Source organism: Amphiprion ocellaris, chromosome 5, assembly GCF_022539595.1.
Source record: "Amphiprion ocellaris isolate individual 3 ecotype Okinawa chromosome 5, ASM2253959v1, whole genome shotgun sequence".
NCBI lineage: Eukaryota > Metazoa > Chordata > Actinopteri > Pomacentridae > Amphiprion > Amphiprion ocellaris.
In genome coordinates, this window is record NC_072770.1 from 11,127,606 (window position 1) to 11,199,694 (window position 72,089).

The 72,089-nt window shown below is 38.2% G+C and overlaps 2 protein-coding genes and 3 non-coding genes across 5 annotated transcripts; all 5 read left to right on the forward strand.

The window, feature by feature from the left end:
* The first annotated feature begins 355 nt into the window (after positions 1-355).
* Positions 356-8,956, forward strand: LOC111588408 (charged multivesicular body protein 4b-like). Its single transcript, XM_023298808.3, has 5 exons — positions 356-705; positions 4,921-5,098; positions 5,564-5,678; positions 5,913-6,033; positions 6,149-8,956. The coding sequence occupies exons 1-5, from the start codon at positions 522-524 to the stop codon at positions 6,211-6,213; spliced, it is 663 nt and encodes a 220-aa protein (XP_023154576.1). The 5' UTR covers positions 356-521; the 3' UTR covers positions 6,214-8,956.
* A 5,301-nt stretch (positions 8,957-14,257) lies between these two features.
* Positions 14,258-27,407, forward strand: ahcy (adenosylhomocysteinase). Its single transcript, XM_023298807.3, has 11 exons — positions 14,258-14,414; positions 16,705-16,895; positions 19,506-19,581; positions 19,791-19,943; positions 21,680-21,792; positions 22,153-22,360; positions 22,750-22,837; positions 22,990-23,107; positions 24,375-24,497; positions 24,969-25,040; positions 26,053-27,407. Exons 1-11 carry the CDS (start codon positions 14,387-14,389, stop codon positions 26,182-26,184), a joined length of 1,302 nt encoding a protein of 433 aa, XP_023154575.2. The 5' UTR covers positions 14,258-14,386; the 3' UTR covers positions 26,185-27,407.
* LOC111588411 (small nucleolar RNA SNORA17) lies at positions 19,014-19,144 on the forward strand. Its single transcript, XR_002748176.1, has one exon. It is a non-coding gene; the product is annotated as a small nucleolar RNA SNORA17 (small nucleolar RNA).
* Positions 20,987-21,122, forward strand: LOC111588412 (small nucleolar RNA SNORA17). The gene has a single exon (XR_002748177.2). It is a non-coding gene; the product is annotated as a small nucleolar RNA SNORA17 (small nucleolar RNA).
* LOC111588410 (small nucleolar RNA SNORA17) lies at positions 23,351-23,486 on the forward strand. The gene has a single exon (XR_002748175.2). It is a non-coding gene; the product is annotated as a small nucleolar RNA SNORA17 (small nucleolar RNA).
* Positions 27,408-72,089: the final 44,682 nt, after the last annotated feature.

A 72,089-nucleotide genomic window follows, 5' to 3' on the forward strand; every position in this document is an offset into this window, starting at 1 on the left:
TTTCAAAAGCCCCAAACTATAATTTTCATTAAGACTTAAGTTATTGCAGGGCTGTTTTATTAGACTAAAATAGTTCATTGGGGTAAAATAGTTTTTGGCTCGGTGGTGGCTGCCTAAAAATCTGTGCAAAAAACAATCTGTTTGTAGAAATAATTGCAAAAACTTTAATAATATTGAAGTATGATTCAAAAAACAAGAAACTTAAGATATATTCAGATTTCGCAGCTAAAAATAGAAACACTAACACTAAACGTAGGAAATATTTGCTCATCGGTGAAATCCCCTAACAGTACGTCACACGCATGAGTCACGTACGAGCGCTGACGTAATGACATCACGAGTTCTGGCTGGAAAGGCGGAAGAAGAGACAAAAACAACAACAGCGGCGGCAGCAGCTCTCCAGCTCGGCGACGGTAGTTGACGGGAACCGGGCGATTTAACAATTATCTGTTCGGTAACACGAAGTCCCGGCGGGTTGAGTACGGTTATCACACCAGTTACTGTTTACATTTAATAGCAAAATGTCAGGCTTCCTTAAACTTTTCGGTGGCGGGGGTAAGGGTGGGAAATCGCCGACACCCCAGGAGGCTATCCAGAAACTCAGAGAGACGGAGGAGATGTTGGCCAAAAAACAGGACTTTCTAGAGAAGAAAATCGACCACGAGCTCATGACGGCGAAGAAGAATGGCACGAAAAACAAACGAGGTGAGGAAAAGTCGCTTAAAGTGCGCAGTTTGACGGAGAAAGTCAAACCGCTGTGTAAATTGTCGGTTAGCCTGCAGGCTAACTTAGGACAAGGAACAGCGAAGTTGACGGGCTTCCTACCTGTGCTCAAGTCTGTCCTCACGGCCACACGACTCCATTTTTAAATATCTATTTAAGGGCAGCGCAGTGTTAACACTAAAACAACCGCAGTGAAACATATTAAGCTATGAAAAAGATGAAAAGAGATTTTTTGACGTGTTGACTTAGCTACAACGTTTTAAACGTTTGCCAAAATTAAACACAAATTTCAAGAAACCGACTTGGGACGTGCGCTTAGCGACATTATTAAACTTTCTACGTAAATGTGGCTTAGTAATGCTTTTAATATCAACACGGTGTTATGGTTTTGTGCTGTATTTACTTCATGTTGTCTCACCGTTTCTCCATATTGTGTTTTTACAACTCCTAGTTGTGTTTACTCTGAATTAAACAAGCCTCGGTTTGTGCTTCTCATATGTTATCTTTATAATCAGCAAACAGAGCTCAGGTATTTGTTTTTCTGTGTTATGAAATCCTGGTTTATCTTTTAAAAAATAGTGTAGATGAGGAGTTGTATAATATGGCTGTGTTCAAGGTATTTCCTGAATCTTAAGGATTCTTGTAGCAATCAGTATTTAGCTAGCAGCTAGTCACAATTTAAAGATTTTCCACACTATTTTCTCGCTTGATGTCTGTGAGATAGGTATTTTGGATCTGTTATTTTTATACCATAATGTATTACTTAATAATTTCTTACACAGCTAAATATTAGTGTTATTTTCACAATAGATAGGTGGTTTTCAGAAACCAACTTAGGAAAGGTTTAGCTTAAAAAAATGTGTAAAGAAAGGGTAAAATAGAACATCCATTTCTTCTTAATCCATTAATTACCCACTGTTACGTTAATCACCAACTATTTTAATGGTTGATTAGTCAATTTGCGTAATTTTTGTAAGTAGAAAGTCAAAATTTTCTAATCTGAATACATCTGTAAGTCATTTTGGGCTTCAAGAAAATTGACATTTTTCAACATTTTATGACCAAAAAACAGGAATTACCAACTATTTGATCAGTAGGTATAATAATTGACAATGGAAATAATCAGTAGTTGTAGTTTTCTGAAATATAACTTGCCCTTCAGTTCTGTGCATGTCATCATATGGAGTAATTTGTCAACAGTAAATGCATTTACAGATGGCAGTATTCACTTGTGTTGCCACTGATCATTCTTTGTTTATATTTACACATTATAAATCAATTAATTGCCCAATAAAATATCAAAATGACATTATTTAAGACAGGTAGCTTTTATGTTCCCTCTAGCATACCTTTTATATTGAGAGACCAGACTAGCCACAAGTTCTGATCACTGTCACTTGCCTGGTTGGTAAATATATATTTGATACAGCCATCTTTCCAGCTGTGGTTGCTGGGATGTCTGTCATGTGGCTCCAGATCCTTTTTAGGAAAAACAACATAGCAGAAACATTCTGAACGCTAGCACTGTGAGCTCATCTCCTGCCCATTTTTAACAGGAAGGTATACCTGTTTTTAACCTGAAACCTGATTTTCCACATACTTCATCCAATAAATTGCTGCACTCTAGCTCTTGGGTGAACGATAATGCACGTTACGAGAATTCCTCATAATAAACGCACCAAGCCTTACATGATAAGAGAATCTACACGGTGGTGCTGATAGGTTTATTTTTACTGCTTTTCATTTCTACAGTTTTACTGCTATGCTCACAGAAGCAGCAGCCAATAAAACAGCCTGTAGTTATAAGTGGACGTTGGAAAGGAGCACAGGAAAAACAAAGGGTCACAGAATCAGTTGACTCTGTGAGATTGAAGGGGGCGGTCTGATTGAAGCTCTGCAACCTACATAATCTCATAATGATTTGTGTGATGCGGGGTAATAATGTTATCAGTCTAGGAATAGGCCCAGGTGCTGATATAATCTGATCAAACTGGAACTGTCATCCGCCATCTGGCTCCTGGTGGACCAGAACAACCACAAAGTAGATTTCTAAAGTTGTTTTTGCATGTGTGTAGCATTGATATTTGGCAGCCTTGGACACAGTGGACGCTAAGTGTTATTGAGCTGGACGGCTGGTAAAAATGTTAATCAATCTGTAGCAGCCTGGATATGTGAATGATAAATAATAATTAGAACATGTGCCTATTCATTACATGACAGGTATCAAGTTGTAAACAAATACCTGTTGAGTTTTATGTTCATCTTCACCCATTTTTTCAAATTTTTAAACTCAAGCCCATCTTATTGGTTAATCAAACCCAGAATTCCATTTATTAGTGGTCTGTCTCTGTCTTCATTGCAGTAATTTTTTTTATGCACATTTCACTTTGTTATAGATGTGAAATTGTAGAGCAATGTGGATGAAAAAGGTGTTTTGTGATTATGCAACCTGTATTTTTGGAGGCTTCTGTGATGTTTTTTTTGGACAAAATTGGTGCGAAAATGTGGGAAGTGCCTGCTTTAAATCACTTCACACAACTCAAAATAAATCACTTTGGGGTACGTGTTTACAGAGGCCTTTTTCAGTTTAAGTGACTAAGAATAATCTAATGGCTAATACAGGTTGACCTTTGCTTCAGAAACTGAGCTAATTTGTGCTTAGTTGTGACACATAGCTATTATAAGTGTTGCAGTGAAATGCAGCAAATAATATATTATTTCTATCCAAAAAGCATTATTTTCAAAGCACGCCGGCTGCCACTGAACTTTCCAGAGCGACGCCATCTTTGCTGTGGTTCACAAATCATTCCAGTTACCTGTTGCTGCTCCAGAGGGAGACAGCAAGCAGCAAATATTTTTAATGCACAACCCAGATTGTTAACTTCCCATCACTTTCACTTCAGTCTAACTTCTGTTACACAATCTAATACAGACTGTAAAATAAAACTGTAATGCAGGAACACATACCATACAGGGTTGTCTCTTGTTGGCTTATCACTCCTTCCCCTCCTGCATGACTCAGCAGGTTTAGGTCAGTTATAAGTTTCACTGGTTGCCTTAAGGAGGTGATTTTCCATGTCAGCAACAAAGGGGAATACCCAGTGTTGTGCTTTAAACTACGACCTGTTTTAGTGTGTTTCCACAGACTATTTATAGAGCTTAACACTTTTGACCTCTCTGCCTATATAACAGCTACTTCTGGATTCCCAAACATTTTGCTTTCCCAAGTAGTTCAGATGGGACTTTTGTGAGCTTGATGAGATGGAAGTCAGGGACAAATCTAAAACAGTCTGATTAAAGCACACTGCGCCTGCATGCGGAGATTTGGCTCAGACAGGATTTTATCAGATTAAGTGAATCGTGCTTCATTAGGAGAATGCTGTATTTCAACATGCAAACAGTTCACTGTGGCTCATCACAAAGCAAGCTGCTGCTGTGTTGGAATGAAATGCTAAAAGACCACTGCACACTACTTTGTTTTCTGGTTGCGCTGTGGCTTGTGATGCTAATTGATCCGTGGATTTTAGGCCGGCCCGTAGTCTTACACATTCCATAATTATTGTTCAATTAAAGTTTTTATTTATTAAATAAAACAGAGTAGCAATACATTGGTATTTTAAGAAAGCTCATTTTTTTAATCTGTTGATGTAGAGGTTTACTTATTTTCACTACAGAATAGTAATTTACCCAGCAGTTCCCAAATTTTGTATTTTATGTTTGTAACTTGTATTTGGGTGCTGCTTAATTATCTGTTTTTGTCTGTCAATAACTGAAATATTCATATTTTAAATACTACCTTGGCCAGAATATTTTTATTAGGAACCACAGGTTTATTTTTATAGGGGTAAAATTAATAGGAGTTCAAAATAAATATCAAATAATAATGTCTGTCCATGACAAAAAAACATACTTAAATGCACATTATACAATTAAACAATCAATTACCTTTCTTACTAGTAACACATTCTTACATTAAATGTTATTTCTTGTCACGCATTTATACACTTTTTTTTAAGTGAAAGCTACACTTTAGAGGTCCAGGCTCGTCTGGCAAAAATAGATGTATAAAAATAGCATAGTGAAGAAATGAGCCACAAGTGTGCTGCTCCACCTGACACTTTAAATAGGATATTAGTGAGCAATTTTGCAGTAAAACGTCTGAACTAACTTCTTGTCACCCTTTCTCTTTCTGTCCAGCGGCTCTGCAGGCTTTGAAAAGGAAAAAGCGTTACGAGAAGCAGCTGGCTCAGATTGACGGGACGCTGTCTACCATCGAGTTCCAGCGGGAGGCTTTAGAGAACGCAAACACCAACACAGAAGTGCTCAAGAACATGGGCTACGCTGCCAAAGCAATGAAGGCTGCACACGAAAACATGTAAGAAAAACATTTAGAAACAAGTTAGAGGTTTGATAACTTTAAGAGGGTAAATGTGTTACTGTATCATTAATGCAAAACACCTTAATTCTTCGGTTGTAGTTTATTTATGCCAGTTTTCTGTTATTTTGCTATCTTTTTTTTAGTTTATCTCTGCATGTTACTTCTAATTTTCTTATACGCTTGTTTTTACTGTCCCTTCTTTCCACAGCTTTTTTTTCTCTTTATTTCCCCATTTTTGCTCTTCTTCCTTTCAGTATTCCCCTTTCTTTTGTAGTAGTTTATCCGTTAATGTTGAGTTGTACTATGGTTCTGGAAGATACCTACTTTTTAGTTACTGACAGTCTTCTCAGTTTGCAATAGAGATAGATATTATTAATGTTTTTCTTTTAGTGGGTGGCACACAGTCATGTTTCTGTTTATTCAGTTACTTATATCATCTCGCTCTGTTTTTCCATTTCACAGGGACATCGACAAAGTAGACGATCTGATGGCGGATATCACAGAACAACAGGAAGTGGCCCAGGAAATCTCAGATGTCATTTCCAGACCAATTGGCTTTGGGGAAGACTATGACGAGGTGAGAAGAAAGAAAAATTTAGAAAAACATGGTATCTACAAAACCTTTGGGAAGTCTGAATTTGAAGTTTGACCTCCCTTTTTGGTGCTTGTACATCCATCTGATTCGAAGAGTGAGGCACAACTGATAATATCTGGTTGAAATAATACATTTTTAACAATTGACTTCAAGACATATCAAATAGTAAATAAGATGTTGAGATCCTGACTAGACGTCGCCTGTGTTTGTGTTTAGGATGAGCTTATGGCCGAGCTGGAGGAGCTGGAACAGGAAGAGCTGGACAAAAATCTTCTGGAAATCGAAGGGACAGAAGATCTGCCAAGCGTACCATCTACATCACTTCCATCTAGACCAGGTACGACGTTATGTGTAAACAGAACCGAGCTGAGTTCAGTTTTACTCACGTCACTAATATCTACTTTACATGTGAATTAATTGCCATATTTTCTTTCTGTATGCTCCGTGTTTAGCCAAGAAGAAGGTGGAGGAAGACGAGGACGACATGGCGGACCTCGAGGCCTGGGCGGCTAACTGAGCTAGCTTGCCCTGTTTGCTAGCTAGCTTCCCCCTCCTGTCTGTCTCTCTGTTAACAGACACCTGGAAGAGAGACAGGGACTCTGGGCTGCTGAGCTGGCTGCTGGCATGCTGCTCTGTCTTAAAGCCTTCATCCCGATATCTAACCATACCCCAACCCCAAAGTATGCACTTGTGCACACGTTTGCTGACTCCAAATGAAACGAACCCAGGCTTTTCTCTTGTGATTATTGCTGACAGAATGAATCTCTTTGCTCCAGCTGTTCACTCCTCTGTTTCTAAAGGGCATAGAGTATGGAACGAAAATGCCATGCCTAGCAGCCTGCGGTTATTTATATCAGTTCTCTTTGTAAGTAAAAAGAGTGCATGAATGAGCACTTAGGTGCATACTTCTAGGGAGGGGGTGTGTGTGGAGGAACAGGACGAGGCTTGTTTCTGGAAGGAATGTAAGGAATCAACAGATGTGTGAGGGGGAAAAGCAAAAACAGAAAGACAACATGACTTAGCCATTTTTCTGCTTCCTGTGTTGTCATCTCTGCTCTTTTACAAAGATGACAACAACCCATTTCTGCTGAATACCAACAGCAGCAAAAAAAAATCTTAATAATAAATGTGTAGGACTTTGTTTTTGAAATGCCACTGTTAAACTACATAATGAGGAAATGCTACTGTTGTGGTAAAAACAGAAACAGGGTTCAGTCCCTCTGTCAGTCGTATCTCTTGCTGAAAAGTTGTTACTCATCAGGAGAAACTCTGGATGTAATCAGTTAAACTACAAATAAAAATTTGAGGAGAAGCTTTTTTTTCAGTAAAACAGTAATTTACAGGCAGGCATGATTGTAAAAGGATTTTCTACTCAGTGAGTTCGAGAGGGGCAGCAAATCTGACACGTGCTAACTAGCGCAACATGCTAACTAACAACTTTTCCGCCACAATCGCAAACGCCACCTTTTAGGAGCAACAATTATCCAACGTTTCACAAAAAACAAGGAAAAAATTTAGGAAAAAATGCAATTCATTTAAGAAAATAATGACTTCCTGATTAAGTCTTTGAATTGTGTTGTGAACCACTGCCTTACTTGGAATCATTTTTCCAAATTCTTTTGTGTCTGGAATTTTGAAGCCAAGTCCGTCTTAGAAGAACAAGCTCAAACCTGCCAAAGTGGGCAGTTCTGACTGGCTGCTTCTCCTTTCCTTAGAGCAGCAGTAAAACTACTTTCTCTACAAGACAACTCATTCAGAAATCACCGACCTGTGCTGCTGTTTAAAGACGCAGGTTTAGTTAAATAACTGTCGCAACGTAATCAGTATTTATCGGTCAGAAACATTGACAGCAACCCTGTTATCAGTGCTCTAATTCATGTTTTATGTTTCATATTAGAGACTTAAATTTAGGATAGAGCTGCCTCTGCTGCTTCTACTGGGACCAGGCTTCATAAGTTCTCCAGGTGCATTATATGTTTAAAGGTACAACACTAGGTCACTTGAGGAACCCTATAAGGAACGTATAAAAAGTAGCCCAAGCATGTGCGTGGAACAAGTGTGCCCACTTTCCTCTAGTCCCATTCAGTTTCTTTAGTTTTACAGCGTTTGTTTTTAATACTTCTGTCTTTACCCCAATACAATGGAGGTAAATGGAATTTCATTTATGTTTGAGTGCAGTTCTTGAACCAAGGTCATTACCATTACCATTCATTACCTCACCATTAGTCTGGAACGGCCCCAGAGCACACATTTTTGGTTGTTGTCAGAATCTAATTCCTAAAACAACTATCTGTACAGCTAAATGACACGAGATGAATATGAGATTATCTTAAAATAAAATCTGACTGATTAGTACAAATTCAATCCATTTCCAAGGCAAAGTCTGAAAAAAATCACAGATAAAGCTGCTCTTTAATGTTGTGACAGTTCATACAATCTACTGATTACTCCAGTATGGCTGCCAGATGGCACATTAGAACACCTTGGAAGGCCTCTGTTGGTGAAAATGAAATTGCTCGTGCCTGACACCGCCAACGCCTGGCCCGTCTGTGGTTTACCAGTGACAAAACCTGAGAAACTCCTACATGGGTTGAATTTAAAGATGACGGGTGTGAGTGTGTGATGTTTTTTCAGCCTTTTGACACAGTGACCTCTTGTGAAGATTCAGTCAAATTGCGATGGTGAGATGATTTTTTTGCTTTTTTTAATTTGCACTTGACTCGCCTGTAGTACTAAATTGATTTAAACATTGAGCGACAACTACGGCACGTCTTTGTGATAAAACCATGACATGAGAGTATAAACTCGACTTCCTGCACCACCATTTATGGCTGGTCTTCCCTCTTTCTGGTAGCAGACAGGTTTGTAATGGATGAATTGGGGTTGATTGTCAATCAAACAGATGGTTGAGACTTTAATTTACACATGATCTATAAACAGTGAAGTAAAATGAGAAGCAAATTGGCAACTTCCCCTCAGTTTTGTAATGCACAGTAACCTACACTATATTCAAGAATGGGTCAACCCCAATCCTGACATTTATAAAAAAAAAAATAATATGCATATGCCTATAGCATTTGTTATTCTTTTTATTTTTCCTGTTTACCTCAAGTATCATTCATATTCTCCCGCTGTGCTGAAATGCAGTGTGGCCTGTAGCCAGTTCTGCTCAGAGCTGGACAAGGAGATCAGACATTGGAGATTGGAGACTTGTTGATGTGAGGCTGTATACGGTTTACCTTAATAAAATTGGGATTCAATACGAGTGTCAGCACCTTTGCATCTGTGCATAGAGAAATGAGTATTCCTTTCATGTCTTTGTCAGTTGGCAAACATCTGGAGCTTGGTTCTGTACAGCTAGCGGTGGACTCTGGGTTTAGGAATTGTCGTGCTCAACAAAAAATCATGTCACAACCCTCATAACTGTTCCCTCAGAAGTATTTCATTGCCTCCTGACCCCAGCAGTATAGAGTTTGAGGTATATTTACTCCTTTATACTACATTTCAGAGTGAGTTAATATACTTTTTACATCACTACATGTGTTCATTTTTGCAGTTACTATTCAGAATAACATTTTATATGACATACATATGATCAGTCTCAGGGGTTGTGATTAGCTTAGCTGCTGAGCCTGATTGCAGCTAACATGCATTGCATGCATTTAAAGTCATAAGAAATAGTTTTGTCTTTAGCATATGTGACATGATTTTCTTAGTAAAGCGGGACATACTAGTAGGATATGATCATTATTAGGTTTCTATTTAGAGCAGATGTGACTTAGTAGAATCACAGTGGTTTGGATCTGGACACCATCCACTACACAGTTGCAGGACAGTCTTAGTGCCCATCTTGATAACACCCACAAGCAGTTATTTTGGGTTATTGAGTTCAGGTTTTCATCTAAATGAATGGAGAGTGAGCCATAACTGCAGTTTCAGTGAATACTGAGATATAAAAACGGCACGTTTAGACTCAACAGCCAAATCTGACTAAAGAAGCTTACAAATTCTGGTGACTTTCCCCCAAAATAGAGTTTAAAAAGCATTTTTTCATACTTCCATGCATGCTCAAAGTTTCCCAATCCTGTGCTTGAGTCACTGCAACAACATGATTTGCTGGATCTTTCCCGGTTTGACTATTCTAAAGCGGATGATTGGCTTTTTTAAAGGAGAGGTAGGACATGCGTCAACCACTTCTTCCTCCTTCGGCCTGTTCCTTATAACGTCTCTGATTGTAGACAGGTGTTGGACTCGTTCCACATTAATTTCCTCCCACGCAGTCATATCAAGAATAATAAACCTCTATGATGCTCTTTGACCCATCATGTTCCCCGACTCACTGCTATGAACCAGTAGCTAAAAAAGTAGTGACGTTTAACTATAAGTTGCTAGTCCCTTGAAATCCTGCATGACTAGACAAATCATATTGAGTGTAAGACAAGTCATTATTTCTTATGTGTTTAATAAATTCTATGTTATGTACACTAGTTTTTCAAAGCGAATACAATATGCACATATGCACCTATTAACTGTATGTGCTGCTAAGAAGGCGCTTTTGTAAAAATCCTTATTAAAATAAGTGCAGATAGGGCTAAAAAGAACACTGGCATAGTCTGTAGTCTGACTGTCACTTAGAGCTGTTCCGAAGTGCACCCTAGTTCTCGGTTTCATCTGTCCTGCTGTTAATTTTCTCTCTTGCAATTAACCATGTTGGTGAAGGTTCCTTGTAGGTATAAATATTTCAGAATTTTATGAGTTTCAAGATCGAATTAAGTATGTTTTTTAAGAAATATATTTTACGTTTCTTTGCTTGGGTATACTTTTTCTTTGTTTCATGTAATACTCAGAGCTATTTGTTTCAAAATCACTTAAATGTCAACTGACTCAGAATTATATCACTTTACAATAATTGCATTACTATTACATTGAACAATAGTGTGTTAAATGTTCTGCTATTCTTGAGAAAAATATTTTTAGCTGCTCTTTGCTGTAGAGGTTGAATTGAACTCCCCTCCTCTTTAAGACAACCTGAAGGCGTTCTGTGGATTTAAGTCAGGCAACATTCTTGGCTAGATCTTCTCTTTTTTTCTTCTTCTCCTCTAGAATCTCTTGTGTAATTTTGCCAGCGGGCTTGAATAGTTATCATGCTTGAATATCCCTCTTCTTCAAGCTTCTGCAGACTGGGAGTCATCTCATCTAACATTATATTTGGTTTATCCACAGCCATTTGAAATGTATCCTCCCAAACACTTTTTGCCTTGATGCAGGCCCAAATGATTATGCTCCCTCCTTTGTGCTTCACTGTCAGGACTATACATCCACTGTTGTAGTCCTCACCAGGTTACTGGTCCTCATCTGAGCCAACAAATTTAGCTCGGTCTCAAGTGACCAAAGAATGTGTTGTCAATATTCATCAGGCTTTTTTTTTCAATTTCTTTAGCAAAGTTTACAGTTGTGCCGAAGAGCACTAAAGTTTTTAAGTTACTGTCTAAGCTGTCAAAAAAGTATTTGATCTTCATTTATAACCATAGTGCTAAGTCTAATGCACATGGCAGTCTTGTTTTTAGAGCTGGATTGTAAAAGCAGAGCACTCCAAATGCCGTCATTTTAGGAAGACAACCATTGTAGCTCTGATTAGCGGTACTACAAGTCATTCCAAACCCCCAAGTTATTGTTGCAATGGTGTTTTGACCATTTTTTCTGATCTTCTTGCATCCTTCTCCATCATTGTGAAATGTCACAATCAGATTTTTTCAATTCTCTGACAAGTCCTTCCCTTGTTGAGCCACGATGCAGACATGCAGATATACATATCCCATAGGTCCAAAATGGAAAAGCTTCTGGTGTTCACAGTTCATTTTACATCCGTGTTCATGCAATCAGACTGACTGGAAATCACAGATGTATTTCATTTTTTATAGAGACCTCAGGTTTCCCAATTCATATGTCAGTGACCAGGTGCGTTCACTTGTGCTGCCTTAAGTTTTTATTTTGGGGCCTTTATTTTAAACTATTGTGTTTCTAAAAAAAAATCTGTTTTTGATTGTTTATAAGTTGAAAAAATCTGTACTGTTTAACTCAGAAATAATGCAACAGTTGAGAGACGATGCAGAATGAAATCTTTTGACATTTAAGTGATTTTCAGCTGCAGATAAAGTCTAAGAAGCCAAACCTTATTGTATGCTTTTCTCAGTTAATTGCTGTTTGTAGATACATTACAAGTGTGCTGTGGTAGAAAAAAGTGCCAGAAAGATCCAATGCTCAAAAACTCTGGTTTTAAACATAACAGTGTTAGTTTCAGGTTCCTTTCAGTGTGAAAAACTTGATATGTTGCCTTGAATGTAACTTAGTTTATACGAAAATACTGCACATTGTTAAAACTCTTTACAATGTAAAGCTAATTAACTGTTCCTGGGTCATAGTAAGTAAATAATTTCCTTTGGGATTAATAAAGTTTTACCATATCCTATCTTAAAGTGCGGTATTCTAAAAAGTGGAATATGTCAAGTACCTGTACTGCAAATCTGTACACAAACATAGTACTTGATAAAATGATGTGTCATCATTACTTCATCATTTTTTCTTCATTACTAGTCACAGAATTCTGAATGTGTACAAAAAGGTTTTGTCGTTGTGTTAACTGGTTCTCAAAGCCCACTTCAGTTGATTTCTGTCATTTGAGTAAGAACCAGGATCGACCTACTGCAAAACATGCTACATGGCTGTATGTAGCTGTGAGAGATGTGACTGAGAAAGTCAACAAGGTTAGAGTTTAGCTCGGAAAACAGGTATTCATAGTACACGCATACAGATTTTCAAAGCACTGTATATCACTGTGATTGACTATTAACTACTTCATTATTTCTGCATGTGAAAGGTGCTTCTTATTCTTATGTTGATTCAAGATATGTTGTACTGGTATAGTCATTTGAAATGCTAAATCCTCTGCTTTAGTTGTTATTCACTGTTTCACACAGTTTGAATACATGAATGCATCAAACGCTTTGTTCTGTACTGTCCTTTCTTTTTCTGTGACTTTGCTATTTTCACACTTAAAAACAGATGAAAAAATACAGTACACTGGTGTTAAATGTTGCTGAGAAAACTGGAATCTCCCATTGTTTACTCAAAAAAATATTTACTAATTATGACAAAATTCTACAGAAATTTCAAATTTGGATAAAATGATGATGTGATGAAAGTTTATGTCCAAAAGGTCAAGGGTGAACTCCACTATAGTTTGACTCACTGGATTTAGACTTTGGGCACAAGTCTGCTGTTTCTGCCACACATTTCACACAGCATTTTCCCTCTCATTACACTATCTGTCTTTTACTTTTCTTTTAATTCCTCTTGGCTACAGGAAAGAACAACAGCAACCTCTGAGCAGCAAATTACTTGCTGAAAGTTGAAGATTTGAATCTTGTAATAATGCAGCTCTTCTTCCTTTTTTTCTGTGAATCAAACATTTTAATGACTGTACTTCCCTCCCTGCATACAAATGTTCCACCAAAACAATTCCCTCACATCACTATTTTGCAGGGACATCATTGTTGCATCCTGGACTTTGACGACTGTGATTGGTTTAAAGGGAAACAAACACAGGCCTCAAAGAGTACAAGTACTGAGACAAAGAATAGCAGTTTAGCATTTAACCACAAGTGCAAAAGAGGCTGTAAAATGCAATATATACAGTATGTCACAGTGAGAAAAGAATAAACAGTATAAACAGAGTGGTACAAACACACTAAGTATATAATAGCAGTAGCTTGCTGAGAAATTATGGTGTGTTGATCAGTGTTTTCCGCCAAATGGGATACCACATTAAAATTTGGACTAGTAGAAGGTATGACGACACTGAAGGCATCACATTTTCATATGAAACTATTATTAATTTGAATAATAGAAGCATTTAACGCTTTTTTCCCCATGATGCATGAGATGCAGAAGTACTTTGTTCATGTAAAACTAAACCTTTTCTCTGTCAAACAGATTTTAGTGACTTTTCATCCTCAGATATTTAAAGAAGACACTGAAAACAACACTGTGTTGAGTGAGTAGATTTTGGCACAGAACCATATATATTTGACAGTAATTTGTGATAAGAAATAAATCAAAATCAAGTAAGTTGGTGCTTGTAGGGCCCTCTGACAGTCTGTGAACTGGGACCAAATAGTAATATGGCCTTGTATTTTGTTAATACAAATGTTATTATGTTCCTGATGCACATTATTGTAGAAAAATCCATGTTATTGAGTAAGAACTCTGCAGAATTTATAGACTCAAATGCACTACAGGCGCTTATGCAATCTAAATCCTGTTAAAACCAAAATACTGTTACTATGTCACTTATTTTCCAACCAAGTCCAACCATTTTCCGACAGAGTCCAGACTAAACTTGCTCCAGCTACACAAACACTTGAACGCCCCCTTGCTAAAACTCCAGCCCCGATTGGCTGGCCGCCTATTATCCTATCATGTCATCCAATGGTGGGGCGGGAGCTGTTTCAGCCAATCGAAATACAGAATGGATCCGAGTTTGAACCGCCCCGTCGTGTAAACTCGTCCGAATGTGGCTCCGACGATAAAAAGCGAGCCGTCATGTTTCTGTCCCTCCCTCTCTGCCTCTGTCCGTCGGCCAGGCTGCTGCTGCACTCAACCTCCCCGGAACAAAACACCCGAAAGCAACCATGTCTGAGAAACTTCCCTACAAAGTTGGTGAGTGTTAATGTTTATTGTTGGCGCTGTAAAGTTTAGAGAAGTAAGTCGGCGGTTTGCTAGCTAGAATGCTGTGAGTTTACGTTAACGTGAATGTCAGGAAACGGCGCTCACAGTAGCTAAATTAGCTTAAAAAGTAAACGTGCAACGGCACGAATATATTTAGTTGTTTTGAGTCCTATTTCACTTTAATTCCAGTGTTTCTAGTTCTTTTTTAGAGCTCTGTTGTTGCCAACTTGCTAGCGTGTTGCCAATTTAATGGCGTCATTAATGATGTTTAACAAGTTATTAGCTTATTTGGTAATCGGCAGCCATTTTAGCTTGTAAGTTGTTAATTTTCGCTTTTTGACAGTCTCAGTTTGCAGACTTTAATTCAATTCTGGGAATGAATCGACATGTCAAAGCCGTACTAGCGCCGAGCATGGGCTTTACTGTGAACAGAAACCACCTCCAGTGTCTCTGGGTGTTGTAGTTTATTGGCGGAGCGGGAGACGTAGCGCCCCTCAGCGCGTACTGTGTTTGCAAACTCCGCTTCCCGTGATGCCTTGCGTTTCGCCGCCAGTTTCTGCGTGAGTGACAAGAACAGGCAGAGATGAAGCTGCACTGTATGCGAGTTACATACCAGTAAAGCTGCAAGAACACGTGGTGTTTTGTGCCGCGGTTATTGGGCTGAAAGCTTTTGATCGTATGAAGATTCTGAATTAGAATTTATTTTGATTTTTGTGCGTGAAGTTTTTTTATTTGGCTACAAACGTGGAGAAGCTTCACACGGAAGAAAGAAACATGAAAATAAATACAAGATAACGTGCTGTTATTGCATGACTTTATGTAGTTTAAGAATTCACTCAAATTAAGAACAGTAATTCTGCTGAAAATGTCAAGGAACCCATAAAATGACCACTAAGGTATCACTCTTCTTCAAAAACATGCAATTTTAATTAACTGTCACCATCAACCATGTGTGAATCCCACCTGCTGTGACGGCTGCATGCAAGCAGCTGCTTCAGAGAAAACGTTGCACTATGACCTGCTAGCAAATAGGCCTTGGGCAAAGTCTGCACATTTTCCAAGGACTGTGTACAATCGTTGGTAAAGAGTTCACCTCGGTACCAGCATCTGTTAAGTCTTCACTTGTTAATTCAGGCTGTATCACTCATTCACCACAAGCAGTGCAACATTTTGTTCTCCCAGCATGGGGTCAGAGGGAAGTCTTTTGTGTTTTTTGTGTTTTTATCTTGGCGCTGCAGTGCTGTCCTGTGTTATTTTATCATAGCTGCCACGGCGAGCCGACAAAATTGTATTTATTTCACCAAGCCCATTTTATAGATTAATCAGATAACATTGAATGGTCCACATTGAACTTGCTTAAACTGATTGCGACTCATTTCATGTCTCGGTCAATTAGCTTACTAGACGGTGGCATGAACAGGTGGCCCAATCAATAAACGCATGTGTGATGTGGGGCATCTGGTCTTGAGAACAAAATCATTCATTTATTAGTTTTATTTTTTTTGTGGTTCATGATATGTGTTGAGCTTGTGTTGCTCATTCATTAGCAAGTTTCAAATGCAAAGTCAGACTTATTTTCATTCAAAGTGACATGTTCTCCACTCTTCAGTGAAGCTAAGAAACATATGCAGCAGCAGCTGTTGTGAAGTGAAAGAAGTCACTGTGCAGACAAACTGCAGACAGTACAAACCTGTTGTGTCACAGCTGTGGATGTGTTCACTTTTCCCAGTACAGAAACGGCATGGTTAAGAGTGGAGGAGGTTATATTCTCCTAAAGTACAAAATGATCAGTAGGGAATATCATTAGATATGTCTCTATTCTCAATACTTTCTAATTTAAGCACAGCTGATTTGCAAAGACTATATCCTGATTAATTTTCAGGAAGAGATTTAACAAGTGCAATCAGAGATAAAATTATTGCTTTTGTGTGCCAGTTCAGATCATGTTGAGATATGTGCAAAGTCTCTTAACAAATCTGGACATCTTTAGTGCTCTTTGCAAACATTTATGTTAACTGAAATACCAGCATTTTAATAAATTATTTTGGATTGATTACTCGTCACTCAACAATAGATTGCGGTAAGCTGATCTAGAGATTTTAATTTGACTTATCACAAGGAACAATTCCTCTTTATGATAGAACTAACATTTTTTAAAAATTTAAAGCATTTTAAGATGTTTTAATCTACAGATTTATCAGATTGAAATACGATTAAAGAAAATTACAGTGTCGATATTGATGTAAGGCTTTAATCCGCGGTCTCTTCCTCAATCTTGTAGCCGACATCAGCCTGGCTGAATGGGGACGTAAGGCCATCGATATCGCTGAGAACGAGATGCCCGGCCTCATGAAGATGAGGGAGATGTACGGTCAGTCCAAGCCTCTGAAGGGCGCTCGTATCGCCGGCTGCCTCCACATGACCCTGCAGACCGCCGTGCTCATCGAGACCCTCATGGCCCTCGGTGCTGAGGTGACATTTACTAACTGCTTATAAGTATTTATTCATTCAGAGAGCATCTGGTGATCACTCCTAACTTTTAGAAAAGCTGCCTTTTCTATTCTAATAGTGTCACCAGCCGTTTACTTCAAAATTCATTGAACACGTGCCACATAATGGACACGGGTTGAATGGATGAAAGCATTTTTTTTTTTTTTAAACTCACGCATGTCTCATCTTTGAATGAGTAAAACTGAAGTATAATGTAAATAAAACCTCTTTCTTTGATCTGGTACAATCAGTCAGTCCCATTTGCAAGAGATTTGAGAGATGTAGCGGTACAGTATAGAGTACAGTGTTAAAAAAAAAAAATTAAATTAAAAAAAAAAAAAAAAAAAAAACACAATTCACAAACCCAAACATTAGATTCTGTGTACAAGGTTGTTGTTTTGAGCTTTATTTATATGTTTGTACTGAATATACACTGTGGCCTGATAGTGACACAAAATAGAATATATAATAGTCAATAACTGCATCTGGCTTTCACATAATGCAAGAGACAGCATTCTGCCATGGTAGCTATATGCTGTTATGTCGTTTTCATAGCTCTTCCAATCCATGTGCCGGCTTATTTGGTTCTAACGCCGTCTCCTTTTAGAGTTGCAATAATTTTGGTAGAAGTAACTGCAGTTAAACATTAATTTGCTCAGTCTTCAACATGATCAGTCTCGTCACCCTCGTTTTGAAGTGCATGGTGCAGTTTAACGTAGTGGCTTAGAAACACCTCCGCTAACTAGTGTTTGGCTGCAGTAATTGCAGTGGAACAGACACAGCAGCACATAAGTATGAATGTTCACATTGGTGTAGTCTGTTTTTGTAGGAACTTAGTCCTTTTATTTTTTAATTAAGACACTGATGATACTTTTTCTTATACAATCATTTCAGCAGACTTTGAGATCTTGTAACACCTTCTGGTTGCACATTTGTAATTTTTATAGGAGAGTTTTTGCCAATATCCACATTTGACTGAGTTGGTCTTTAACCGCCTTTGGCTTGCTGACAAATGTAAACTGTTTTTTGTTCATTTTAAGCACCTTTATTATCAAATATTGAAATTATTTTTATTTATATTCTTTTGAACAAATGATACCTTTCCTGAGTGTAGGTTTGTCAAATAGCCCTTGTCCGAGAAGAGAGAAATTTGCTGTACTGATAATGTGCAGGTTGTCTGTGGACTGTTGTTTCCTGCTTTATGCCTTGCTTAAGTGTAACCATATTGATCCATTTTTCTTTGGAACAAACCATCATGAACTGTGGGATTTTGTGTCTCCCTCTGTGTTTCTCAAGGCCAGTGTGTGTTGTTATCATGCTGGTTTTATCTGTCTGACCAGGACTGGTCTCATCCTGCAGGAACCTGCAGCCTGAGAACCAGCGGAGAGCAAATAGCAAATTACTCTCTCAGCATGTTTTGTTCCCTAATTTGTTTTACTTGTCTTGCTGCAATCGTGCTCATAACCTAATTCTGTGCAACTTCAGAATCTACCTTCCATACTACTAAAGTTGGTGGTTCTTGTGTTTTACATTGTGTTTATTTATGTTCAATGTCTGTATTCACCCTAAATGGCTCTTAGCTTGAAATAGACTGCATCACCGAGGTTACTGTGAGAAAATGCGTTACTGCAGAAACTGCTTTCACGTACAGTAAACGTCAGATTTCCTTGTCAGTATTTCTTTAGAAAGTCAGCAAGGTTTTGGACACTGGATAGCGGCATGGTGTGACATGTGGTTCACAAAACAGTGAGTGTTCATGTATATTCAAAGGACACCAGTAAATCAGTCAGTGCAGGTCACCGTAGGGACACTGCAAACCGTCAGTCTCACTTCTCAAAAATGAACCATAAATATGTCTGCATGTGCTCTTTGCCCTGTTTAATTAAGATGAATGGAATGACTGAAGGGCACTTGATATAGCCAGATAGCCTTGATGGAAGTTCTAGGCTTTTGCATTGTGTTTAGCAAGAAAGGTTGTAGCAAAAGGAAACCACAAGATATTTATGACCAAATAATCCTATTTTATATCTGATTATGCTAAATGACTTTTTGTCACCAGACATTAAACATAGTATGAGGAAAATGAATGCAATTGTCTTTAATGCCCCTTGAGGCGTTGCAGCCCAACCGTCAGTGTTGCAGCTGTGTCATAAGGTGGCAGAGAGAGACTGGTGGTAGTCTGCACTGAGACTCTACAACACGGAGTACTCGGAGTGTTTCTCACCACCAACAGATAATACAGAATCTGGTCACGATTCTTTTGTTCTCGTTCGACTTCTTTAGATATTTTTAGCGGGACTTTGAGTTCCGTTATCTTCGACACTGAGATAAACGAGTAATAATCTTTGTACTCAGTCCTCTGCACAAAAGAATCCTTTCGGAAACCCGATTGAATGTACTCTTGCCAGGAAGTTGTGATTCATTAACATGCGGTTTGTAAAGTTCCTAGCGTAATTCATGAACAGCCAGGTGACCTAGGTTCATGTAAATATACACTTGGATGTTTTTGGGTTATTGCTTTTGTGAGGGTCAAATCGGTATAGCTTTAGTTCTTTCTTTCCTTACTGACTTGGTTTCTCTCTTCCTCCTCAGGTTCAGTGGTCCAGCTGCAACATTTTCTCCACTCAGGATCATGCTGCCTCTGCCATTGCCAAGGCTGGAATTCCAGGTAACACCAACAAATTTGTGACTTATATAAAGACAATTTTCTGGTAAGACTCCATCTTAGAAGTATTTCTTGAAGCTTTTCCCAACGCAGCAAAAGCAAGTGCATGCTGACTCCTTAAGACCTATTTAGGAGAAAGAAGAGAAACATATATTTTGTCACCTGAGTCTTGCTAAGGAAATTATTAAGCAAATATGTCTCTCTCTCTCTAGTGTATGCATGGAAGGGTGAGACCGATGAGGAGTATGTGTGGTGCATTGAACAGACCCTGTACTTCAAAGACGGTAAGCCCCTTAACATGATCCTAGATGATGGAGGAGACCTCACCAACCTGGTCCACCAGAAGTACCCTGAACTGCTGCCAGGTCGGTTTCCTGCATGCACCCTTTTAACTCCAATCCATGCTTGCTGTTGTCTCTTAATTTCATTGCATGAAGTGATTATTTTTGTATCTGTCTTTCCTTCTGTTTTGTAATAAACTGACAAATGTTGAAGCAGTAGTGGAGATTATTGGACCCTACAGCAGCTTCAGCTGAATCGTTGTATATACACTACTGTTCAAAAGTTTGGGGTCACCCAGACAATTCCATGTTTTCTATGAAAACTCAGACTTTTATTCATGTGCTAACATAATTGCACAAGGGTTTTAATCATAAGTTAGCCTTTCAACACCATTAGCTAACACAATGTAGCATTAGAACACAGGAGTGATGGTTGCTGGAAATGTTCCTCTGTACCTCTATGTAGATATTCCATTAAAAATCAGTTGATTCTAGCTAGAATAGTCATTTACCACATTAACAATGTCTAGACTGTATTTCTGACTCATTTGATGTTATCTTCATTGAAAAAAAAACTGCTTTTCTTTCAAAAATAAGGACATTTCAAAGTGGCTCCAAATTTTTGAACAGTTGTGTAAATTTAAACTTGAAATTGGATTCCAGACCAACATTTTCCATTGGTTGCACTGGTGCACCAAACTTTATCACTCAAATGTCACTGTGGCATGATGCGACCGACGTGGATTTAGAGACCCCTTCAGTTTAGACGGGGAGTGCAGGCTGTTTTCTTAAGCTACGATTTACAGATGCCCCCTTAAACACCTCACAAGCAAACAGTTGGTAGATGCTACAATTTAACAAAATGTTCACCCTCTGCAGAACGATTTTTTTGTACATAAACTTGCAATCTCATTTTAGAGTTTTTGCATTATTTTTCTTTGGGTTTTTTTGCTTGCGGCACTACAAAAGTTTTGTTTTTGGTGTTAGGCTGATTTGTTTCCAGTCATTTTTACAGAATAGAGGTATTTGCATGTGCCCATCAAGAGGGGAAAAATAACAGTAGTTCTTTAAGATGACATTTTTCAATAGACATTGATCACGTCACTGCACATCAGTACAAACGACTGAATGCCCCTTGAGGCGTTGCAGCCCAACCTTCATTGTTGCAGCTGTGTCATAAGGTGGCAGAGAGAGACTGGTGGTAGTCTGCACTGAGACTCTACAACACTAGGAGGACTCGGAGTGTTTCTCACCACCAACAGTTAAACATGCATCTTTGAAAGCATAAAGTCTGTATTCAAACTCGGTAAAATATTCATATTTGTGAGTAGCCATCAAGAACTTCTCATTGTAACAAGACTAATTATTGTCGTAGTTAATTGTGGCTTGAAAACTTTTTACTTGACTCACTTCTGCTTTATGTACAGTGTCATACGAACACTTATGCACACAAATGTAGTACAGAAGAGCCATGCTCACTGCTGGAATAAATTCTTCCTAACAGTATGACTATAGAACTTCAATGTTTATTTGTTCAAATCAAATCACCCAATTCCAGCTTCTTAACTGTGAATATTTTCTGGTTTGCAACTCTGTAATGGTGTTGTGAATATCTTGAGGATGTCTTCTTGGGCTTTGAGAAACACTGGTCATCATTTTCTGACATTTTATAGACCAAACAATCAGTTAATTAAGAAAATAATCAACACATTAACCAACAATGGAAAAAAATAAATTTAATTAAATAATCGTCACAGTGCTGGTCATAAACGCCATATACATTGTAAGATCTTTACTATATAATTGCCTTGTATTTCCAGGTATCCGTGGAGTGTCAGAGGAGACTACTACAGGTGTCCACAACCTGTACAAGATGATGAAGAAGGGCGAGCTGAAGATCCCCGCCATCAACGTCAACGACTCTGTCACCAAGGTAACCAGTCTGGAGTTTTAATCCTCTTAACCTACATCTCGTTATTTGAAGTAACTGAAGGTGGACAGAAATACCAATCCTCCTTAGTGAAACCATGTCTGAAAGGATAAATAGTCTTTCTGTAAAATGTGACCTCAGGGGGTGTGGGTATATTTTAATATTTTCCTGATATCATATCGGCAAAATGACTTGTAGTGGACTTTATTGTGTGAAATGCTATTTGTGCAATGATGACAGAACTCACCAGAACGTTAAATACATTTTGAAATCATTGGAATTCAACCAGACTGAAAAGTGGTGTCAGAGTTCATCATCCTCTTGAATAATATGGCATCATGTACATCCGTCTCCCGCTTACAGAGTAAGTTTGACAACCTGTACGGCTGCAGGGAGAGTCTCATCGACGGTATCAAGCGAGCCACCGACGTGATGATTGCTGGTAAAGTTGCCGTGGTGGCAGGCTACGGTGACGTCGGCAAGGGCTGCGTCCAGGCTCTGCGTGGGTTCGGCGCTCGTGTCATCATCACTGAAATCGACCCTATCAACGCCCTGCAGGCTGCCATGGAGGGTAGGTGACAGTACATTAAGACCATGACTGCTTACTTTAAACCAGGAAAAAGGCACCTGTGTGCAAAAATGCCGCAGATAAGTTTGTGTAGTGTTCCTGTGGGATTAGGGATTCACAGGACTTGGATTCAGAGCTCTCAACAATGTATAAACAGGTAATTTGATGTATAATGCTGAATGCTTGTAGTTGTAGCAGGTTGCTGAGTGCAGTTTTCACTATATGTAATCAGAGTCATAGAATAACTGAATAAAAACTGCAGTATACTTACTTTTTCTCAATAAAATTAATCATAATGCCACATATTACGAGATGTCAGAAGAGTTCACCCTGTTCTTGAAACATGAAGTTGTTCACCATATAAAGCCTTCTTTTTCTCTGTTGCCCTGTAGGTTATGAGGTTACCACCATGGATGAGGCTTGTAAGGAAGGAAACATCTTTGTCACCACCACTGGCTGTGAAGACATCATCATGGGACAGTAAGTTTGAGCAGCTCAGAACTGAACCGAATTACTGTTTTTGACAGCTATGGTTAAGTTGATTTCTTGTAAAACTCCCATGTCTTTAAAATGTCTGTCTATGCACATCAACAAGCGGCATTTATTTATTTATCGTGTGTGTTCACCTTCAGCCACTTTGAGAACATGAAGGACGATGCCATCGTTTGTAACATTGGACACTTTGACTGTGAGATCGATGTCAGCTGGCTCAACAAAAACGCTGCTCAGAAGATCAATGTCAAGCCTCAGGTAGGAACAAAAACGTACATGTATACAGGGTGACTTTTCCGTTGTGATGGCAAATATACTACACTTCTGAGGCATTTGAAAAGTATGTCTCCTCTTAGTTTTCTCTTATTTTAGCTCTGTCTGCAGTTGCCTCTTTCATATCACTCAGGTTAAAGTGGCCAGGCGTCAGCTGAAAGGGAGGAAAAATATATATAATTTTTCAGATATTTATCATTTATTACTTCATCGTGAAACGGATGATTTACTGCCCCTTGAGGCGTTGCAGCCCAACCTTCATTGTTGCAGCTGTGTCATAAGGTGGCAGAGAGAGACTGGTGGTAGTCTGCACTAAGACTCTGCAACGCTCGGAGGACTTGGAGTGATTCTTACCACCAACAGTTAAACAGACAGCATGTATCTAGTCTATTTTTACATGTTCTGTATTTTTTGCAAACACCAGTGACTTGTTTCTAGCAAATAGGTTCCCTGTCGTTTAAACAGAAATTTAAATTTCAATACGCTGACTAGTATACAAGTAAGAAAATTCCCACCTCCAATGTGAATGTAATAATTTTGCACCCCAAAACTGTGTATTCAGGCTTTACCAAAGTTGAGTGGAAGTATATTGTGTGCAGCTGCCTTGTCTTTCAAATCCAGTGTGATTATTGTCTGTGAGTCAATGATTTCTACTAATATCAATCTTTATTGGTCATTGCACATTTTCATATACAACGAAATTTCATTTGAGCTGCCCTGCCAATGACAGCTCCGGCTGCTGCGCAGTGCTGCGCGCACCTTTCTTGAAGAAAAAAAGAAAAACGACATGTTGGGATCTGGGTAGGGATCGCAGAGGGTAAAAGGGAAAAAAAAAGGCTCGTTGTACCAAATGAAACCTCCAATGTTGGGAAATTCAATTTGAGAAGGAACCTAAAAAAACAAACCCGCAAACAGGCAAAGCATGACGTTAGACAAGGATAGTTGGAGGATTTCATATCTGAGTGTGACTTAGCATTGCTAGCTAGTCTTTTTTTGCAGGTTAATGCCCATATGTCTGTTCTAAATCCGGTCATATCCCAGTTTATTCAGACACAGATTACATACAACCATATCTTCATTTCCTAGGTCATCATACAGATCACACTACACAGGCTTTATAATATTAATAATACTTTAAATTGAGTAACATTTCTGATGCTGACTAGCAAAGATGGCAATGTTTAGCTAATTGTGCACATGCTCGGTCTGAACGGTCCCCCACACAGCAGCTCATCCTTCTCCTCTTCTTCAGGTTGATCGCTATCGTTTGAAGAACGGCCGTCACGTCATCATCCTGGCAGAGGGCAGACTGGTCAACCTGGGATGTGCCATGGGACACCCATCTTTCGTCATGAGCAACTCCTTCACCAATCAGGTGCTGTGACTGAGTGAGCCAAACTACGGAAAAGACGGCTCTAATGCTTGTGATAAAACTAGGAAGACCATTGAAAAGTGTTTTTCCCATTGAAGTAAGCGTGTTTGTACATTAGTCAATTAGGCTTAGTTAACGCCACCCAGATTCAGGACATCTTTTGCTCATCATGCATTTTAAATTGCTCTAGGCTCATTTTTCACGGTATTGTGGAGTCTGACACCTCTATGCAAACAGTATAACTATGGCTAGAAGTGGAGAGAGCTCAAATACTTCTGTGCATTATGATAAAGTTCTAATGCCCATTTTCATTATTTTAATCTTGGTCACTTTTCCTCACATGATTAGTTGAGGAACTTTAGAAAACGTAGGACTTTTTTATGTCCATGAAATATTAAAATGATAAACCTATAGCTGCATTCATCAGCTTTATTAAACAGTTTCCACTTGACTCCTCATATTTTTCCCTTCCAGGTGCTGGCTCAGATCGAGTTATGGACGAACACCTCCAAATACCCTCTTGGAGTCTACTTCTTGCCCAAGAAGGTCAGAAGCTACACCATGACAATCCCATTTATGTTTACAGTAGAGCATATAGATTGTAATGTCCATTAATTACACTTTGTCTTGATTTGAATAAATAATATTTTGAGAAAAGTTCTGCAAGTAGGGCATCTGAAGCTGCACAGAAAAACGCATGAGGTTTAGTACACAGCAGGAAGGATATTGAAATGGGAAATACCTTATCTGATGTCTTTTATGTGAAAAAGATTTTTTTTTTTTTTTTTATATTGAGTTTTAGTGAGAATGTTATGTCAGAGGGTTCAGGGTGAAGGCAGCAGACTTAAGGTTTAGTCTGTTTTTTACAGGCTCAGAAAGAGATGAGGGAAAAGTCAAGAGATTCAGAGTAGCCTTAATAGAGCAGAGTTATCAGCACATCTCGCCTCATCCAAGATGATTCTTCTCCTTTTACAGAAGCCTTCTGTCTTTTATGTACACTAAAATATGCCTTTCTTGTGTAAGAGAAAGAATAATCTTACATAACTGGTTCTTTACACACCTATAAAGACTACTGTAACAATAATGGACACTACAACTACTTCTACAACTAATACTACTTTCACTACTACTGCTTATAGTAATAATATAATAATAGTTAATCATTGAACGGATTCTGTGGTGTTTTATTTAGCTAGCAGAAATGCCAAACATGCTTTTTAGCTTTGTTAAATGAAGATTTGCCTTTCTTTTTTCTTTGTTTTTTTAACAGTTAGTGAGACAAAATCAGCAGAATTTGACATCACCAGGATTTCTGTATGCCAAAATAAAGAATAAAACCAAAGAAATTCCTATTTATGAAAATGATTTGTCACAATAATCACTGCCTACATTTTTGCTTCAGGAGAAGTTTGTCTTTATTGTTCTTATACTGACTGCACCAGACACCCAATACACAATCAAGAAACCAAAACTAGATGACAGGGAGAAGTGGGTCAGTAAGTTAATTCCAGTGTGATTCATGGAGGCTTTTGCTCATCTTCTTTCTTTCCCTCCACAGCTGGATGAGCAAGTGGCAGCTGCCCACTTGGATAAACTGGGGGTGAAGCTCACCAAGCTGACAGACAAGCAGGCCAAGTACCTGGGCCTGCCCGCCGAGGGGCCCTTCAAACCGGACCACTATCGCTACTGAGCTCCCGCTGCCAGCCTGGGGAAGTGAAGAAGAAGAAAGAGGAGGAGGAGGTGTGGCCAGAACATTTTTGGTGTAGCAGGGTTTGGTGGGTGGGAGCACTGGGAGGGTTTAACCCAGGTTGCACTCTGGGTGCGATGTTTGGTTTTCAGCTGCCAAATCTCAATGATTCAGGGACACAAACGGACAGTTCTTGTGTTTGTTTTTCGCTTTAAATAACCTCTTACATCCAACCGCTAAAGACATTTACTTCACAAGTTGCATCTCTGCCTATCCAAGCGGTCAGGCATGGCTGAAGTTTGGAACCTTGTTCTGCTATTCAAAGGCGAAATCAAGCGTTATCTGCTCACCTGCTAGTGTTAAATGAATAACTTGTGGTCGACTTACTGGTAGTTAACTGCATCTACGCAAAGCTTCCATCAGTAGCTTTATGTAGGAGTTTGTGGACATTGGAAGGAGGAACATATTACATGTTAGTTTATCTCATCTTACTTTGCGCTGACACACCAATATCCTCGGCCGTCTCTCCTCTTTCTCATCAACGCTCTTCTGAAACACCAAGTGCTTCTGTGGCTGTAAAAGACAATTCCTCCTGTTTATGTCATTCCCTCTCCATTTATGGAATAAAATAAACCCTGATCCTTTTCTATCTAAACTCATCTGTCCGTCTCATAGCGGCTCGAGGTGGAAGGTGACAGAACAGGTTTTTCTTCTGTATCTTGACGAATCGAGGCAAACGGTTTTAGCGTTCAGCAGCCTTATTCCAGTGTTTTCACATTAACACTGCTCTGTGTTGGCACTTAATTACAACTGTACTTGAATTGTGTAAGAAACTGAAGATGCTCATGAAGTGATTACTGGGTGTGTTTACTGCTTGTCCAGGTTGATCGGTAGAAAGACGCGCTGCCGCCAAAGTAACCACCAAAGCACGTTATGTTTTTTTTGCCTGATTTCTAAGAGTCTTATTGATTTTGTTGCCTCATTTTCTTCCTTTTGTTGTGATTATTTAATCTGACTTGAAGGGCCAAAACATGTGCGACGCCCCCCTCACCCTCGATTCTTTTCATTATTCACTGCAGCCAATCAGGCTCTTCAGATGCAGGGTGATGCTGAAGTGGTCATCTCGTCTCTCAACGGTTATAGACTGAAGTTCAGCTGCTTGTAAATGATGGATTGATGTTGAAACTATCAAGTGACAATGGAAAAAATAAAAAACAAAAGTCAAACATTTGTTTCTCCTCATGGTTGTGTGATAGGGCATTCAAAGCTTAAGATTGGTCACGAAAATATAATTAGAACAGAGGAGACGGTTTTGCTTTTCCCTGTTTCAAATCGGTCTTTTCAGACTGAGCTACGCCAAAGCTTTTGAGGAGCTGATTTTTTCACCTCTTCCTGGTTAGAAATTTACAAAACACTGTTTAGCTTTTATTTATCATTATTATCAGCATCCTGGAGGTTTGGCTCGTTCTGTTTTTTTGTGATGGGTATCCAAAGTTTTCTTTCTACACTGGTCTTGAGTTTATGATGGCAAGAGCAGCATTTCATGTTTTCTTTTGAGTGAATCATTGATTAATCCCCCTAATGCGTGAACTATACACCAGTCATGGTAACGTTTTCAGGAGAGCTCATGTCTTAAATCAACTGTAGCTTGCACCCTGCATACGTTCATGACTATATCTGTGTTTGATATAACACAAGTCCTTTACATATGCCAGAATCCGTTTTAACCAAAACAAGCTTTTGCCGTAGCATTTTCGTACCCACAATTCATAGTTCATCTGTAGCATATCAGTCATTGAGACACTATTTTTATAGCACTTTTTGAGAGTTTTACAGATGAAAGGAATAAAAAAAAAAAAAAAATCCATTAAAACCATGAAAAATAATATTCCCCATCCCCAATATTGTGTTAAAAATGAAGAACTCAAAAACACAGGAATTGAGGAACTGTTTGCTGCTGGTATGTTCATAGTGTTGAATCAGTCTAAGGACCATTTACCAACAGTATATAACTCTTAAGATTGAAGCACTTTTTGGTCGCACTGGTAAAGTTGCATGGCATAAAAACTGTGACCTTTTATAGCATGCCACTCCACTTTTCTTTCTGCAGATTTCTGATTTAAGTAGTTTTACTGGATAGCTTTGTAGCTAAAGTGTTGACTGTCCCCATCCTGAATGAGCTTATTTCATGCCATTAAGTGAGCTCAGAAGAGCCTAAACCAAAGATATCTCCGTTAAATATCGAGATTTGCCATAATTTATGGTGCCTGAACTTGTTTCCTTGAAGGTTTAATTCCTATTAGCTGCTTTTATGAGGTTAGTGGAGATAGTCTTTATTTTAGGAGAAGTTTGCCATCATCCACAGCTTCATAATTGATCTTTGATAGACTTGGAATCAAACTGCTGCTAGTTTGAAGGTGCTTTTATTTGTACATGCTTTCTGTTGATGGCACCGCAGTGGCAAGTCTTAAGTTCTCCAGCAATCCTGTTCTTTGTCCACCCATTGCACAGGGGTAATTACTGACACTGCCACAATCCAATCTGCACTTTCTACAGGATAATGCAGCTAATCAGGAAGTCGCAGCCTTTCAGAAACATCCACAGGAGCCCACAGTGTCTTTCTGGAGGGGAAATGTGATCGTATGCACGTTAGGCAGCCATGTACTTGTGGTACCAGAACCACCTGTTTGTCTGCTTTCAAAGTCTATATTTGTTATGTGGAAACCATGAATAGGCCCAACTCCAAGCTGATCCAAAAATGAGGTAAGCTGTGTCATGCATGTCTGGTCTCTGACCTGTCATTAAAACTGGCCACATCCTCCTTTAGGCTTCAGTATTATTCAAACAGATGAGTTATATGAAAACTAACCCGCTGTACAGCTGTCATGAGCAAGGAAACAGGCTATAGAAACTTAAACCTTTTTTTGTACCTGGCTGTAAACCTGTTTATTTCTGCTGTAATGTTTGTTGTCTTAACATGGGAGTTTGTGAGGACTGACTCACTTTTAGCCTCAAGTGGCCATTTGGGGAAATGCAGTTCTTGTGACTTGCATGTTGACGTCTCCTATTGAGGTTGGCGCTTGAATACAAGTTAATCGGAGCGTAGATTGGGAGCAATTTTAACAGTCTCTAGTGAACTGGTGTTTAAAACAGCCTTCGGTTTTTGTATATGTAGAATTTGAAGTGACAAACACTGCAGTCTAGGAGAACTGGACTGTTCTGCTTTGTGGAGAAATGTTGGGGGGAAGTCAGTTTATTTACACTCTAAGTGACTGCTTTTATTTCTGGCATTGTCACCTATACACTGCAGACACTTTGGACCTTCTATAAAATACAACTAGTGCAAATGTGCATCTACTTCTGTATAAATGTAAGGAAATGCCATTGGCGGCAGCCTGTTCATTGACCATGACTGGGGTTTGTGTGTTTAAACTGTCGACTTTGAGGTCTCTGAAGGTATATTTTAGAACGGAAGCTGCCATTTCTGGCCTCAACTGTCCAAACAGACCAACAGTCTGTCTGGATAAAAGCGCTGATAAGATCGTCTACTGTAGGCTTCAGGCATCAGTCAGGGCTTCTATGTTTTGATAAAAATTGAGTTATCTGACGAAACCCAAACCAGATGTCACAGCAGCAGATCTGATACAGATGCAAACACTCTGCTGATTAGATTACAAGTCAGAGGTGGGATGGAAAGACCATTTAAAATACAGTCCATGACTAGCATAAAGCCTTAGCCTACAGTACATGTCTCATGTTGATCTGCTATATTGCGGTTCTGTACATACAGTGTTTATTGCATGTCTTTCTGTCCTGTAAGGAAGATCCCTGTTGTTGCTTTTCATGAGGTTTCCTCTTTTTTTTCTGCCGTTAAATGTTGTCTTTATTAGGGAGGATTATCTTTATCTGAATTGTATGTGTACAGATGGAAGGTGTGACATGCCCTAATATGTGCGTGCCACAAAAGAAGCTGGTTCAAGAGGTGGATACCAGATGGAACAACAGCTATGCCATGTTTCAAAAGCTTTATGAGCAGAGAGAACCATTAGGGGCAGCCCTGGCATCTCTAAGCACTGATATAGTGCCTTTCACTGCTGATGAGTATAAAGCGATCAACAAGTGCCTGAGAGTGTCAGGGTCTAAGGTGATTCCTATCACCAAAATGTTAAGATATGCTATTTCTGCTGAACGTGCCCAATTGGTACCACACTTGCCAACCACTTGAGAAATAATATGAATGAAAATTCAGTGGCTTGGAAAAGGTGAACTCTCTGTCTGTGGCCACCGTCCTGGATCCACGGTTCAAAGAGGTTGACTTTAGCAATCAAAGTAATGAGCAGTGTAGTAAACTACAACTGGACAGCCACATAGAGTCTCAGCACCACCAGCAGTGCATCTGCCGGCGCTATAGTGGAGATCCAGAGGTACGCATGTTGAGTACTGCTGAAACATCAGTTGTTTCATTCATTGCCTTTATGTCTGTCTCAGATATTTGGAAGAGCAACATCTGGCAAGAGCAGATGTTTCCCGGAAGTACAGGGCAGCATGTAGGACATTATATCCTACACTGTGTTTGTAAGTACCTGTGCATCCCAGCATCATCCATGCCATGCTAAAGGATATTTTCTAAAGCTGGGGAGCTGCTGAGCCAGAAGAGGAGCAGACTGAAGCCCCCCACAGTAAAAAAACAAAAACAAAAACAAAACTATATATCTGAATAAAAACCTGTGAAGAAAAAAACTTTGTAGTGTAAGTGTCCAATAAGCAGAATTTATTTTAATCCATAATGATGGTATAATCATTGTTTAGTATAAATGAACAAAACACATGAATGACAACACAGTGTTTCTGAATTTATATTACTGACATGGGATTGATGGGGTGTCAGTGCTTCAGTCGTGCTCTTGAGAGGTTGCTATGGCTTCAGTTGTCCACCAGATGTCAGTGTCACTAAAGACTTGAAGCTTTCAGTCTTTTTCGGCACAGTTGTCTGGAAAACCTCAGTGCTTCATGAGGCTTCATCTGTCCATCACGATTCTTATTTGACTGTTTTTAATGTCTGAGCTGCTGCAGTAACTCACGGACACGAGAAGCTTCTACTGATGACTGTGAGGCGTTTAGGGGACATCTGGAAACTTCAAGTAAAAGTTTTGGGTTTATGAATATTTTGTCTCAAGGAGATTTTAAGAGATCAAGAACCTTATTTAACGTCTGATTTTGATGCAGATTTGTACAACATTTGCAGGAATGTATCAATGTGTAAGTAAAAGCAGCACTCTGTTTATTAAAACATGGACGAGCATATAGAAAATATTTAGAAAATCAATGAATAATGGTGTTATATTGAGTCATTTTGTCCAAAATGACTCAGTTGCAGCCTGCAAACTTACCACTAGATAGCACTAAAGGCTTCACGGTAGACCTTAGTTGGATTCTTTGTTCAGACTGACTGTGGCTTGTTTGTGGTGTGAAAATAATGAAATTAGAAGTTTTCTTTTGGACTGCATGTTCACTCCCTGGACCCCTAAAACACCCGGTGGGTTTTAAAGGTGAGTTAGGTATACAAATTAGAGAGACTGAGAGAAAAATAACACGCATATGAAAATGAAATAAATGTAGCATGCTTTGAAATTGGTACACAGCATTGCTGGAAGACGCTTTCAGCTTGTTGAAATATCTTTCTAGACTTGGTGTTCCCACAGAGGTGCAGGCCTTTACGGTATACTGCAGTGACAAATGAGCCCACTGAGAATAAAAGCATGACGGGGAGATGCCTAGAAACTGCTTGGGTTAATGTTTTTAGCATCAAGGCAAGAATTAAACTGCATCTGTAATATACAGTGCAGCATAATCTGCCATCAGATAACAGAAAAACTCCTTTTTGTTTTCCCATTGGCCCGCCTAGATAACATGACTGAATGATTAATCCTTTGGACAAATTTGTGACTAACAGCTGCCTGAATTACAAAGATCACAAAGTATGGTTTGAATTATAATATAATCGCTTGAAATTAATTCTTCTTCAGCTCATGAGGTGAAAAACCTTGTTACATGTTTGCACCTATAAAGCCCAGTAGCCTAATACCTGCCAATAATGTAAAACAAATGGGCAATTTTAAATGTAATAAATCCAATAATGTAATAAGTCATTACGTTATTGGTTGGTTATAACGTTAATGGCCTAGCTTTAAAAAAAAAAGTCTTCAAAAAAATCCTTTGAAAATGCAATAACTGCAGCCGATAATGTATTATTATGTAAATAGGACTGCATTTACTGGAAATAAATTTTTTTTTGCAGTATTTGGGCAATTTGCTCATCAAAAATAGGTATAGTGGACAGCATAGTTGTCATATTCATTCATCAAGGATACATTCCATGTAACTCTCCCTCTCCCTAATTATGGTTGTAAGAGTCAATTTGAGAGTTATTTGTTGTACAAAACATTATTTAGAATATTGTTTATTTGCTTAGATATGCAAAATCATAATTCTATGTCAGCGTCTCTGTTGGATGTTGCATTGTCAAATAAATTTACTGCTTTTTTTCACGGGAAACACTTCATTAAAACTTTTTTCATACATTTTTCATGGAAAAATGATTCAGTTCTCACTTTAAACTGTATTTAAATAACTGGACTGGCACTATAGTGGCACTTAACTCCAAAAAACTGAAGAGAATTATGGACATATTGAACTAAGGGGAAACCATCAATATGAAACTGACATTACTTCTTCCAGTAAATGCCTTTAACTTTGTAAATTACTGAGAAGAATCCAGGCTTCCATCCATTGGCTGTCCTCGCCAAATAACTGTTTTATGTGTAAACTTAGACCACTGCTGCGTCCAGCAGCCTTGTAGAGCTTCATAATACTAATGGAACAGTCATCTTCTGTCTAGTTCTAGGCTCTCTGTGAGCACTTCTCTAATATATACTACCATTCAAAAGTCTGGGGTCACTTATGCCCTTATTTTTTAAGGAAAAGCTTTTTTTTTTCAATGAAGATAACGTTAAATTAATTGTAAATACAGTCTAGACATTATTAATGTGGTAAATGACTATTCTAGCTGGAAACGACTGATTTTTAATGGAATATCTACATAGTGGTACAGAGGAACATTTCCAGCAACCATCACTCCTGTGTTCTAATGCTACATTGTGTGAGTTAATGATGTTGAAAGACTCATTGATGGTTAGAAAAGCATTGTGCAATTATGTTAGCACATAAATAAAAGTGTGAGTTTTCATGGAAAATGTGAAATTGCATGTGTGATTCCAAACTTTTGAACCGTAGTGTATAAGAGAAGAAATGCTGTCTTATTTATGTATTATATTTTCAGCTGCAGTTCTTACATTTTCAAAAGATTATTTAATGCTAGGCCATTAATGTAATTACCAACCAGTATCATACTAACTTATCACATTATTAGCAAGGTATTATTACTTATTGACTCAAAAACTTTATTACATTATTGGCAAGATATTACATGATTGGCTTTATTACATTTAAAATGGTTAAAATTATTACGTTATTGGTTGCACAAGCCCTTTTCACAAAACAGAGACTTTGACCAGAGTGATCTTCATGTGGTCAGTAAAACTTTGTCTAAACTGACTAAAACTGTAATTTAACTTAGTCTAGAAGAAAAACCACATACCCACACTATGGCTTTTACTTTGTTCCTATTTCTTCTTACATTTTTACAAAAGCATGACTTATATTTGTGCACTAACATCTTAATATCTGTGAAAATAATGCAGTCAAAGTATGAGCCCTATTTTTGTGGCTGTACCTGCACCAGTGCAAGCAGAGCTCCTACTGTTTGGTGATTTCCTTGAAACTTGCTTTTTGTGGTATTTTGATACCAGGTGGGAGAGGAGGTGCAAAGTGGTGTTCAAAGGAATGAGGGCAAAATTGAGTTGTTGGTATTTTGGTAGGAGCTGTGTCTTAGAGATTGGCCTGAGAATAGATTTCTCAGAACTAGGTTTGTTTTGGGCATCAGTCTGCTGCATTAAAAGCAAGAATGTTGGTAAAACTGTCTGTATCTATGAATTAATTCAGTGATTCTTGCAGTAGCAGAATAATATAGCTGCTCTACATGGTGTGTAAAGCTTCTCAGTCTCCATGTCTTCACTCTCATGGAGTTTAGTTGAATTGGAATGCTACTGTGCGATTGGCCGATGAGCTGTTCCCTACAGCTTCTCCAGGACAGGCTGGGATAGTTTCCAGCTTCCTGAAGCCATGAACTGGACGAGGCATTTTAGAATAAGGATGGATGGTGAATTACTGGCACAATAACTAGTGTTTGCTTGAGATTTTTCTCAAATATTTGGTCTTTGGTCTACAATGCAGCAGCTACAGGAAATATCAAGCTTTTTAGCTGCCACCACAACCTGTAGTCAAGGTTTACTTTTAGTTCCTCTTTATTTGTAGTAAAGGATTTGTGTATTTCTTGTTTCATTGCATATAAAAGAGGAGAACCTTGTTTTCTTCCTGATCGTGTGTAAATAACAGGTGGACAACAAGCGCACCATTGTTGTACAATATCTCTACAGCGTCCTCTAGTGGAAATAACAGAAATAACACATCAACTTTGAGTCTCATAAATCATGCTGTCTTCTCTTTACCACATATTATTCTGTGAATGTTTTGTTGGACAGATGTTTTCACTGTTTTGGGGTTTGACTAGATTAGAGACATGAGTTTTCTGGACCACAGGATCCACTGGTATCCTTTTTTTTTTTGTATTAGGTGGTTAATAGAGTAATTGACTTTTTCGCTAAATTTCTTCCTAAAAGCTCAAAGAACTGTCTTTTGGCAGATATCAACGTGATGCCAGACAGACCCAAAGGCCTCTCTACAGTTACACACCACTGGTTACTGGACTGACTGTTAAACTGATCAGTGTTACTCATTTTTCTCAGCAGCTCTCGGAGGATTTTTAGGAATTTGCTTAAACAAAAAACAGGAAACAGCACAGGGCTGGCACACATATATAAGAAGAGCAACAAGAGAACTACATGACCTCAAATACGTTCATAATTGAAAAAGAAAGAGGCTTATAAACAGCATTAACCCTTGTGCATAATCGCCCCCCCAGGTTTCTAGGGTACCAGACATCCACTCCTTCAGAACGTTCGTTGTCAGTCGCAGGTCATGGGTCTTGCAACAGGATAATGAACCAAAACGCACAGCTAAAAACAGCCAAGAATGGCTAAGAGGAAATCATTGGACTATTCTGAAGTGGCCTCTATGAGCCCTGATCTAAATCCTATTGAACATCTGTGGAAGGAGGTGAAACATGCCGTCTGGAGAAGGAACCCTTCAAACCTGAGACAACTGGAGCAGTCTGTTCATGAGGAGTGGACCAGAATACCTGCTGAGAGGTGCAGAAGTCTCATTGACAGTTACAGAAATGGTTTGATTGCAGTGATTGCCTCAAAAGGTTGTGCAACAAAATATTAAGTTAAGGGTACCATCATTTTTGTCCAGGCCTGTTTCATGAGTTTATTTTTTAAAATAATTGTGTTAAACCACGGCTCAAAAGCAATGTCTGATTTTCATTGGTTAATTTTCATAGAATTTTTATTTCTTATTACTTTTGTCAGATTCAAATTATTTGTATGACCATTGTGTGTTTTTCTTTCCTTAACTGAGGGGTACCAACAATTTTGTCCTCGTGTGTATATTTTATTCAAAGGTGATGCATGTGGATAATGTGAAAAGAATGATTTATTCATCCAATACTTGTAAATCACTCATTCTTCCTTCCCTACCCGTTTTCTTCCTCGCTTTTTTTGTTTCTCCCTTCCTTCTTTATGTCCATCCTCTCCTTTTCTTTCCTTCCTTCAGAGCTCAAACCCCTCCCTAACCTTCAGCGTGAAGCCTCATGATAGAGTCTACTACATGGTGGCTCCTTCTCCTGAGGCCATGAGGATCTGGATGGATGTGATCGTCACAGGTACAGAGGGATACACCCAGTTCACGGTGTAGTGAAGGGCTTGTGGTGGCTACATGCTGGCTTTAAAGACAAACATTTCAATTCCTTTTTTTATCCTCGGACTTTTTAAGTGTCTGAATGGATGTTAATGTCATCTATGCTGAAGAAGTTAGTTTGTGTTGTGTTGAGACGGCAGTGTTGAATGATTTTATCGGCATTATTTACAACACAGCATCATTTTAAACGCAATGATAGCGGGGAGCATCCATGTGAAGATGTGGGCAGTTACAAGATGATTTTTACATTTTTATTCTATTTTGGAGACGTTTCTGACATGGTGCACCACTCTGCCTCAGAGTAAACTCAGGTGTACCTCAAAGTATTGTTCAAATATGAAATATACTGTTAGTAAAATGTTTACCTGACTGAACTTTTCTACAAGCTTTGTTAAAATATGTTTTTTCAGAGAAGAGTAGCTTGTTTTAGCCAGCTTTTTACAAAGGATTTTAAGGTGGATAAACTGGAAAAATCAGTGGTGGCTTAACCAGCTCCTGACATCTTCAACATCTTATACAAAGTTTTACCATGACACGGAAGAGCTCATTTTCCATTGGGTTTAATCAGTTTTAGACTATTTCCAGTGTTTTCATCAATTTTAACACCATCTCCCAGGAGGAACAAAGCATATAAATGTAGTTATTGTTTAGCAAATGTATTTTAATTTTCTTTTTAATCAAATTTTTATTTCACGTGTTGCTACTGTGGCGTTCTCAGGTCTGAAGTAGGTGCATGGATGCATCATATGATGGTGTTCTAATCAATATTCATATGATTAAAAAAAGTGCCTGTTTTGTGTGCGTACTATATGTACACATGTACTTTCTGTGGGCCTCTAATGAGGCTCCAAGGTGCTATTCTTACATAGTAAAATGACAGTAATATTCCAAGACTTACTGCTATACAAGACACTCAACATAAGTTATTACTAGTCCTTTTTTAAACGGATTCGTGTGCTGGGTTACAATAGTATCACCAGAGACTCTGAAACAAACTCAAAACTTAAGAGTCAGGAGACTTGTTTTCCAGTATAAGGAGTTATATCAGTACAAGGAATTTTGACTTTCAATAAGACTTAAAGTAGCTGTATATTTTGTTTCAAAGTTGTAGTTAGTTTTAAAGTAGTTTTGACACTAAGCCTATGATTATCAACACAAGAATCCTATTTGTGCCTTTTTCCGATCATATTTCATGTGACAGTGTTTTTACGTGCATATTATCGATATTTTTCAGAGCTCTATGTATCTATATACTGAACGCCAAAATGTCTGTGGGGAGAAAACACGTGGGTTGTTTTGTGTGAAAAAAATCTCACACAAAGATGCCAAGTAGACAAAAATCAATGGTACACGCATTCACTAGTCATCTAGACTGACTGATTATTGTGTCACTACATTGCATTTATTACCACTAATTTAATGTGTTTGTTTAAATGACTATTCCGCCTTGATCACAAAAGCTGCTTTTGTATTTTGTATCATACTCTATACTGCATTAGATCATTTCAGGCCACTGATATGTGCATTTATCATCTTGCCATGTTGCTTTTATTTATTTATTTGTTGAACAAAGTTTATGTTTAAGTGATATGACTTTGACTTCTCTTTAAGTACAGTAAGATCAAAAGTGTATGTACTGTGTGTGTGTGTGTATATATATATATATATATATATATAGATAGATAGATAGATAGATAGATAGATAGATAGATAGATAGATATAGATATATATAGATATATTATCTGTTTCAACATGACATACCAAGTTACAGTGTAAGCTTCTATGAGTATCTTTCATGATATCATTTTGTTTTTTAAATATTTTTTATGTTGATCCTTCTGTATTTATGCCATTACCAATGCATGTATCGTAATTTTGTATTTCTAGATGAATTCAATATATTTTATTTTTTTATATTTAAATAAGTCAATTTGTGAGACACTCAGTGGTAAAAAATAGGCATCCCTTCCAAAAAATGTCTCTATGACTGTGACTTTGACAACATCAGGTTTAAAATGCTAATTACTCATTTCAAATTTTAGGAATGACAGGCAGATTTAGAATAATGTTCAAGTAACTAGTTGAGGACTTTTATATTTTCTAAGACTTTTCAATTTGAATTAGTTTCGAAAGTGTGCAGCCATTTCTTTAATAGTATTTTTTTTTTTTCAAATCCATAAAAACCTTTAAAGGGGAAAACAATTCGTCGTGTCTTAAAATGCATAAAGTTACATGCAACATCACCAACTGTTGCAGGAAAGGGAAACAAAGTGTGCATGTTATCTCTAGAACAATCCTGTAAAAACTTTATTATTATTATTATTATTATTATTATTATTATTATTTTCTACATTACATTTTGACTTATTTTTGATCTATGCTGAGTACTCCAGGTTTAGCAACATGGAGACTGATCACTGCTGTGTGGCAGAAGTCAGTGGTACAATGTACTTCAGAGAGACATTCAAAGTGTTAGAGTGAAGCAGCTGTGTAAGGAAACCCATTAGAATGTTTTATTTCTCCTGAATAACACCTACTAGCAATTAGTCATGCATCATGCTTTTCAATGTAAAAAAAATAAAATAAAATAGAAAAAGATTTCTTTGTAAAGCTAGAGGTGGATCCACGTGCAAAACACAGCTTGATTAAAGTTTTTTGAGAAAGAGGCAGACAATTGCAGGACCAGATTGCCAGAGTCCCTTTTTTTTTTAAATTTACTCCACTTGTTTACTCCAAAGTAGTGCTAGCACCTTTAGCAGGAGAGCAAGTTAAACTGGAACATTTCTGAAGGAAGTTTGAGTGTGCCAATGCATCTTCTCACGGTTGATATGTCCTGCTAATAATTACACAGAAGGTATAATTTAAATAAGTACATTTTATTTTGAAAAGCCAAGATATTTCACAAACCCTAACCTAAGGAAAAAACCGTACACCATTGATATTTAATTTGTATGAGCTTTCTCAATGCTGTGGGGTGAGATTCCTGCTGAAAATCGTGTCAGAAGAATCTGTAAGAATAATCTCAAGGAGCAGTAATCAGTCTAATCAGTGTGTTTCAATGCTTTTGCACTGACACACTCAACAATGAAAACATCATTTCAATTGAGCACTTCTCTTCCATCTCTTGCTTCAACAGTCCTGCTATCAAAATATGTACATTAGTTAAGTCGGACATGAGAACATGGAGGGCTGTAAGGTAAAAAGAGTGATTTATTTGGACAAAAGTCTCAGAAAGTTCAGTGGAGGTTGACGACTGGCTGGTTTGGTGGTGGACAGCTGGAGTGACCAAGGTAGAGCTGAAAGCTGAGCACATGAAACACTGGAGTTCAGGAGAACTGAGATAGCAGTGAGGAACACAGTATCTACACAGGAGAACACAAACAGTCAGGAAAATAGAAATCTCAAAGTCACTAAAAGGAGAATACTCAGCTGAATGACTGGAGAAGCAGGCGAGGTGCAGTTGTTGTATCAAAGGCACAGAACAATGTGGCACCAGAGTAGAGAAGAGTCCAGGTTTTATGGAGGAGCTGATGATCTGGAATGAGCTGCAGGGAGACGAGCCACGTCCTCAGAAACACACTGAAAGGAAATCAGAAGAAAAAAAGAGACGACGAGAGACGAACCGAACCAAACCCAAACATGAAACATAACAGGAAATCCGCACCATTTGTCAATTTTTCTGTATTTTTTTTTAATAGATATTAAAACATCAGAAAGAACCATCATTAATAGTAATGAACTCTAGTAACATTTGTAAAAGAGCATGAAGACTCTAGGAGGGTCTGACCCTCCCTAACCTCCATCCTTCTTTAATATTTTACTTAAAGAGCTGTTTGACTTCATGCTTTGTTTGCACTAAATAACTGTTGTTTAAAATTGAATGTATTGTGCGTCATTTTATAAGAATTCCGTTTCCGTTGCTTTGTGATTATTGTGTCTCTTCTGTCTCTTGGGTTGACATGAACTATGTTGTGGTTTCTTTGTCACTGCCACACATTTTGTAATTATTACCCTAATTATTATTACTTTGTAATTATTACCCTAAAAACTATTTTTTCCCATGTGTTGTTTTAAATGTGGTTCTATGCTTGTGCTATGAAAAGTATCACTGTATCACTTTGGTTTTGTACAGTCGCTGCTTTCTTTGTGCTTTTTCTTTCGCCAGTGGCTGTGAGTTCGATTATGATCACTACAGAAGATACTTATATGCCAGGTAAGACAGAGGATGATGCTTCGAGCCAGTAAAGCTGCAGTCTGGGTTTGAACACATGAGCTTTTGGCTCTTCTGTTTCAGTCATCAGCACAGAGTTAATCCTGTTAACCTCCCAGAGGCCCGAGGCAGAATGTTTTTCAAGCCAATCTGAGTCATATATATCTCCATCAAGCACTTCCCACTGCCACAAGACACAGATTTTTGACAAGTAATGAAAGGAAAACAGCTGATGCTCACTGATCCAAAGGACCAGGTAAATTCAAAATGTAGTGAAATCTTGGGTTTGCGTTCAGTGTGACAAATTTCTATCTGAAAACGCTACAAGTTTTGGTAAAATTAAACTTTAAATAGTGGACATACGGGGCTGCACAGTGGCGTAGTGGTTAGCACTTTCGCCTTGCAGCAAGAAGGTCCCTGGTTTGCGTCCCGGCTTTCCCGGGATCTTTCTGCATGGAGTTTGCATGTTCTCCCTGTGCATGCGTGGGTTCTCTCCGGGTACTCCGGCTTCCTCTCACAGTCCAAAAATATGCTGAGGTTAATTGATTACTCTAAATTGCCCGTAGGTGTGAATGTGAGAGTGCTTGTTTGTCTATATATGTAGCCCTGCGACAGACTGGTGACCTGTCTAGGGTGTCCCCTGCCTTCACCTGAGTCAGCTGGGATAGGCTCCAGCCCCCCCGCGACCCTAGTGAGGATTAAGCGGTGTATAGATAATGGATGGATGGATAGTGGACATACACTGATCAGGCATAACTGTCACGGCTGCTGCAGCTCATCCCCATCACCTCTCCTATAAAGACCGTCTGCCCACACTGTTCACTGTGGGATTCTACTGCCAGTCACACAAAGACTGCAGTGCATGTCACAACCCTGAACTGCCGGAGCAGCCACAAGGACACACAAGGCTATGTTATTTTTGCACCTTCTTTCTTCTATTTGCACTTTTGGGAATAATTTTGGGTCATTCTGGACATTTTTCAGTAGTTCAAGACAGAGTTCACCTAATTTTGAACAAATTTGATGAATTTTAGATAAGTCTTTGGACTAGTTTTGGTTATTTTTTGATGCGATCTGGGTAATTTTGGGCATTTTTTTGTGGTTTTGTTTACTTGCAATGATGTGCACAGCTGGGAGAAGAACAATGAAAACAAGAAGGAATACCAGCATGATTTGCCAGTTTTTTCTTTTTTGTAAAAGAAAACATGATTCATCAGACCAGGCCACCTTCTTCCATTGCTCCGTTGTCCAGTTCTGATGCTCACGTCCCCATTTTTGGTGCTTTCGGCGGTGCACAGGGGTCAGCATGGGCTCCCTGACTGGTCTGCAGCTATGCAGCCCCATACGCAACAAACTGCGATACGATGTGTATCCTGACACCTTTCTATCAGAACCAGCATTAGCTTCTTCAGCAATCTGAGCAACAGTGGCTGGTCTGTTGGATCGGTCCACACGGACCAGCCTTTCTCTCCACGTGCATCAATGAGCATTGGCTGCTCATAACCCTGTCACCGGTTCACCACTGTTCCTTCCTTGAACCACTTTTGATAAATACTGACCACTGCAGACCATGAACACCTCAAAAGAGCTGCAGTTTTGGAGATGCTCTGACCCAGTCATCCAGCAGTCACAACTGGGCCCTTATCAAACTCGCTCAAATCCTTACATTCGCCCATTTTTCCTGGTCACAATGTTTTGCCTGATCGGTGTATAAGCAACAGTCTGAGATTCCAGAATGAAAGAATTACATTAAAAGAAAAGCAGGAGTGAAAGACATTGCTGCTCTCAGGACTAATTCCCTAACTAATAAACAGTAATCTTTTCTACTGTAATGTTTGTTTTTGTTATTGTAAATTTGTTTATTTACTGTTTAAAAAAATGTAAAAACAATCCTTTACAGTAGTTAGAAATGACAGCAGCAGATTTAAGTTGAAGGCAACATTAGGATTAAGTGTCTTTCATCGCAGTGATACAATCTACAGTATCACAGGAAAAATATTTGGAACAAGAGGGTTATCTTTTTTTTGTTCTCCCTATACCTTCCTCTTGATAGCGCAAATCTGAGGAACGTGGTTAAATTCAGGCTGATCTCTGAAGTCATGTTACAGTGCGTCAACTAGTACTTCACTGAGCAAACCAGGTATGTCATCATCATAAACATCACAGTCGTGAGGGTAAAAAGCTACATCTGTAGTCAGAGTCTGGACATGTTTCAGCTAATTGTCACGAGAGTTTGAGGCTTTGAAAGCAAATCCTAAAAGCAAAAAAGTGTTTTTCAGGAGGGTACATACATGCCTTAGCAGAGCAGAACACGGGGATCTCCAGCTGAGATGAATTTGTGATGCATTCAGATGACCTCAGATGTCACGGTAGAGTTTTTATCTGAGGATGGGGATGTTTCCATTTACACTGAGAAAAAACAACGATAAAGCAAATGAGGTTATTTAGTGTCCATGTGTTCAGAGGTTTTGGAGCTTTTGTGGTTTCATGTTTCACAAAAGATGGTCAAGCATGTAGGAAAAGACTGTCTTCTAAAGCCTCTTTTGACTTTAATCAAAACATATCAAGCCTTAAATGATATCTTTGAAAACCTGTCTGTAATGTGGTCATTAATTCAACCAGCAGCTTGATTTGGCCTCTTTTCCATAATGAACATGGTCCAAAATCTCCAGATTTACACAATCTTGGAGCTGAATGAGGCAGTAGATCAGCTCAGACTGTTTTAGATGGTCATAAAACTATGACTAATGCCTTGTTCTCCTCCTGTGATGAGAAGCATCAGTGAATAATCATGTTATGCAAAATGATCATTTATTTCCACTATTATAGTACATAGAGATATGTACGCTTGAGTTGCTGCAAATGAATCCACAGAGACAGTTTTGGTTGAGATCGTGGATAAAACTATGTGTGGACCAAAAGTTCATTGAGTTTGCTGTAGATGGTAAGACCAGTATCCTATTCATGTTGGTTAACAAAGAAGGCTTTAAACAAATGCATGGCCCTCAATCAAGATACTCTAAATGTTTTCCAGAAAGCAGTAACTTTGCAAATTGTTACTTGTAGGCATTTCAAATAATTCAATCACATGGAAATCACACCATGAGAGTTTCAAGATTCCTGCCTTCACCTTGTGTGTGAAGGTTTGTTCAAATGTAATTTCAAGAACCAGGGTTGAAGACAGGGTGAGCAGAAATGCATATTCTTTCCAGGATTTTCACAAAAGGTCTTTGATGTGTTGAACTCTGCAGACTGGGATAAATTCAGTCTTGTGAAACTGTCTTGAGAGGACGGTACACTCGATGTTATGATTCCGCTCCTGCTCCTGTTCCTTCTTCCTCTTTCTCCCTCTTTCTTTCTTCCTCCTTGATTTTCTGCAATCTATTTTGACCTGTCCCTTTGGCGCCCTCTATGTCATCTCTCTCCCTCTTGTCTCTCATCCCTGTGTCTTGCTCTCCCTGCTCACCTGTCTGCACTCAGCTGATTATTGCAGGTGAATCACGTTGCAGTAATCAGCTCACCTGCCCTCAATATCACCTGCTCACTATTTAAACTCTGCTCAGTCACTCATTCCCCATCGGACCATCGATCCTGTTACCCTCGTAGATACTGTTCCCCACCAAGCCTGCAACTTCCAGACTGCCTCAGCCCCATGGACTCTGCTGCTTTTCCCCTCCTGGATTTCCCCCCTCTTGGACTCGGTTGTGTTCCGTTGTCTGTTCATGGATTTTCCCCAGCCTGTTTTCCCCTCGGTTATCAGTTTCCCCATTTTGTGAGTATCCCTCTTTAGCTTAGTTTTGTTAAGTCGGTTCAGTTTGTAGATTTCCATTTTTATATTCATAGAGTTTGCTGGTAGAGTTTAGTAGTTTTGGTTTGGTTCTTCTCCCCCAGTTCAGTTCTGTGTTCCTGTATTGGTTAGTTATTTGGTGAAATAAATCTCTTTCAGTTATTCATTTGTCTGTCAGTTTCTGTGAGTCTGCGCTTGGGTTCTCTGGCTTCCCCCCGTAATTCTCGACTCTGAGGAGGAAACAATTGAAGTTGTTTTTATTAGCTATGATCAAATGTGTACTCTAATCTGGGGTCAGAGAATTGTTTTTTTTTCATGGATGGGATGCCAAAGTGCATCAGTTTCACTCCTAAGACCCACTGTGCTAAAATAAGTCACAGTATGATCTGATTTGAATTGTATCATGAAGATGGAGTTTGATTAGTTAAAACTGTGTGGACAGGTGTGCTGTTATTCACCTGCAGAGTGAATAAAGTCTGGCGGTTATCTCCTAAATTATATGGAACACAAGCTCTGGACAAACAAAACATGTTTCCCAATTTACGACATTGTCAAGAAGTTTCTGTACATACTGTTGAATAGTCTGTCATTGTGAATGAGCTCTTTGGCTTTAGTATAGTTGAAGCACATTCACTTAAGTAGAACTTCTAAAATCCATGAGGGCCAGTGCAGCTAAAGTTTTCTCAAGTCCAAAATCTAGTGTAAAATTATTCTTTACAGTTTGGATTTCATTCTTTACAGCCTTGTAACCAAGAAAACAATTGTTAGTCATAATTTATTTAAGTGAATTCAAGGTTAGCGGGGGTCTTCCTTACACTTAAGTAGTTGTGCCATGATGAGTGAAGGCATCATGTTCGCTGGCAACTGTTTAAAGGTAGATATGGGACCAAAACATGTATTGAATATGGTGAAATGGATTATGTAGAAACATAATAATCACTTTTGCGTCACTATAATGCCCCTGTAATTTTAGTTCTAATTAACTTTAGCTGCTGCTAATTTCTGCACATGATAAAAGCTAGTTGCAGTCGATGCATGAATCCTAATTATTTTGTAATTAGGGACATCCTGATCTAGTTTTATCCTTTCTTATTTAATATTGATTACCTGTTTATACCCAAACCGATACTTTTTCCGAAACAATACACACTTAAAATACATTAAAGTTAATAAAATCAACTCACTATCTGCTTGACAACCGAATAACTCTGCAATGTATTAGGCAAAAAAAAAAAAAGAAAGAAATTTCTGCATCCAAGCTAAATCTTGATGTGCATCTGGTTGTGAATGTTGCTGTAAGCTCCTGTCTGAAATGTAGTGTAAAGAGGGTAGTGTGCACCGTGGCTCCAAAAAACAGTGCAAATGTGTTCTCTACATGCGTGTCTGAAAATGTATTGTAGATTACCTGTAGCACTCTTACTGTTCAATACTTTGGTGTTGGATACGTTAGCAACCTTTCAGCTAATCATGTGTTTCGTTACTAAAGCACTGCCTACTGTGCTCACTTTGTGCTATCAGTCATTGGCTATTGATTAATAAACCTGCTGATTTAGATTCAAATTATTCAAAACTTGCATCATTACCATTCTGGCACATATTCTGCTCTGATTTTACAACCCTGCTGTGACAGGAAATTAAAAAAAAAAAAAAAAATGGATCGGTTTTAGGTGTGTTGATTTGATCAATTAAAAAAGGTCTTAATCCACCCGAAGATCAGATCAGGACATCCTCATTTAAAATTCATAATTAATTTGTGTTTATCATGTTTATTTAACCTTCCTTAACCTTCCATCTCTGGACAGCGGGAAGGGATTTGCTCCCTAGAAGTCGTGTTGTAAAAACACCTCTGAAAATACCAAATCCCATGTTCGTTTTTGTGTCTCATTTTTCCTTCAGATCGTATAATCTTCATATAATGTGTCTCAGCACTTTGACAGAATGAGCTCCTTCTTAATTTACATTTTTTATTTTTTTTGTCACAGCCTTACAGCTTCAAATGTGACCACTGACCACAGTAATAAAACTGAGAATTCCAGGTTTTGCAAAGGTAATTTTTTATCACAGCGGATTCCCGTTTTCATTGGACTTTAATGCATAACATTTGCCTTCTTTCATTGTGTGGGGTTTAAACCTGTCAGTTGTTGTTTGTTAAAGCATCATCAGACTGTTAATGGGAACCACAGCAAAGTCCGACTCACATGTTGTGGGTTCCAAAATTCTCTTCCCGTGGTCTCTTTCATCTGGTTAATCTTGACATATTAGACACTAAGTTAGCAATTTAGAGGGTTTAAAGATCTTTTTTAAAACGCCACAGTAAAATGTTATTATAGATAAAAATCTCTAAACCGCTCTTACGTCATGCATGATAAAGCACAAAAATGTCAAGCGGTTAAATTACTGGCATCACTGTAAGCATAAGTGAACTATTAGTGTAAATCCACAAGGATGCGGCTATTTGTCTTCATAAAGACAGCACCACAAAGCAGCCATGTGGCTTTAGGTTTAATGCTTGAATACAGAAAAGCTTCTCTCTGATGTTCGGGGAGCAAGACAAGGAAATCTGATCTGATCTGCCATAATAAATAACATTGTAACTTTAAACCACAGTCAAGTAAAATAGCCAAAAATGAAGACTGAACCAGGTAACATGACATCATTACACGGTTTAAATCAACATTACTTTGTGTTCTGTCTACCAGGAGTTATGCTTGTATAATACTGAATTGATTTTCCCTATTTTGTGTTCCATGGCAAGATTTTTATTTCCTGCACACGTTTCATGAACAGGTGATGCTGATATTGATGTGGGTCTGTGAAAATACTTTGACATGCTTCATTCTAAGCTCTGTATGTGGGCATCAGAAGCACTACGGATTAGGAGAAACAGAAAAGAAAGGGAGACCAAAAGGAAAGGACACCAAATATTACATAGTCAGGTCCATAAGTATTTGGGCTGTGATGCTGTTTTTCTAATTTTGCCTCAGAATGGATTTGAAATGAAGCAATCAAGATGGGAGTGAAGTGCAAATTGAACAAAAATACTGCAGTTATCTAAAGTGCAGTCATGTATTACATGGTTCGTCCATTTTCACAGACTCAAATGTAAATAAAGATACTAGTATAATTCTAAACATTAAGATTATTTTTAATATTTAAAACAATTCCTGGGTCTGGAACACATCACCGAATGTTGAGCTTCCTACCTTGAGATGCTTTTGCAGGACTTTAAGGCAGCTGCCTCCAGGTGCTGCTTGTTTCTGAGTCTTTCGCCTCAAAATTTCAAATTTGATTCAGGATGAATATTATGTTGTAATATGGCGTTCTGAGGAAGAAGGAATTAGGACACCGCACCTAAAAGCAGCTGTAATTTTTAGTGAATGCTAATCTGAAAACCCGTAAAAATGGTCTTTTGGGAATTAGAGAAAATTTAGAGATGAGACACAAAGAGGGGAAAAAAGTGAGAACACAAGATTTAGAGAGCTGTTGAAAGTCTAGGATGGTTAATGGAGCTTCACTGCAATTCTGCATCTCCTCTTCTGTCCAGTCCACTCTCACCCACTGCATGACACTGTGGGGTCTTTAAGCAGCTCCTTCAGCAGCAGACTGAGACATCCACCCTACAAGAAAGAGCGCTATCACAGGTCCTTCATCCCATCTGCTATAAGACTTTACAACATCAGCATCACTGGCTGATGTTAACATAAACTGGACTATATCATTACCACCCCAAACCATAAAATTTGCACAGACATTCTTGCACTGCACATCTTTGCACTTTTAAACTTTATTTTTATTTTTATTTTTTCTGTTAAAAATTTTGCCACCCTTGTATATATTGTAAATAAAACTGCTGTAACAATGTAAATTTCCCCTGGAGTGGGGAGAAATAAAGAACTTTATCTTATCTTTATCTTATCAGTCTTTCACAACTTCAGTCCAACCAACCCACTTAGTGCATTTTTTTTTTGTAAAACTGAGGCAATATTAATTATCTTACCTGTTCTGTGGTGACATCTCAACAGGCCGCATACTTTCACTCCTTCATTGGCTTTGCCCTCTATTCAATGGAGGAAGGTTAGAAACAAGAGAATGGTTGTTTCTCCTTTTGTGGCCCTGTAGGCACACTGGAGACTCATCACTGTGAAAACAATGAAAAACAATTCTATGTAATTAAAATTCCTTTTAAAGTCAATTAAGTTGGTTTCCTTGTTTCTGTTGTTCATGCTTTCTTCATTTGAAATGTTGTGATCTCAGAGACCCCCGATTTCATGCTGCTTGAGCAGAGTCGATGCCAAAACGCATATGGAATTAATTCTGAAATAACCAATTAAATCTGATCCAGTGTCCTGGCTGAAATGTGTGTTGTTGGAGTGTGGGGGTTGAGAGTTCACTAAAACAATCACCAGATGTTTTGCATGGCTCCAGTTGTTCTTGAGTGCCACTAATGTACTCATTACTTCTTCTGTCGTTTCCTCTGCAGCTCTGGAGCCAACTTCCTGAAGAGATCAAAGGTGCTCCAGTTTCATATCAGTACTTTAGACCAAACTGTTTACAGATGCTTTCTTTTAACTGCATCTGAACCAATAGAGGTCTGAGGGACCTCTGAGGACCCGATCAGCACCTCTCTTCTTCCATCTATTGGTGCATTTACTTTACTTTTTGTCTTGTGCTTCGTCCTCTGCAACCATCTCCAGTCTTGCATGTTTTTATTCAGCAGTTATTGATCTCACCAACCTGCTCAGTTTTTGTTTACTTCTTTTCTTTGTCTCCATCTGGTTGAGGCAGATGGCCAACCACTCTGTATCCAGTTCTGTTAGATGTTCCTCCTGGTAAATGGGGGTTTTTCTTCTCCAGCGCTACCAAGTTCTGCTCGAAGGCCCATTGTTGGGTTTCTGTCTATACCACACTATCTCCCTAAAATGATTTTCATGTACATCCATACTGCATTCAGGAATGTTTTGTTGTCTCCAAAATGTGAGACTGTGACGCCTTCAAACAAACGAATAAAAAAGTTCCTACTACATCAGTCAGCACAAGCAGGAGGCGAGAATGGAGGAACAAGTCAGCAACAGGACTCATGTCATCTATTCATGTTCCATGTTTACCAGTTATTCTTAGACTTAAGTTTGATTTTGAGTCATTGAGTACTTTCAGTTTTCAGCATTAAATCTTTTTTTTCTTTTTTGGGGGAAAAGAATTGGCAAAAACAAATAAGCCTGTCTAACTGAAAACAGATTTCTACAAACTGATGTCAATGAACTAAGAATATAAAATGCAAAATAAGTGATAACACAAGTATTCACCTCCTTTAATGTTACTCACCTAATCTAACACAGGTGGAGGTGCTCGAAGGCACAGAGTTAATGAAACTGGGATCGTCTGAGCTCAGTGAACGTGTCTGAGTGATTGTAATATAAAAAGACTCCTGCATCTGGAAGGTCCAGGCACTGGTGAGTCAGCACTCCTGGCCATAACCACACCATAAAGCCAAAATAAAACTCAAATATATTCCATGAAAAGGTAACTGAAAGCTCAAATCAGGGGATGGATTCAAGAAAATTTCCAATTTACAATTTCCATGCTGTTTTGAATTAGGTGAGTCATTTGAAAGTTGGTGAATACTTGCAGCATTTATTTTCTGTTCTTATCAATTATCATTATTGTGTAGAAATCTATTTTCACTTTGACGTTTGAGTCATTTTTTTGTAAACTTTTGTCCCAAAAAATAGCTTGGCAAAGTCATTTACACACAATTGTACTCGCAGAACGTCAGATACAATTTGCTCTAATATACAAAACCAGTGATCTCCAAAATGGTTCTAAAGAGTTCCATATTTCAATGGCAAAAGAGGTTTTCTAAATTAAACAAAGCATGAATGAAAACGTGAAGTTTTAGTCAGAGCCACAGAAACAAAGTCCTCCAGAGAGCCATTTTGACTTATGGGATCCTCAGTAACCTCTTCTCTGAATTTATCTGTTTATGGTTCCTCCAGGAATCCCCTGAATGAACAATGTTCCTTGAATATCTCCAAAGATCCTTGAGGCTTCTCTAATTCCAATAAAGTACACCTATGCTCACGGGATCCGGATTTACGAGACAAAATGAAGAGTCTTCTACCTCATTTCCAATTTCCAATCCATAGACATGGCATGAAAGGCAGGGCCCTCTTCCAGATCGGGATGACAGGTGATTTTATTTAGAACTAAACATGCTGAAATCCACTATTAGGATCAGCTTAAATCTGAGGTATACAGGCCTGGTAGAATAAACCATCTCGGGAAGTTGATTCAATGCCTCAGGCTCTTTCTAGTGTTCCTTAAGTTTTTGGTCTCGGTCTGCGACAATCTTTAGGTGAGTGTTACATGTCAAAGAAACATCCACATGAAACCAATGACTTTAAGTTTCACAGCAGAATTTGGCATTGTGTTCCAAAAATTGTTGAACGTCACCTGTCTGGTTTTAATGTTGAAGCCGATTTACACAAAACTCGCAGTTTTCTACCAACTTTGGAGGCTGTACTCTCAACAAAAGTGATAGAATCAGTCAATGTACCAAACATACGTTTCATTAAAGTGATGAAGACTTTGAATAGTACAGTAACTGTGATGCAAATACACGTAATACAGAGAATAAGTTTGCATAAAGACGATGTAGAGGATGTTTGAATGAGTTTTCAAAATGGTAAATATTTTAAATTCAAAAGCAAGCTTCTTATTTAATTGTCTGATTGGTGGTTAGAGGTGATATATTTATCTTTAAAATCTCAGAACCTTGGACAACTACAGAAGGGAGAGAAAGTCAAAGGCTTTATTGTTTCTACCTGTCAAATCAAGTCTTATAAAGAGAAACAGACATTTAATAAAATAACTGATCTGTGACAATGGGAGGCTATTTGTTTCATTGATCCTATTCCGGAATCTGCTTCACAAAGGTGTTTGGTGAAAGATAGAGAAAAGCTTTCAATGCATCACTAATGGATGGAAAAGAGACTCGATTTTACTCAGCAAGAAGTGATGCAACGCTGGCCATGCTGCGATAACCAACTGTGAAAAGACCAGTTGTTGAAAACTCAAGCTGAAATACGTTCTTGTAGATTAGAATGGATGATCTCGTTGAGTGGGAGTAAGAAAAGATTTAGTGTCTGACAAGAATTTTGAAACAAATGGGTTTTTGGACATAAAAAATCCTGATGTACTGTAGAGCACATGTAAACTGTTGAAATCCGTCAACACTTGGCTTTAATGCATTGATATTGTATCCAGAGTGCTCCATCATCATTCTTCACACTACAGGAGTGCTGTCATAGACGTAAGGTCAAGCTTTTCCTCTTGGCAAGAGAGTCTGTAGAATGAAATGTCCAAACAATTATTTCAAGCTTTCGTGTTTCAACTTAAATTTAACTTGAGTCATCTCCAGACGAACCAGCAGGTGTCTGCGTAATTCATCTTCATAAGTTTTCTGAAGCATTTCAAAGCTGCCACGACTGACAAAATCCCTGAAACAAACGTTGTTAATTGTGAGATGTGACACGGCGTGCTGACTGTAACATGCCTGATGCATTAAGGACAATTTGTAGAAGTTCTCGATCAAGCCCGAAGACAATAATTAGAAGCCGTTTTTATGGTCCTGAGAAGAAGTTCTTTGGAAATCAAATACTATGATGCAGCATGTGGTAAAAGTTAATCAAGATTTTAAACCTACTCTTCCAATTTTCCTTTTTTACCCATTAATATTTCAACACATCCAGCAGTCAGATCATATGTGTAGCACAGTAGTGATCCTGAACATGACTTTATTACAACACTGTCTACGTGTATCACTAAACTACACTCTCGTTTACATTTGGAAAGAAATGTGATTTCATTTTTGAAATAAACACATTTTCTCACTTAAAGGTCAGAGTGTCTTGAAAGTGAGGTCAAAATCAGTTTATTTGTTGTAACAATCATACAAAATAAAACTTGCCAAGTTGGTATTTTAGATGCAGACAATTCTAGTTATATTTGGAAAATGTTGTTTTGTGCAAAACTAGCCAAATAAAACCTGAAAAGCAGTAACTGTGCACATACAGGCACAAACAACAGTTAGCATGTTTTTCAGTTTGTTTTCCTATATTTCTCTATAATTTGCAGATGATTTGTATATCACACACAAAATATATCAAATAGAAAATGCGAATCCTAAATATGCTACTTAGAAGCAATTCAAAATCCTGTGGATACACTCTTCCTGTTATTTACAAGCTGTGGGAGTTTCACTACAATTTTGTATCTAATTTAATACTGGCGTCAGTTGTGAGGAAATCTCCAAACAAATGGTTTGTCAGTAGTATTTAATTCTGAAACTGTGGGAAGTATTGCTGAGAGCCAGGTTTTCTTTTTTTTCATGCAGTTTATCAGCTCCATGTGATCAGTTTGTATTTGAAAAGCTGCTTTTTCACTTTTCACATCCATATTCCTCTGGCCAGATAAGGATTTACACTAGCACCCTCACGGTAATCCTCCTCTCTAAGCGTTAAGCCACCAATTTGTGATATCAGTCTTTGCTAAACAATCACTTGCAGGATTTTTCCAATGAAATCACAATCCAAACCAGCCTCTTCTAGGTTAGGAGCTGGAGTCCATTCTGTAAATATTTTAAGACAAATTGTTTTTTCTTGGCTGATAATCAGTTGAGAGTGAAAGAGATGTTTTACTTGATTAAGAACATATTATGTTAGATTAGGGTCCACAACAAACAATGTGGAACAATTTTCTTCTTGAAAGCAGGAGGAAATTAGAAAGTTGTGCTGCCCTTGGGGCAGAAAGTTCTGAAACACACAGCACACACACTGAGATGCCTCAGTAAATACACTTCCCAGCCCAAAAAAATGTTCCACACTAATATTTTGTTGGACTGCCTTTAGCTTTGAGTATGGCACGCATTCACCGTGGCATCGTTTCGATAAGCGTCTGCAATGTCACAGCATTTATTTTTGTGACATTAATTTTCTACCAAGATCTTGTATTGATGCTGGGAGAGTCGGATCACTGGGCAAAGTCTTCTCCAGAACATCCCAGAGATTCTCAGTGGGGCTGAGGTCTGGACTCTGTGGAGGACAATCCATGTGTGAAAATGACGTCTCATGCTCCCTGATCCACTCATTTCCAATATGAGCCCCATGAGTCCTGGCATCATCATCTTGGAACATGTCCATGCCATCAGGGAAGAAAAACTCCATTGATGGAAAGACCTGGTCATTCAGTATATTTAGCTGACCTCATTCTTTGGGAACATAACGTTTCTGAACCTGACCAACCCCAGATCATAACCCAAACCCCCACAGGCTGGTAGGAACTAGCCATGATGAGTGTATCACTTCATCCACCTCTCTTCTTACCCTGATGCTCCCATCACTTTGGAACAGAGTAAATCTGGACTCATCAGACCACATGATCGACCACATTTGTTCCTCGAAGACGATGGTTCTCCACTATCCTTCAGGTTTTAATAATGCGTTGGACGGTTCTTAAACTGATTTTAGTAGTTTCATCTCCTTAGTTGCTTTCTTTGCTTGATGCAGGCCAATAATTTAACCCTTCTGAAACTAATCAACGTTACCACAGGATGTCTTCTGACATGTTTGTTTAGGAAATGAGAAGCTCCTCAGTGCATCAGCTAGGGTTAAATAAGTTGCTGCAGCTAAAACACATTCCTCACTGCAGTAAATATCCAGTGGGAGGCTCTTACCTACTACATTTACTTAGTTAAATCCTGGTGATGACTTTTTTTTTTTTTTTTTTTTAATAAATAATTTTTTTGGCCTTTTGTTGATAGGCAGACAGGAAAGTAGGGAGAAGACATGCAGTAAAGGGCCGTGATCTGGAATCAAACCCAGGCCGCTGCATACATGGGTCGCTTGCTCAACAAATTGAGCTGTCTGGGAACCGAGTGATGACTTTTTTTTGGCCAGGCACTGTATATATTTGGCCGCACAAAAATAAATGTATCATCCACAGTTTAACAACAGAAGGTCAAAGATCTGGTTTCGATCAGCTCAGGTTCATCAGCAAAACTGCAGATTTACTTTCTATATAAGGCTGAGGAACAAAATGAGGAGCTTGCTGTTGATTTTTATCCACTTAAAACCATAAAATTTGGAGGATATTTGCTTTTCTTCTTTGTGTTCTCAATATAAATGCATTTCAGCATTGTCACCTGCTGTATTAAAACTACATGGAATGTAAATGAAGCTGCACATTGTTGGTTTAAGCATCACAAATAAGACTTCCTCCATTAATTTAACTGTTAGGAGTCAGGAGTCAGTGTGTGTTATTCTTTTCTAGTCTGACTGCATCAGATCTGTACATGCACACTGCAGAGGTGGGAAAGTTTGTGCAAAATAAGCAAAATAAATTCAATTCAGTTCTTGACTCATACACATAACATACAATAACACAAGCTCTGTTTATACTGTGAAGTGATTCCTATTACATTTCATATGATTTAATTTGAGTTACGACACATTCACACATCTGGATATTATAGCTGACAAAGCGTCCGATTTAAGGAAATTAGTTGGAAAGGCTAATAAATAAAAAGAAACGGCTCAAACTCTGACTTATCAAAGTATATCTACCGGAGGTCATTAGATAAATAGCAAAGAGGCAACTTGGTTTGACAGAAACACAGAGAGACAAACAAAAAGCGATGCAGACTCATTTAATAAATGTGATTGTGTGTCCGGCTCATTAGCGTCATCAAAACAAATGAAAACAAATAAGCTGTTTTCACAAACATCTGGATGTGCTTTTCCCCCTTTCCTTTATGCCCTGCCACTCAGTTGATGAAGAGAGAGAAAAATGCAATTGTCACCTTTCAAACCTGGAGTTACAAAAAAAAAAAAAAGAGCAAAAATAAAATAGTGACAGGTTTAATTTTAAAAAGACAAAAAGATAATCAAGGATGAAAAGTAGGCCAATGATAAAACATAAGATATGATATTAGAAAATACAAATGCCTGTCTGCTTGTGTTTTTTTGTTGTTGTTGTTGTTGTTTGTTTTTTGAAGCTTTTTAAACCGAGCGAGTGTCTCAGATGTTCCAGGTGTAGAATAAGAGGTTTTAAGATGTAAAACAGAGCCAGAAGATGTAGAGATTTACAAAAAAATAATCAACGAGGGAGGTCGCTATAATGTGTGCAATGTGTTTCCTGAGTGTCGCTGCTGTGTTTTTAACCAACAAGCAGCTGCCGCATTATTGGGACAACTAAGTACTGAATTGCAGCAATCCAGTAAATACTAAGGCTGGGGGGGGGGGGGGGGGGGGGGGGGGGGGGGGGGGGGGGGGGGCAGGTATGGTTTGAATTAAGCAGGATTGAGTCTTAATGAGCTAACTGAAATAATTCTGAGGCATCTAGCTTCTTAAAGAACCATTCACAAATAACAGAAACACACTTTTCTGACCAGGAATTGAAAGCTTTTTAAATATTCAAAACTTAGGTTGACAGATTTGGGTATTAATATTCAATCTCAAGCCTCTTGATGTTGCTCTGCCTGCTGATTATGGTGTTTCCTGCAGTCCCTCTGACTTTTTCTTCTGGTCATATTCTAAATCAAGTTGTCATGGTTCCATAGTGAATCTGAAAAGCTGAAAAATCATGTCAGTGTCCACTTCTCCCTCTGTCTTTCCTTTCCTTCATCCTCTCAGACTTTCAGACTTTGGCTTATAGTCAACACCCAAAGTCACACAGAACCGACTTTCAGCTTCAGTCTAAATATTTCCAAGAAAAGAAGCAGGTTTGTGAGATAAACACACACTTCTTATATGATATTGCCCAACAATCGGACACATTAGTTTCATGTGTCTGTCAAGTAGAATGTAAATGGAACCTTCAGTTTAGAAAATACAACAGCTTTTATTACAATTATGGTCAATTTAAAGGACCACACCTCCATAATTGTAATAAAAATAATAAAAGAAGACATTGGAGATGCAGACTGCATCATGCCTGCTATTTTTCAGCAAGCGTCAATTCAGAATAAATCAACTTTATGTTCCAAATGTCATTTTTAATGCCTAAAGGGACTAATCAGTTAATGATGACACAGGATCAGTCATTATATTGCTAGAATCAGCTCAGTTTTGCCATTTTTTCACTGCTTCTCAGAATCAGAAATAATGATCCGTCCAAGGGGAAATTGTTTACGTCACTCCCATTTAAAGTCTTAGAAATATAAGCTGTAAAAAACATTTATAGATAAACGTAAGCAGAAAAATAAGCCCTAAAATAAAAAAGTAAGTACAAAAAATACAAAATATAAAGTGTGCATTGTTCTATGAAATTAAAAATGCAATTATACGGTGTAGTAAATAGAAATATTTGTATTATTGTAGTTATTGCACACTATTGAGTGTTAACTCAAGGTAAGGGAAAAATAATTAACTTTGTGCACTGAAACATTTTAAGTAATCAGTGTTATTCTAAAATCTGGTAGAAACTAGCAGTACTTTTATTAAATGCGTCTGCACTTCTTCCCTACTGATTTTGATTAATTTCCTTTTTTTTTATTGTGTATTGTTTTCATCTCTTACATGCATCATATTTAACATTTTCTTTTTTATGTCCATTTTTTTGATTATGTGTGCAATACTTCACTTTCATGTGCAACATTTTCCATGTAATGTGCAATATCTCATTTTTCAGGTGCAATATTTAAATTTCATGTGAGATCTTACAAAAATTATAATTGCCAGTACTACTTTTACTTTTCTATTTTAGCCTTATTTTAGTTCTTTATTTTATGCCATTAATTTATCAAAGTTGTTATATTATTATTATTGCTTTTCTACTTTTTAGGTATGAATTTCTTATGTTATGTCATTTAGTTGTTTTTTCTGAGCAACATCTGGCTCAATGATTTCCTTTGTGACCTTTTCATTTTTTCATCTCTTGTATTTTCCAGCCCTTTCAGTCAGTCAGATGTAGTTATTCTATAAATCCGTGCACTTATTCATTTTGTCTGTACTGCTTATGATTTATTTAATAAATGTTTTATTATGTTACACTTTTTCTAGCTCTTTTAATAACCTCTGTGTGTGATAGGATGTTATAAATCAACCTTCCTGCCTCTAGATTAGCCTTTTCTTGCACTCTTCACCTATTGTTAGATCAATTATCGAAGACGCCCTCAAAGACATTCCACTATTGCAAGAAACTCTTTCAATTAAGTTCTCTCCATATATTGGTGTGTCCTTAATATGACTGTATTTTAGTTAACAGCTGGTTTGAATACCGTATGACATATTAGATCTATTTATTGAGGACATGTTTTCCTTTTTTAGACACATTTTAGTCGGCTTCAGATTTTTAGTTTGGCATGCCGTCACATAGATCTTGCAGCAGGACCAATTCCTGTGGAGTTTAAAGCAAAGACTTACTTTCTCTAATTTACTCCCCTTAAATAAATTAAAGATCAAAGGCCCTGGACTGGATAGATCTCCTACTGTGCAGAGTGATGAATTGCCTGTTCTTTTTCTTTCATGTTTTGTACTCTCTCTCGTTTTTGGAAGCACAGAAAAACCTTAAACTAAGAGAAAAAACCCTTGATGAAAAACCTCTTGAGTCACTGGCATCTAGTTTTAGTGTGTTTCCTCATTATTCAGCACACAGCCAATGTGGCACTTTGTCAACATTAAAAACCACAAAAACCCCCTAACCTCACGGTGGTGCCAGAGGAAAGGTCAGTTTCACAGCTGTAAATTTCGATATTTTGAATTGGACCAAAGTGGAAAACAGAACCAGATTCCCTTCCACAGAGCTGCTGCTGGCACGGCTGAAAACACAATGTGTTACAAATAACCCAATTTATAGTAGAATCGTGAAGTAATTTGACTCAGCTAAATACTGCAAATCCTCTTTATTGTCCTTGTTATTTTTATTTGAGTTTAGGTCAGTTTTATTATTTCAACCATATATTGTTTTTGAAGCCTTTTCCACAGTCTGTTTTTAATTTATGAGGTCTCCTAATCCAAATATCATTTAAATTGCATTGGGTTTTTATTATTTCATGCTTATATGTTAGATTGCATCCATATTCATTCTGCACATGTGATTATTCCATTATGTCTTAATTTGTATGTATCACTTTAGTATGTGCTGTGGGCTACCTCTTTACATTTCCTACATTTGGTTGCAACTCTGCACCAACACTGATCTTGTGCCCCCTTTAGTTATTTCTAGTATGTATGGTGACCTAATAGCAGAGTGTTGAAGGCGTACACCACATGGGAGTTCTTTACTTTTTCTGTCTTTCTCTGTTGTCACTATTAAATAAAAGGCCAAAAAAAAAGAGTTCCTGTACATCCCATCAGACTGACTTATGGCTGTTATAATAAAAGAAACACTCTCTGATGTGAACTTTATCAGCCGAGGGTTAATCTGCTCATTAAATCTAGAATAGTGTATTAGGACATCGGGGCATCATGTATGACAGACAGAGGGCATGGTGCATGCTGATTTGTTGGGTTTCTTGCTAATATTTTGTCAAGTCTTCACCTTACTGTGTGCCTTAAGTGACATGTTGTGACTTAGAGCAACATACACTACCGGTCAAAAGTTTTAGAACACTCTAATTTTTCCATTTTTTTGTGTGTGTTGAAATTCAAGTAGTTCAAGTCCAATGAATATCTTGAAATGGTACAAAAGTAAGTGATGAACTGCAAGAGATTTTTAAAAAAAAGGTAAGGCTATCCAAAACTGAAAAATAATGTACATTTCAGGCCTTTTTCAGGGAACAAGAAATGGGTTAACAACTTCGGCTGTTCTGCAGCAGTTGGAGGTTGATGAAGCCTTGAAAGTTGGAGCTACCAAATCCTACAGGTGTCCCAACTTTTCTTGATTACTTTCAACCCCCTCTGTCTGCATAAAAATAGTGTTGAAACACAGTGGCACCATACCCTCCAGAGCATTATTTTGAACAGTGTTGTACTGCAGAAAGTAGTGCGCTGCTATAAAAATGGCAAGGAAAAGGCAATTAACAATAGAAGAGAGACAGACCATCATATCACTTAAAAATGTAGATCTTTCCTACAGAGAAATTGTGAAGAAAATCAAGGTGTCAGTGAGTACAACTTTCTTCACCATCAAAAGGTACTCAGGAACTGGAGGAAACTCTGACAGGAAGAGGTCTGGAAGACCCAAAGCCACAAGAGAATCAGAAGACAAGTTTCAGAGAGTCAACAGCTTGGTGATAGGAAGCTCACAGGACAACAGCTTCAAGCACGGTCGTATGGTGGCATGGTCTTAGTAAGAAGTCTGAGTTTCAACTATGAAGAGAAGACTTCGAGTTGCAGGTTTGACAGGTGGAGTTGCAGCAAGAAAGCCACTGCTAAGATGTCAGACATGAAAAAGAGGCTTGCCTGGGCCTGAAACACTGTGTAGAAAAGTACGGTGGCCGAGAGGTGCAAACCAAATTTACATAATGCAAAACACTTTTACAACCTCCAAGACAAATTTACAAGCGATAAAACACTTTTACAAGTCCGAACACACTTTTACAGGTCCAAAAACACTTTTACAAATCCAAAATCCAAATTTACATAATGCAAAACACTTTTACAACCTCCAAGACAAATTTACAAGCGATAAAACACTTTTACAAGTCCGAACACACTTTTACAAATCCAAATTTAACCGGAAAGGGAATGTCCCAACTCCGGGGTATAACCGGAAGTGTTTTCGGACTTGTAAAAGTGTTTTATCGCTTGTAAATTTGTCTTGGAGGTTGTAAAAGTGTTTTGCATTATGTAAATTTGGTTTGCACCTCTCGGCCACCGTAGAAAAGGCCCCAGAGTTAGTTCATTTTCACACAATGTTAGATTTCTTTCAGTTAGGTGTAGCTCCTTTGTGGACTTTAAGGGGCGGGGCGTCGCCCATGTGAGACGTGTGTGGTGAGTGACGTCATGTGATGGTTTGCGGCGTGTTAGAGGAGTGTGTGATTGTATGAGACAGCAGTCGACAGAGACATTCTCCGTTAGAGGTGGGTTGTGGTGAAGTAAGTTTTTGTCTGAGTGAGTTGTGTGACGTGTCTAGTTAATGTTATTGTCAGGTTCATATTCTGTATTTATTCTTTGATTCGAACTGTTAGGGCACTGTGCCTTTGTAGAGTCATGTATCTAATAGGAATAAGGTGTGTATTTTAGCCGTCTGAAGTTTGGAATGTCAAGTTGCAGCTAGAGGTACTTCGGTTACAAAATAAGAGCATGTCCATGTTGCTATATTGAGAATGTTTTATTTTGAAATGCCAAAGAGAAAGTTGTATGTTAATATATGCCGAATAGCAGAAGTAAGTGGATTTGATGATGTTTATGGATGAGTTTGACTGCAGACCATTTGTTTACATTTCTGTTCCTATTGCTTGTGTATTTAGATATAAGTCATTGAAATATGTTTATTATTATTTCTTGGAGAAAACCACCACCGAACTCCAAGTAAAGTAGCAATCAACGAAGTCTCTGTGCCTTTTTATTCCATACTCTGGAGAAACTGGCCTTAAGTGGTGTTCTGGCCAACACTCCCTGTGTGAATCTGGTGACAATGCAGAACCAGTGCTGGAGCCAAGTGTATTCTTCACATCTCCCTAACACACTGCCAATGGACTACTGAAGACTGGAAGAAGGTATTATGGACTGAATCAAAATTTAAAATCTTTGTTTCATCATGCAGGATTTTTGTGCGCCGTCAAGTAGGAGAAAGGATGGTTCCTCAGTGTGTGACATCAACTATCAAACATGGAGGAAGAAGCCTGATGGTCTGGGGCTGTTTTGCTGAATCCAGGGTTAGTAACTTGTACAGAGTGAGAGGCAACCTGAACCAAAACTGCTACCACAGCATTCTGCAGCACCATGCAGTATCCTCTGGTATGTTCCTAGTTGGTCAGGGGTTCATCCTACAGCAAGATAATTAAAACATCAGTCCAAGCTATGCCAGAACTACCTTAAGAAAAAAAGAACACCATGGTAAGCTTGAAAACATGGAGTGAGGTGTGTTTGTGTCCATCTGATGAATCTAATCCAATATCTGTTTCACTCTCAGCCCAACACTCGAGGCCTGAGTGGGATTCTACGAGATGTCGCAGATTTCTTCCTGTTTTTTTTTTTCCCATTGTCACAGTGTTTCTTTAAAGAGACTTACTGGATTTATTGGCTTTAATATGTGAAGTGCTCTGAGATGACTGCAAATTATTGCTTTGTACATAAAACTGAATACCATTCCCTTTTTACATCAGGTTTGGCTTCCACCTTCTGCAGGAAAATTCCAGATGTTTCAACTGCACGGTTGCTGTCTTTGTCTGCCTACATTTGATAGTGAAGTCATTAAAGATAAAAGTCTTGTTGTTATTCAAGGTCTCACACATGCAAGGCTTTTCCTAATGTATTGCTATATCAATACCAAGCTAATCAATAGAGAAGGTAGAGCAAGTTTATTCCACTCTTTTAATAAATAAGAAATTAGATCTAATATGTCTATAAGTTTTAAAAATATAAGACGAACTCTCAGCTTCATATCTACTTGTTTACCCTGATTATACTCCCCTTCGGTCAGCGATGGTGTAAAATAAGCCAGAGGATAAAAACAGCAGTAATGCGGAAGAGGTCAGGTCTTTTTTCCAATCTTTTTGCTTACGTGTTTCATGCTGCAGTGGTTAAATTGGTGGGTGAAGCAGCCTCTGACATTAAAGGATCCATGGAGTGTGTGCTGCACATCTGACTGCTGGACTAATGGTGATCTACTTTCCACATCTGCCAGTATGTGGTAGTGCATAGCACACGTAGATACCAAAGTACTGCACAGCATAGAAGGTACAGAGTCCTCCAAACAGATCAGCAACTAGCATAAAAACTAAAACTACAAGTACACTTTGTCCATTGCTGTTCTGTACACAAGGGTGTATAATGAAGGATCTAGATGTCACACTGCATGCTGAGCAGCTGTGTTTACACTGTTTTTTTTGCCAGTTTGATAACTACTTAAGATAAAATAAAAGGAATAGGCCACCCGGATGCAGTAGCAACAGGTCTCCTTTACTGTATGTGCTTATTAATAAATAAATGTGTAGTTGGATTATCATCATTGACAATCAAGCAATGCAAAAAGCTGTATTATTGTGGAATAATCCTCTCTGTTGTCTTATAGGTGGCTGTTTTTAACCATGTGAATGATAACACTTTTTATTTTTATTGATTTTCTTTTGCTACTTTTCTATATTATAGATGTAATAATAACAATATCTTGCTGTACATGTAAAGATGGCACAGGAACAGAGAATATCGCTGGCAGCGCATGCTGTGGCGACAGCATTGTAGCGGAATGTGTAGAAATGGTAGAAACTACACTTTATGATCAAAATTGCACTTGTTAATTTAGGGGCACCATCCTCAGCTTGCCTGAGTAAAATATCAATTTAAGCTAATTCTCAAAGAGACTTTGGTTAAGATTAAGTTGATCAGTCTCATTCTGAAAGTCATAAACTCTGATTTCATTGACCTCCAGTTCCCAAACAAGGAAATTACACAATAGAACCAATGATAATTATATACAAACATTAACTAATTCTACGAACAAACAATAAACAACAATGACATGACAACAACAGACAGTGAATAAATGAATGAATGAATAAATGCAGAAAAAAAAACTAATGAACTGTGATTGTCACTGGAAGCAGTTGGTAGAAAAGGTGATGAATTTAGAATTTGGAAAGTGCCAAAGTAAAAACACGAAGAGTCAAAGCTCATAGTTGTCATGAAAATGTTCACACTGTTGTAGTTCTTAAGTAATTTTTAAGTCCAGTTGCATTCTTCTAAGAGTCACCTTTTCTAAGATCCTTTGTTACAAGCCCATTCTTACAAGCCCAGTTACAAACCTAAGTTGAATTTTTCTAAAAGCCCAAGTTACATTCTTCATAAAACAAGTCTAGTTTAATACAAAATCAAGCAAAGCCATTTTTTTTTGTTTTTTTTTTTAAAAAGCACACTGCATACCAGTGACTTCCCTCTATATACAAAATTTTGGAGCCAAATGCAAATCAGCATCATGGAGGAACAATCATGGATGTGTTCCTCCCAGTGGGTGGTGTTGAGCTTCACTGTCCAGGAGAGGTCAGAGGCCAAATACCTTCAGAACTTAATTTCAGTTAATTTTTTAAATGTAGAATTCCAATTGTTCAGTATTTATGGTGATCACAGATCTGAAATAACATTGACTAAATGATTAAAATGACACCAAACACAACATGTTTATCTCCTATGGTTCCTGAGATAATAAGAAAATGTGTAAACTTAAGAATAAACTTACAAATTGTAGACTTTAGGCTACATAAAGGTAAACTTATAACATGGTTAAACATAAAAGCATTATACATTAATAATAAGAAAAAGAAGACATAGGGAGAATATATTCTTAGAGTAAAAAGTCTCTCTGTGTCTTTTATGGCTGTGGTCTGTGACAGAGAGAGGAGAAGGTGTTTGTGTATCATATGTGTGCATCTTCCACAGACACTTCAGATTTGATGTGTTCTTTTTCCATCCTGGTCCTGATCAACCTGGTATCAGAGACTGAGTCCAGATCGTCATTCCGATGATGGTGCATTTCTTTAATGTTCTGATTTAAACTGTTCTATTCTGTGTGTTAATTAGGGAGATCAGAAGGTCAGAATGCCAGTCCTGCAGAGGTGTGGTTTTCATCACAGTTGACACTTTATCACCCTTATCAGATTCTAGTGGAGGTAGGAGGCATCCTGTTGTCTCCAAAAGTGCCGTGAATGGTCCTTTAGTAGTAAACATCCGATCAGCAGATGTTCCATTTGGAGGTGAATTTTAGGTTAGCTGTCTCCTGAAATGGTGTCTTAGCAAATTTACAGCTTTGAGGGAGGGTCTTTGGATCTTTGTGTGGTGCTCTGGAATGTTCTGCTCCTTAGTACACTACAGCATTTTCTCAGAACAAAAGGCTTTGGTGTACAGATAGGTTTTGAAAAGTATCTTTGATGATTTTCGCCAAGAGAGTTTCAGATGGCAGGGATTCTCACACTAAAAGCTTTGTCCCAAAAGGATAACAGGTGGGACAACGAGTAGACCCATATACAGGGTTTGCAAGTTACCTGATTGGGTGAAGGGTTGGAGAACGTCTGAAAGGTATTGAGGGTCAAGAGCACAAAGATATTTATAGGTGAGTAGTTGTACACAGCCATACAGCTAAACTAAAATGACATTTTTAGGGCAACGTAAATTAATTTTGAAATGAGCATAAGTGTGTCACCTGTCATGTGGTGGGAAAAGCAGCCAGTTTGAAAGTGTGCAGCTGTCTGAGTCAAGGAGATCTACAACATTCTGGAAGAGCCTCGGGGAGCCACAACATGGAGCCCAGTTTTATTACTGTTTAGCTGGACGCCTTCTGGGTTTTTATTCTGTGTAAGCAGTTAACAAGAGAATGTGGGGGTGAATGGATGGTTTAGTGCTGAGATAGAGTGTCATCTGCCTAGAATGAAGACCTTAAGCTCTAGTGATGGATGATCTGTCTGAGGAACAGCCTGTAGATGATTTAAAAAAAGGCTATGAGTTCAGAGTCTCAGAGTAAAGTAGAGGTGACAGGGTTTGGGGTGGTGGTATTAAACTCTTTCCTGTTTGAACCACTAAGAAGGGTAAATCTTTGTACATGTTCCAGCTCTGCTTTTTCAAGTTGTGCAATATTCTCCACAGGGATTTCTCCTGTCTGTCCATTCATCAAAGTCTGAAATACAATAAATGTTTATCACTTTAAAGAACTGTCACAAAGCACAAAGTACTGAAATCAATCTTTTGTAAACTATAAGTAGTACACCTGCTGAAAAATTACCATATTGTTTCTTGTTTAACTTAGGTGCTGCAACTATTTCCATTTTTTTCTATTTCCAGAACCTACTGGACACGTGGACAAAATTGTTGGTACCCCTCGGTTAATGAAAGAAAAGCCCACAATGGTCACAGAAATAATTTGAATATGACAAAAATAATAAATAAAAATTCTATGAAAATTAACCAGTGAAAATCGGACATTGCTTTTGAACCGTGGTTTAATAGAATTATTTTTTAAAATAAACTCATGAAACAGGCCTGATGGTACCCTTAACTTAATATTTTGTTGCACAACCTTTTGAGGCAATCACTGCAATCAAACGATTTCTGTAACTGTCAGTGAGACTTCTGCACCTCTCAGCAGGTATTCTGGTCCACTCCTCATCAGCAGACTGCTCCAGTTGTCTCAGGTTTGAAGGGTTCCTTCTCCAAACGCCATGTTTCAGCTCCTTCCACAGATGTTCAATAGGATTTAGATCAGGGCTCATAGAGGCCACTTCAGAATAGTCCAATGTTTTCCTCTTAGCCATTCTTGGCTGTTTTTAGCTGTGTGTGTTTTGGCTCATTATCCTGTTGCAAGACCCATGACCTGCGACTGAGACCAAGCTTTCTAACACTGGGCAGCACATTTCTCTCTAGAATACCTTGATAGTCATGAGATTTCATTGTACCTGCACAGATTCAAGACACCCTGTACCAGATGCAGCAAAGCAGCCCCAGAACATAACAGAGTCTCCTCCATGTTTCACAGTAGAGACAGTATTCTTTTCTTCATATGCTTCATTTTTGCATCTGTGAACATAGAGCTGATGTGCCTTGCCATAAAGTTCCAGTTTTGTTTGGTCTGTCCATAGGACATTCTCCCAGAAGCTTTGTGGCTTGTCAACATGCAGTTTGGAAAATTCCAGTCTGGCTTTTTTATGATTTGGTAGAGCTGGAACTCAAACTACAATCTTTTAAACAGTAATTTGCATCATAAACACCCAAACAGCCACTTTGGAAGCAAAGCAATGGATAGAAAATGGCCAAGTGTTGGATTTTTTAAAGAAAATATTCATGATCACAAATCTGTCGCTTTATTCATGATTGTGATTGATTACTGCAAGCATTTCTCAGTCCTTTTTTTTTTTCATATTTCTGCTGTTGGTAAGTTTTCCCTCTGGATTTTAGGTGTGAGAAACTTTGAAGAAGAGATTGACAGAGGAAGAGAAAAAGCTCGCTGTGGACAGAATGAATGGGATCACAGCACAGGAATCAATGAAACAGCAGGGAACCGAAGACACGCTCAAACACTCACACAATCCAAACTCTGAACCACGCAGCAGAGACAGACTTTACGCGTCGTCTGAGCCACAGGAAGATACTAAAACAGCAGAGTTCTATCATCACAAACCCATCATACAACTGGTGAGTTACACACACCAACATACATACTCAGATGAACAGAACCAAAAGCTGTGAAGAAAGATCTGACATGGTGTCAGCGCCACAGGGAGAGAGTGAAAACAGCAGACTGTTGTCAAAATGCATGTCAGTCGACAGCTTTTACACACACAAAATCAGTGCAGCTGACAGCAGCAGTCAGATCTTCTACTGCTTCACAGGATTTAACCGTGACTCACTGGGCAACACAAGGTGGCAAAAACTTGTTGTCCACTGAAAACCAATCCATCCATCCATCCATCCATTATCTATACACCGCTTAACCCTCATTGGGGTCCTGGGGGGCTGGAGTCTATCACAGCTGCTTTAGGGTGAAGGCACCCTGGACAGATCGGCAGTTCCTGGCACAGAGCTACATATAGAGACAAACAAGCACACCTACGGACAATTCAGAAGCACCAGTTAACCTCAGCATGTTTTTGGGCTGTAGGAGGAAGCTGGAGTACCCGGAGAAAACCCACACATGCACAGAGAGAACATGCAAACTCTATGCAGAAAGATCCCGGGCTGGGACGTGACCTGGGCATCTTCTAGCTGTGAGGTAATGATAATAACCACTGAGCTACTGTGCAGCCCCCTGTTACCTTCGCACTATAATTATGGAATTAATTTTACTTTTTGGAAGAAATGCTTGAAGGTGAACTCTTCAGCAGTTCCTTTTTATGTACACTACCGTTCAAAAGTTTGGAATCACTTGGAAATGTCTTTATTTTTGAAAGAAAATCATTTTTTTTAATGAAGATAACATTAAATTAATCAGAAATACAGTCTAGACATTGCTGATGTGGTAAATGACTATTCTAGCTGGAAATGTCAGATTTTTAATGGAATATCTACATAGGGGTACAGAGGAACATTTCCAGCAACCATCACTCCTGTGTTCTAATGCTACATTGTGTTAGCTAATGGTGTTGAAAGGCTCATTGATTATTAGAAAATCCTTGTGCGATTATGTTAGCACATGAATATCTATATATATATATATATATATATATATATATGTATGTATGTATATATATGTGTGTGTGTGTGTGTGTGTGTGTGTGTGTGTGTGTGTGTGTGTGTGTGTGTGTGTGTGTGAGAGAGTAACGTGTATGTGTGAAGGCCAAATTTATTCTCATTAAAACACAAAGCAAGAGAACTGATTTTAATTCTGTTAACAGTTTCCACAATGATAATGCCAGTGATGCCAATTTCAGCCTATTTTCTTTAACAGTTATTGAGATGTTGCCATTCAAACATAGTTTCAATGTGCCAAAAAAAAAAGAAAGAAAGAAATGCTGAAAATGGTTCAATGAGCAAAACAACTAAAAAAAACAAAAAAACAAAAAACAAAACAAGAACATCTTGGAAAGTTATTGATATTAAATTGTAACTCATATTTAATACATATAATTTAACACATATAACTTGATGAAAAGTTTAAAAGCTAATAGAGATGGCTGAGCAGGAGGCCTTTGATGATCTGACAAGCAATTTAAAACTTCTCATCAAACTTCTAACTACTGGAGTTGAATAAACACCAGCTATAAACTAAGTTTTTTTAAAATACAAACACCTACTGAGATCATCTTAATAACTTATATTATGAGTTGTGAAAATGTTGATTTGTTGATAAAATGATTACTTGTGCCCTTTAGAACAGAATGAGACAAATAGTGGACAAATAGCACAATTAAAAAAAAAAAAATCCACAGCAGGCTTTGATTAAACAACAAAAAACCAACAACAGATCAAATCTGTTGGAAATTTACAACAGACTTTAATACAAATATAACAAATACTCATAAAGTATTTTATGTGATAACTTATGTGATAACTGCTATCCTGAGGACCATCCAATGTCTTATGAAAAGCAAATCTATCATTTTACAGGAAAAAGGATCCGAATAAAAAACTCATGTCTGTTATTTTTCTTATTATTTTCTCACCACCTAATTTAATTGTTACTATTGTTCATCTTGTCGCTACTGTAGACAAATTAAATTAGCTCACCGGCAAAAAATTTGTCCACAACAGCTACACTTTAATGCAAAATGTTTCAACTGATGTGTTGTAGTTCGGTGTTTTTCTTAAATAATGTTTTTGTTGGATAAGTTCCTCCATGCAAACAGATACTTGTCGAGCTAATTTCAAACCTCTGAAACTTGAAAAATGTAAGACCGGATCAAAGCTGCGTTAAGTTTGTGGCGATGCAGTTTTGACACAGCTACTACTGAGAAAACTGTTAAAAAAATACTCCAGTATCTGCTAAAAAAATTACACAGACGAGCTCAACCCAAAGGACAAACAAAAAGCAAACAATATTCCGATACGAGAACTTTCTTTTTTTTCATAAAGAGATCACGAATGAGCTCTCAAAGTTTTTACAACTGTCTCTTTTTTTGTATAAACTACCCAAAACATGTCAGATACACGACTTTGAAAGAGTGAAACCGTATTGTTAGGAAAGTATATTGCTAGTAGGAAGAAATTCTGAAATTGCTGAAAGGTTTGAAGTTGTCGGGATGTGTTTAAAAGGAAAAGTCAAAAGGTAAAGCAGCGGAGTCCGAGCCAGGATCTTAATCCCAGTAGGAATTTGGTGGAATGTGGTTGTGGATGGATACAAAAGGTGTTCCTTTGAAACCTGACAGAGTCTAGCAGCTTTGGAGAGAATAATCGAGCAAATTTACAGTGTCCAGATGTGCAAGGCTGATGTTTAACTGATGAACAAAAGCTCGATGCTGTAATTGTGGCCAAAATTGAACTGATGAAATTCAGACCCCGCTATATTTTAAAATAATCGACATCACATTGTAGAAGTGTGTTTTCACTTTGATTTTAAAGAGGCTGTAAATTCTTGAGAGCTGAACACTGTTTATGCATACCATGACATTAAAATGTGTGTGGCTACACTGGTCGGCAGCAGTAAAACATTAGGTTCACAACGAAAGCTGTAAAACTGTGCAATGCCGACGTTTTTGGTTTTTGCTTATTCTTTTTTAATCGGCATGCCTCCATGTCATGAAACTCACGGGTCTCCAAAGCCTGCATAAAGAGGTGTGGGACCTAAAACTCCAGTTGTAAACACTACAAATTAAACTGCACAGTTTTACAGCCTTATGTTGTGCAATTTGGACAGATTTCTATTAGACATTTTGGTGTGAGATTGGGCTAAAAATTTAGCTAACACAATGTAAATATCTCCAGTTAAAACAGGAAAAGTTTCTTTCAAGTTGATCCAACACTGCTTTTAAGAGGACTCTTTAGTATTTCCCATCATGCCTTGAAATTTTATAAATTAGTAGAAAGTGTGGCATCAATAACTGTCTTAATCTTCTGACTTTATTCCTGGCTTGGTTTGCGTGTTGTCGGAGCAAAAAATGTAGCAGGTGTCTGGGCCTCTTGACTTTCTTTTTGAATCCGTCTCTTTTCTAAATCTCCCATCTACCCAAAAGTGCAATATTAAAATGATGGAGTAGACGTTTGACTGCTAGCGCTGATAGCTGAAACATTTGTTGAAGCAGAATATCAAAGCAGAGCAGATTCCTGATAAGACAGTTGTCTCTCATACCTGTTACCCTTCACAATAATCTGTCATCACCTAATGATAACCTCGGACGTGACATTCTCCAGAATGCTTGTAAATAACAAAGCCAGAATCATAACTCATGTTATAAATGTGATGTTAAGCCAATAAAAGACCAAAAAACAAGCCTTGAGAAAACGCTACTGTCAGGCACTGAATACATCAGAGCGTTTATATGCACAGCTTCATACTTTGGTTTCTTAAACCCAATAAATCTCAGAAAAAGAGCAATATCACATATAATCTCAATAAACTATGACCTCCACACCATTTGTGGAATTCCGACTGAGGAGACCTTCAAGACATCGTAGCTTCTAGTAAATGCTGCTCAAACAGGTGGAGGTGTTGTGCATTTTCTGGGGTCTGTTCTCAGCGCTGAGTTGCAGGTCATGTGTGAGATTAAAAAAGATAAATAACGTTGTGAGAATATTGTCAGCTATGCAGAACTGGTCCGTTGTCATTAATAGACCTATTTTTAAGTGATTTTTTTCCCCCAAAGGAAGTTCTGAATCTAGAAAGATGGGTCAGGTTTTTAAACATACCATTCAGCTTGCATATATGCATCATTATGTATGTGCAACACCCAGTGCACTCTTCAAAAATAAACATAAATAATATATGACTGAAAGAAAACTGAGTATTTTAAAAATTTTGACTAATTCTAGGTGTTTTAATAGTAATAGTAGTAAGTACTAAATGACAAATCTGACGTTTTCTTGTAAAATAAAATAAAAATATGCATGACAAATTGTGTTAACCCCATCTCCTGTCAAGCCACAGCAATGCTTTTGAACTTGAACTGTTGCCCTTTCAGCCTCTTAACTATTTGCACCTGCTGCCCTTCACAATAAGAGACGTGACTCATTCCTCTGGTCACGACAGCTACCGTTAAGATGACCTAAAATATTAAAAAGTTGTCAGCCATGGTGTGAATACTGTACGCTACATTGGAAATGTTGTTGTTCATACTTTGATGCATCAGAAACAACTTCATACAGTGGATACAAAATGCTGTGAAGGCCTGAAATGGGATAGAGGATGTGGAAAAAGGTGCTATGATTACCTTCTGTGGTTTTTCTCAATATGGCAAGTTGCATTTGGGAAACAGCCACAATATGTGAGGTTTATTGATTGTGCATGATCACTAAGGATTGGCCTGTAGGTGGTAATTCTGAAGGGTATAACTGGCGGGGCAGTTTCTGCAATTTCAGCCAAAAAGAAGGGAGAGAAAAAATCGTTTCCAGTTGATTTATTAACATTTAAGTGCAGTACACCAGATGTTGAAGTCAGTTTGCAGGTCACAAATCTACATCAGGAGGCCACAGTCAATGAATCTAATGTTCTGCACAGGTTTTTATTCACATAACAAACAATATCAGTTACATTAAAAAGTTCCAACAATAGAATAGAATAGAATAGAATAGAATAGAATAGAATAGAATAGAATAGAATAGAATAGAATAGAATAGAATAGAATGATTTTTACTGTCATTATACACACACAATGTACAACGAGGTTAAAAGACAACTCTTGTGGTGCAAAGTACAAATAAGACACATAGATAAAAAGTACAAATATATAAACAAAAGGATCCAATAAGACAGTGAGAAAGAGAGAGAAACCTGCTAGTTAGCACTAGCAGGTTTGGAGAGTCTATATGTATAGTTTATTTGTCACTTTTTTGCAGTTAGCACTAGGTATTCAGCATCTTGCACCAGCTAACTGGTAGCATCAGCACTGGTCACTACCTGGAGCATCTCCTAAACGGGCCTGAGTCAGTTGAACGTGGCAGTGCTGTTTGGATTGTGTAGGAGCAGTGTGAACTGGCACTAGAGGGGGTGAATCTGGGATGCCAGAGTTCACCACCTGGCCTCCTGGAGGTGTTGTGGGACTAAACAGGCGAAAGACTGTTGAAGGGAGGTTTCTACCTGATGACCTCCAGAGATGTTTTAGGAATCACTGCTCACTGGTGTGTATAGTGACGGGTCAGGGATCCTAGGTCCTTCATTGAGTACGCATCTTTCTTGTTTGG

Coding starts and splice junctions, on each gene's coding strand:
- LOC111588408 (XM_023298808.3), top strand. CDS start 522: ATGTCAGGCTTCCTTAAACTTTTCGGTGGCGGGGGTAAGGGTGGGAAA. Junction 5,099..5,563: donor AAGGCTGCACACGAAAACAT/GTAAGAAAAACA, acceptor TCCATTTCACAG/GGACATCGACAAAGTAGACG. Junction 5,679..5,912: donor TTGGGGAAGACTATGACGAG/GTGAGAAGAAAG, acceptor GTTTGTGTTTAG/GATGAGCTTATGGCCGAGCT.
- ahcy (XM_023298807.3), top strand. CDS start 14,387: ATGTCTGAGAAACTTCCCTACAAAGTTG. Junction 14,415..16,704: donor GAAACTTCCCTACAAAGTTG/GTGAGTGTTAAT, acceptor TCAATCTTGTAG/CCGACATCAGCCTGGCTGAA. Junction 25,041..26,052: donor TCTACTTCTTGCCCAAGAAG/GTCAGAAGCTAC, acceptor TTCCCTCCACAG/CTGGATGAGCAAGTGGCAGC.